General features: G+C 42.9%; 3 protein-coding genes across 4 annotated transcripts in view; 1 reads left to right on the top strand and 2 right to left on the bottom strand.

Moving 5' to 3' along the window:
• Positions 1-26,920: 26,920 nt before the first annotated feature.
• On the bottom strand, positions 26,921-44,028 carry fxyd6 (FXYD domain containing ion transport regulator 6). 2 transcript variants are annotated; one of them, XM_036537349.1, is made up of 9 exons: positions 43,387-44,028; positions 32,262-32,315; positions 29,985-30,005; positions 29,422-29,457; positions 29,085-29,159; positions 28,406-28,442; positions 28,196-28,245; positions 27,790-27,832; positions 26,921-27,221 (listed from the first exon to the last, which is right to left on the bottom strand). In XM_036537349.1, the coding sequence occupies exons 2-8, from the start codon at positions 32,308-32,310 to the stop codon at positions 27,804-27,806; spliced, it is 297 nt and encodes a 98-aa protein (XP_036393242.1). In that variant the 5' UTR covers positions 32,311-32,315; positions 43,387-44,028; the 3' UTR covers positions 26,921-27,221; positions 27,790-27,803. The 2 variants fall into 2 exon arrangements, with proteins under 2 accessions (XP_036393242.1, XP_036393241.1); XM_036537348.1 differs by having other exon boundaries at positions 29,985-30,008; positions 43,387-44,014.
• A 922-nt stretch (positions 44,029-44,950) lies between these two features.
• tmprss13a (transmembrane serine protease 13a) lies at positions 44,951-53,456 on the bottom strand. Its single transcript, XM_036536622.1, has 10 exons — positions 53,444-53,456; positions 53,051-53,177; positions 52,627-52,722; positions 51,977-52,020; positions 50,629-50,791; positions 49,591-49,769; positions 49,393-49,491; positions 48,913-49,055; positions 47,199-47,354; positions 44,951-45,767 (listed from the first exon to the last, which is right to left on the bottom strand). Exons 1-10 carry the CDS (start codon positions 53,454-53,456, stop codon positions 45,753-45,755), a joined length of 1,035 nt encoding a protein of 344 aa, XP_036392515.1. The 3' UTR covers positions 44,951-45,752.
• Positions 53,457-67,237: 13,781 nt separating this feature from the next.
• il10ra (interleukin 10 receptor, alpha) overlaps positions 67,238-72,089 on the top strand; it is a 5,322-nt gene continuing 470 nt past the window's right edge. Inside the window, exons 1-7 of the mRNA XM_036537128.1 lie at positions 67,238-67,456; positions 68,831-68,951; positions 69,118-69,302; positions 69,598-69,743; positions 70,258-70,435; positions 70,951-71,066; positions 71,475-72,089. The exon at positions 71,475-72,089 is cut by the window's right edge and continues 470 nt beyond it. Coding sequence (XP_036393021.1) covers positions 67,387-67,456; positions 68,831-68,951; positions 69,118-69,302; positions 69,598-69,743; positions 70,258-70,435; positions 70,951-71,066; positions 71,475-72,089 — 1,431 coding nt within the window. The 5' untranslated portion in view covers positions 67,238-67,386. The remainder of the gene's footprint in view (positions 67,457-68,830; positions 68,952-69,117; positions 69,303-69,597; positions 69,744-70,257; positions 70,436-70,950; positions 71,067-71,474) is intronic.

Below are 72,089 nucleotides of genomic sequence, written 5' to 3'. Positions count from 1 at the left end.
CAACAGCGACACGCACGCACGCACGCACGCGCGCGCGCCCGAGCAAAGAATAATCTCACAATGGTTATGCTGTCGCCAGCGTTGCGTGGTTAATAAAACGAAGGAAAATTAGAGTAGTTTATTCATGCGTTCCTGTTGTTTGAAGCAGTTCAATTTCATCTTATCACGACCATGCATTGCATGCATTTGTTACAGCAACCAGAGGTATACGACTACTGCTAATATTACTGTTGTTGTTATTATTATTAAAATTACATTGTCCGCTGGTGTGTACTGTATTTGATGAATCAGGCCATCAGCTGTAAATATGGCAAAATGCACTTAATAGTTACGAATAGTGTAATGACAAAAATCCTGCAATGAAGGAACATCTAAAGTTTTCATGCAGGAGCACCACGTTAAAAGTTGAAAGGGAAAGCTCAAAGGTTCTAGAGGGTTAAAAATAGTCCGCTAGACGCCGTTTCAGCAGTGATGAAAGTCACTGGAAATGACACGCCAAGAGGACCTCCCCCTCTCGCCCAGTGCTTGTGTATTGTATGCCAACAGCGTTATTACAAAACCATCCATTTCAATGTCAGTCAATCCTTAACTGCTTTAAGTGCGGTGCGAATCTCGACCGCGCCTTGATAATTCACCTGTAAGATTCACTGGCCCCTTTTCAGAGCTGGACATGCGGGAAGTCTTGCGCTTGCGCCAGATGAACGCGAGCTGATCAAGGAGCTCTTCTGCCAGCGATAAACAGTCAGAGACCTCCTCGCGCCCTTATGCTATTTTTAGTGGAAGCTATGTTAACGTAGTCAATAAATATTAGACTGAGTGGATTTAAGAAAGTAAGAGTAGTTCAGCCACACGAAAGGCGCACACCATAAATATAATGTCTCCCTCTCACACTCAGAACAGCTCCTTCTGCCTACCACCTGCCATGCAACACACAGACCCGGAGTTTAGTTACATAACAGACAGAAGAGGAGAGAAGCACACTCCCTCTGTCCTCCCACACACACATACATACATACACACATGCGCGCCTGGACACATCCATGCGTGCACACAGATATACACACACACACACACACATTCTCTTCTTTTCTTACACCTGCTGTGAGCTCAGCTGAAAAACACCTCAGTGGCAGGACCGGATATAGTGGCACAGAAGCCACTGCAATGGTGTGCCAGAAACTGTTCAGTATCAGTGACAAGAAACTATCAAGTGGAAGGACTCCCTCCCCAGCTCCTCTCCTGTCTTGCCTCTCTGCCACCCCGCTCTCTCCTTTTGCCCCCCCCCCTCCTCCTCTCTCACTCCCACACTCTCTCCCACTCACTCCTCCTCTTTCTCTTCTTCTCTCCTCTCCACTCCCACTCTCTACTCCTCTCTCTTACACTATTTCCTTCTCAAAAATTCATACTGAAAATATGATTTTTTAGCATGACTATTAAAATACAGAGTTGCTAATGAACACTGCAGCCAGTTATCATTAAAGGATAATATAAACTTTCAAATGCCATCAAAAATAAAACAAAAAAAAGACAGTTTCTGTACATAAATTGAAATTCTGTTGAGGCAGAATGTCTATCTACTGCCCCTCAGAATGTTAGCTGGCAGAAACATACCTGGCTGCTAGGCTTGTGGTCAGTTCTTCCCTCTCATGGATTTTATACCAGCCTAGTCGAGGAGATTAAATTGGTTTTCAGTCATCATAATTTTTACTGTGTGTCTCCATGGTTCCTTTGTGTTTTGGACAAGTGAATCTCCTGGTCACCAGCAGTTTACACTGACTTCTTTCTCATTCCCCCTGTCTCTTCTGGTCTTCTCTCTCAGCCCCTCTCTCCCCTCTCTCACTCCCTGTCTTTCAGTCCCCTCTTTCCTCCTTTCTCACTACTCCTCTCTCAGGGCTCCTGTCTCCTCCTTTCTGAGTTCCCTTCTCTCCCCCTCTTACATTTACATTAAATTACATGTAGTCATTTAGCAGAGGTCCTTATCCAGAGCGACTTACATTATAAGTGCATACAAAAAGGTTTGTCTAAGATCAGAGACGATATCAAATCACCAGTGTTGCAACCAATAGTAGGAGTCATTACATAACATATATCATTCTGCTAAGTGTCATAGGTGCAAGAGGGAGTTTGAGGATATAGTGCTTTTGCCCAGCAAATCTGAAGATGTAGTTTGAACAGATGTGTTTGCAGAGTCCTGACCTATGAGTATTTAGGCTGGTCATGGACAAGACGATATTTTGTGTTGAACATCTTTGACTTGAATTAGACACTCTTTCACTACATTTTCCATTGACACAGTTTAACAGTAGTCTCATCCCATTCCTTTTTTGCCTCTTCATGTCATTTTTTGATAACTATCAACACAGCTGCAAAATCTATCATTCTTTGAATTTTATCTGAGGGAGGTACAGAACTTCTGTTTCAATGTATCCATTGGTTAAGAGCTTCACTGTCCCAACAACCAATCCCTGTGATCATGATGTGCTCACCTTATTACCTTAACAAAGCAGTGCAGCTTTTCTGTATGGTTACCACAACACTGAGTTACTGAAGTGAGAACACACACAAAGTTGAGGACAAAATTCCATAGCAGCAGACCTCAACATGGGCCTTTGTGTTAGCCAGAGTCCTCCAGCATCTCAGCTCATGAAACTAGAGTTTCAGGCTCCATTTCTGAAGCTTGTCTGGATGATAGGAGCTCTCTTCTCTGCTCCCCTCTTTATTTTTCTCCCATAATTCTCAGGAGGACTGAGATAGGAAGCACAGGGTGTATCGTAGCTGAGTGAGATGTAGGAACGCAGTTGCAGAGAAAAACGGGGAGTGAAGGGAGGAAGAGAGGGAGGGGGTGGGGGAGACGAGGCGGTGGGTTAATGCGAATGTTAATGTTAATGCTCAGACAATCAGAGGCACCCCCAGGCCAGCATTGCTTCAGCAGACTACACTGATCCCATTCATTCTAATTCCTCTTATTAATTTGTGAGCTGAGCGCTGAGCTGGATGTTGGGGGGGTGTGTGCGGGGGGGTGTTCAGCCTATGGGGAAACTGGTGGTGGGGGTAGGGGAGGGTGGAGGGTTAGGGGGATGATACAGGTGTCCAAGGTCAGATAGAGACATGTCCTCTGGTAACCACATCTAGCAGGACAGGGAGCTTGCATACACAGAAAGTAATACAAACACACACAGAAGTGAACAGGGGGAGGTGATTCGTGCAGACCATCTCCTTGCCACTGTATCTTCAGAATCTTTCAATCAAAACCAGTGTGATAGCCTGGCATGCACTGCACTGAGCCAAGGCTGAGGCCTAGCAGCGACAGCGTCTCTATTATGAACAAAAGCAATGCGATCGCTCACACAGACGCATTGCGCCCGCCCAGGCCCGTCTGATTCAGATCGTGCTTCACGGTGTTGTGGATGAGCAGGGCTGTATCGCGGGTGAGTAATTAGTTCCGTGTACTATATCTGTATCAATCAGAATGAATCACCAGGCGGCGTAGTGGCAGGGGAGGGAAGGCATGGCTCCCACTCTGGCTGATCGCGAGGACACGGAGGGCGATATTTCTGGATTTTCTCTCCCCCCCCCCCAACAGCACGCTGCTGCTCAGGAAAAAAAAATGTGGGGGGGAGGAGGTGGTGAAGCGTGACGTCACAGGGTGTTAATTTATTCGGGGTGGTGGGGGGTTGGATAACGAGGAAGGGAGGGATGGGGGGAGGTTTTGTCAGCGGATCGCTCATCTCCCTCCCTCATTTCGCATATTTATATCTGAGCATCTCTTCTTCCTGCTGCAGAGCCAGGTAATGGAGAGAGGGAGACAGGAAAAACAGGAAACAGAGGGAAGGAGGAAAAGGAGGGAGAGAGATAGAGAGATGAAGCATGGCTGTAGATGGACTGTAATCACTGTGGCCCGAACAGAGGCACACGGAAACATATACAAAGTGGTGTGTGTGGGGATATCAGCTGAGCTGACTGTTAGGACAGAGATGTCTCCGCTTGCCTGAGAAGCAATCTTCAATGGAAATACGCGCTGATAACGTCTTCATATCGTCCTGTCATCTCTCTTGCCTCCCTCCTCTTCCTTATTGCTCAAGTGATAGACGCACCTGTGGGGTCTCAGGAAGTTCTTTTATCTGAACCCGCTGCAGTATCACAGGACACTGAGATGATCTTTGTGTAGTTTTTGACCTGTAAGGGAAAGGATATTTGAAAACTAGATAACCCATACCGTTTGTGAGATTCAGTCAATTTTTTTTTTTTTTTTTTTGCAAGCAAAAACAGTTGTTCTCCATGCCATCGGCTCTGTGTGGGTTAGTGTGCCTTTTCAGACAGAGTGCATTTACTATAGAACTCACTACAGTTTTTTTGCCAACATTGAAGACAGAAAAATGCATATTCTAAACTGAAGGACTTATCGGTTTGAATAGACTGTACAGAGCCAGAAAGAGAAGAGGAATGATTTAGCATTTTTGTGATTAAAACTATTAGAAAATAATACAAATCTATGTCAATGGAAAATAGATTTTAAAACTTGCATGCATGTGAATGTTACAATACTGTGTGACAATACAACAAAGAAAGGACCACTTCACTGAAGCTGACTTTATAGTTGTGAATGCCTCAGTACCTTCATAAGTGAACACAGATCAAAGTGCACTTGTCCTGTAATGATAGGGACTTAATATAAGAGCTTTGCAGACATCCGTAAGTGGTATAAACTCCCATACGGTTTATATCGCGATACACAGAGAAACCCTACATTCACCAAAATATCGATAAAATGAAAATTTCAGTTTAAATGAACAGTACACAGTATGCATGGGTTCATACATATGCTCTGTAGAGTCATGTTGACCGTGTAGGCATCGGACACCCGTAAAGTGTTACTCAGTCGCAATAAAAAATGCACCAGACCTGCCTTTTTTTTGCGAAATCACATTGCATTTTTATGCTCTCCAAAAAGAGTGCTACACTCAATTTGTCTCCGGCCGACAGCGCCACAGGACGCGTCTTTCTGCATGACAGAGTTCCACTCAAAACACAGAGGAATATTTACCAACAATTTTAACGGAGCAGTCATTAATGCTTAAATTAATAAATACTAATTAAATGTTAGATAATATATTTAATTATTAGTATAATCGCTTTCTAAAATAGATTTATTTTGAATTGGAATCGAATGTTTGCTCGCAAGTCCTATGAATCAAATATGACCGATTATTTAAAAACATACGCGTGCGACCTTTTTCCTCACGTTATTAATTTCTTTCATATCGTACATCATACAAAGCACTCAAATATGCACGTTTAGTGTTTTCGCTAGCTCAACTCAAACACTTTCAATGGGAATGTTTCTCAAAAACAATCTGCAAAATGTGGGTAACCATACTGGAAATAGAAAATATAAGCTTTGTCGACACCTGCTGGTCGTAAAAACGACAGCTATTACAGATAAGTACACAGCAGGTGATTGGTTCACGAAGGTGCTTGGTGAAATGGACATACTTGTTCACATACAACAACCACACTGGGGGTAGGGAGGATGCATGACGGTTTAGTTCCCTCTCTCGGTCTTTCATTCTCTCTTGCTCTTGGCAATACTGATACATTGTTTAGGGAGAAAAATGTTCACATGAAGTCACTGATCACCAAAATCAGCTGGAAAAATCACATTTTCTCAGAGGTAACACACCAAATTCCTATTGCTATCACACATGCACACACACATATTCACATGTACTCACTCACACACACGTACACACACACACACACACACAGACATATTATCTCTCTCTCTCTCTCTCTCTCTCTCTCTCTCTCTCACACACACTCACACACACACTCACACACAGACATATTATCTCTCTCTCTCTCTCTCACACACACACACACACACACACACTCACACACATGCGCGCCCATGTGTGCACACACACAGTCACTCATATCTTGTTTCTCATATACTCACTTATACTCCAGCTTCCACTTATGAACACCATCTTAGTGTAGTCAGTTACAGGCGTCATAAAGTCTAAGGTCAAAATCACACACATACATACCCTCTATTTCCCTCTCTCTTACACACACTGTTAACATTTCTTAAACATGTACATACACAAACACACACAGGGACAAATGTGCACTCGCGCAGACATTCATACACACACACACACACACACACACACACACACACACACACGCTGCTCCCTCCTTCCCACTGAGTGCTGTGCTGCAGCTCGGTGCGGAAGTAACTTGAGCGAATCTTGCCTCTTGCCTCAGGCACCAACATCAAGACGTCTCCTGCTGCAGTCTGTTTAAGCGCGTGTGTGTGTACGTGTGTGTGTGTGTGTGTATGTCTTCCTGGAGACAGAGAGATGGGGGGGGGGGGGGGGGGGGAGCACAGCAGAGTGAGCTCTTCAAAGGCTGTGCTTGTGTGTTTTTCAGTATGGGTGGTGTTTCACCCCGCTTATGTCTATTTTTCTAAAGTTGTCAGGGATGACATTTTAGTTGAGCATACAGTATGTGTATGTTTGCTTGTGTTTGTGGGCATTTACACAATATGCATGCAGCGTGTTTACGTACACAAGTGAACTTGTGGTTCACCCAGGAACGCATTTGCATTTGCACTGCATTGCTGTCATGCACAAACAAGGGTTTGTGCAACATGTCATGAAGTGGCAAAATGCAGCGGAGCACGGCGCACATGGCTCAAACACTACTCTCACCGATACTGGGTAGTAAGACACATTTGAAGGTGCAAAGTGCAAACAAACAGAGCCAAAAAAGAAGAGAGAAGTCCTCCCTGCGCTGCCGTCCTCCTGCAGTCACGCACATGTTCACAGCAACACACGAAACTGCCACCGGGCATGGCTGAGCACACACAATAAGGGGATCTGAAATTCCACCCGACAGCGGTCAGGTAACGGCTAACCCTGTAGGCCGTCAGCCTGCGGGCGTGCGCAGGCACGTGAGACTTTGCCAAGAGCGCAGTTCCCACCCCGACCCGCACGACCAGATCTTATCTCTTTTCCAACCGTTCTCTCACTCCCATCTTTCCCTCCTACCTCTCAAATTCAAAATCCTGAGCAAGCTGTATTTCTGGGATAAGGTTACAGGGTTTCAGTACAATTGGTAAACCATAAAAAAATATCTTTGCTCTCTGCTCGTGGACTTACAACTCGAAATCCATGATCTCGTGTTTAAATCTGAGCACCTAGTTCTTAAAGTCTTCCATTTTGTCTTAACCTGTTTTGTAGTATTAGGAAAAAAATTAAGTTTTTTATGTTTTAAAAGCCATGCATTGCCTTTCCTGTAATTTTTCTTGGAGGAGTGGTTTAGTTGCTAGTGTTCTTTTTATTGCCTGCACACTGCTTTATTCATTTTTATCTATTTTAATCTGCCTCTCCTACTGCCAACAGAACACAGCACCTTACACTCGCACTCACTGCCCACAGTTCTGAAGGTGATCCACTCCCCCACCTGCACCTGCGCCAAGCCTGTGTGAACGCTGACCCACCTGATCTCTCACACCACGCTGATACTGGTGTGTTAGAACTGGTTTCCCAAGGCTAGTTAACCTGCTAACACATCACATTCTCAAAATGTGTCTCTGACCTTTTGGCTTTACCAGCACGTTGTCATAACATGTCTGCACTGTCTGCTAAAGTGTTGCGTGTCGTCCACATAGACATAACAGGAAAGGAGGACAGAATTAAGTCCCACTTTCACCGGGGACTCCACTGGCTGTATGTAGATATAAATATAACAATATGGTATTTCCATGTTGTTGTTTTTTTTCTCTTGGCTTCACAGATGACTGGATGCAGCACAATAAAGTGGCTCTTGGATTTCTGTTATTTTCATTTTATGTCATATTTTCACTAGAGCAATTGAAGGGAAGTGCCTTTTAACCACTGGTGACATACCTGCATAACCACAAGCTCAAATGCAAGTTTATTTGCCCCTTTTTAAACCTGGTGCTGAAGTGCTGAATCAGTCATTGCAGTGACAGTGGTAGAACAGCGGTGTTACTCTCTGTATCAATAGCTTGCTGGTTCAGGCACAGAGGCCAAAGAGGCAGCCTGGTCCACACGACCCTCTTCACAGACGTGGTGCCCTGCTGGACAGTGTGTGCAAACACAACCTGGTTTTGAAGCAGATGTAGGGCTGGGGAGCAGGTTAGGGCTGGGTTAGGGTTAGGGTTAGTTTGTGAGTTAGGGTTGGTGGTCAGGTTAGGTATGTCACATCCAATGACAATATCACTTTGGATAAGACTGCTTCTTTGGGCAGATCTGCTTGCTGTATCTGGAGCCAGAGCTTTCTCATGTGGGTATGAAATGCTCATATAATCTTCACTATGGTGCAGTGCTTCGCACAGAGTGAGGGTTTCTCCACGGTAAATAACTTTGACATTTAACATGACGGTTCAGTGTACTAGCTCATCTAGATTCCCTGGCCAGAACCAGAATCAGAACAAGACACCCACAACTCTCTGATGACAAAGCCAGTTCCATTACCACAACTCCAAGCTAACACTCTAAGCTTCCTTTTTGCTTGCTCAAAAAGGCAAGTACATCATCTGCTTCCTTCCAGATGGGCGCATATATCTGGGATGTGTGCATTAATGATGTGATTCCTGTACATTAAATGCTGGCACACTTGATAGGGGAGCAGGTGCTGTGCGGTAGCAAACGCCACCATTCCGGCCCTGGAGTGGCACCATTCCGGGTCCAGCCTGAGAAACAAAGGCTCGCGAAGTGAAGACGTCAGAAAACCGCGGGGTGCCCTTCACTTGTGTGGAAGGGCCCAGCATTGCGCGGCTGGACAATTCAGCCAAACCTGTCAAGGCGGAGGGGGGCCCTCAAATTCCGTCCGCACAAGAGCGGTCCAAGAAGTCAGCCGACGCCTTAACCCTCCGGCAACCCGTTTTCTTTAAATGAGCAGCCCTGTCACATTACAGACAGCCCGCAGTCTGTCACACCAGCCTGTGACAGGGAAGCCTGAGTGTGTGTGAAGAAGGAGTGCGAGGGGAGAAAGGGACAGACAGAGAGGAGAGGAGAGAGAGAGAGAGGCAGAAGTAAAGGTGAAGAGAGACAGAGAGAGAGAGAGAGAGAGAGACAAAGAGGCGTCTCGGAGAGAAAGAGAACACAGGCAGAGGAGGGGAGCGTGTGCCGCCTGTGCCAGCCCAGTACACTCACGCTGCTGACAGGTCCTGTAATGGCTTATTTATTCAGGGATAATTAGGCGAGCTCAGGGCCGGTGCGATGATTAATGCACTTTGTCAGCCCGCCGTATAAACACGTCTGCCTCGCGCATGGGCACCGCCGCTCCCCCTGCATAACGCCGCCCCGCCGGCTCGTCACCGGTCCGCTGCCGACACTCTGCCGCCGCCGACTGCACCGGAGCTGGGGGGTTCCTGCAAAATGCCGCCCCACCCCGTCTGTGACTGACAGCGCAGCGCTGCTACACCTGGGCTGAGGCAAATGCAAAATACTGCCCCGCTCTCTCTCTCTCAGTACCCAGGAAGACCACAAGATGGTGGATCTGATGCCAGAGGCTGCCAGGGCCACCATCTTAACGCAAACCGATCGCTTATCTGTATGCACAGGAATATTTTATTTGATTCCCCAGTTGTTCCAAATCGAGAGCACACAGAAGAATTAAACCCCTGATATCATGCACCACGACAATCTGAACCAGATATGTAAAAACCTCCTTCTGAAAAATCATTCCAACATTTATTAACAGCTCCCTGTTAAAACATTTAATCCTGCTGGGATGTTTTAAGACTTAACAGTGCAAGTGTGTGCTATCCACATAAATAAGTCTACTGTATGTTTAATGCGTAGCAATTATCTTATGCAGGTGTGGTTGATTTGACAGAATGAAAATTAACCAAGCTTATTTGCCATTCTATTTGTTTGTTAAATATGGATTATATAATTAACCAAAAAAAAACCTATGTTCAACTGAATACCATAAATCAGTTGTTGTACATAATTCATAGACATTTCTCTGCCAGTGGTGGGTAAAAATGTAGCAGGACATTTATATTGTAATGTATGATACAACACAGACATTATTGAGGTGCTTGCTGGAGTAGATCAGAAGTTTAACATATAATTTAAGAAATGCATTTATCTAGTTTATGAACTCTTACTACTACCACCACCAGCAACAACATTAACAACAACAACAGTAATAGTAATAATAATAATAATAATAATAATAATAGCAGTGGCTAGATAGCCCTGTTGTGTTGCTAAGGCAACACACAGTATTAACATCAGAGAGGCACAATACAGTGCTCTTTAAGTGACAAAGAACCTCTAAACGGTGAGGAGTGATTACATTGATTAAGGAGTTAAGTTAAAGAGATAATTACTTAAATTAAATGCTTAAATCCCTGGGTGGGAAGAAAATTCTTGAAGTCTAGTCTACCACGAACGAGATTGTTGATCCCCTTTAAAGCAGTATAAATCTACTGAGGAACACAGCGTAAAACCTTAAAATTAACAGTGAAGATATCTACTATCGTGTAACATTAGCACACATGTTGTAAATTTGGAAAAACCATCTCCATCCTTCAGCAAGTCCAGTCGTTGAAACGTGTGCTTTGCTGCCACCTTGTGGACAGGCAGTAGCAATGCGAGGACATACTTTTTTTCCAGAACACATGGAATTCCCCACTACTTGTTAGATGGCATATCTACCATCCCCAATGTATTGTGCTACAATATAGGAACACTTACAGAGTGCCATAATCGTAGATGGTGTTGGTAATGTTGGTAATATTGCCTGTACAAGGCCTGATTTGGAGCCATATGAGAAAGATGGCTATATGAGATGTAGATCTCCTTTAAATTACTTCCCCTCTAAGTCGGTGTGGAGAGAAAAAGGGTAGTTTGCATTTTATTATACCACAGTCGTGCTCTTTCACCGGAAAACAAGATACATATACTTTGCCAACAAATATAACCTAAGTATAGATTTTCGTGTTTTACTTGAGTAAAACACCGTTGATGATTACCGTTTTCTTAAACCTGATGTATCACATGTTGAAATATACTTCTTCAGAGCGAAAAACACCTAACCTTGCATTTGAAATACGAAGGTATGTATCTTTTATTTTGAAACGCGCACTGCATTACTGTCGGAAGTGGAAAATAATTATACCCCCCATTGTTCTCCAGATTCACCTGGATAAAACAGCCTCGTAACATGAATGTCGTGGCAGTTAATCTTTGGAAAGGCACGTACAGAGTAAAGCACAATTTTGCAGAATAACATCGTCGCAAGCAGGCTCCGATAGTTTATCAGGACAGAGGAAGAAACTTCTATAAGACACGAAATCATCGCGCGAGGAGGACACAGAGAACCCATAAGGCAGTACCTGCCTGACTGCAGGTTTGCCTCTGTATAATGCGGTTACGGTTACCATAACGCTTTTGAGCCTTGCAGTGATTTTTGAAACCAAAAACAAAGTTTTAATACCCATTACCCCTTTGATCTATGTTACAATGCTCTAATATATCAAAATATTGGGTAAAATGAAGTTAAGTTTCTATGTTAAGAAGTTTAGGCGTAGCAAAATATGGCATAAGACTAGTCACTGAGAAATATATGGCTCACCTATACAGGTAAAGGGAGTGTGTTTCAATTTTAATCCAAACTTTGAAACAAAAATACAGCAAACAATAATCAGAAGCAGTGACCACTCTGTCGGACTGTGATATTATTACAGTTAGTCAGTTAGTGAGTAACTTGGTCAGCATCAAGGTTTCATCCTCAATCCATCATTGAGGTTTATGCGTGGCATGACATCAGCAAGTACTCCATCCAGTGAACTGCTTGCAAAGGAGTCATAAAAAGTGCCACTACTCTCACCTTTACCAATAAATGGCATGACTTCAGTGTGTCTCATGTGAACCCGTTAAAAAGGAGCATGCCCATTGACAGTCTCATGATTCAGTAGCCAAAAAATGTCTGGGATATCATTGGTCAGCAATGTGGGAAAGCTTTTCAAGTATAAACTTTAAAATTAGCAAGGTGAGACTGTAACTTGTTTTAAGTAAATGTTTTAAGTTGCATTCTTGCAATGTCATCTGTTCATCTCTACCATGCTCAGTAACATTGAATTAAGGTGACCAAGATAACCCTAAATATTTTAGTATGTTTTTAAAAAAATATTTTTAAGCTGGCAGGCTTTTGAATTTTTTTTTTTTATTTTCTCTTCATCACTGTGCTGCCTTTGACTTTTCAATGTGGGAGGGGGGAGCGATACCTCACCTTGCTTTGGCTTTTCTGTGGATTTATGTGGCAGAACAGCATGTCAATAACAAAAGCAAACTTACCTTTGCCCTTTTTGTAGGCTGGTCTGACACAGTGGTTCCTGGTGGTTTGTGGGATGTTTCCATTGTTTTTATGCTTCATTACTTAAAGAGGCCATTGTTTGCCCCTTCATCAATGGCTTCTTCTATGGCTGGTGTCTCCTCAATGACAAGGGATTTCATCTCTCAGTCCTAAGGGTGCATCTTTTCCATTTCTCTAAATGAAGGCTTAGCAGCCTAAGTGGCCCTGTTCCAGATTGTTAATGTTGCAGACTTCGTTTCATTCAAAATGAGCAGTTCATAACATATGCACTCCCAAGTAAAGACTGAAATGGACAACTCTCTCCCACATGTAAACACAAGAAGTGCACAGTGAGAATATATTTTTAATTATTGTATTTTACACAGGCAGGTGAATTTACTATGAAATCAGCATAACTTCCGCTGCCTGTGAGTCAATCATTTGTGAATGTTAATGCATACAATATATATCATGCCCCATGTACATGTTTATTGAATACAACTGGGCTATGGCTGTGTGGTAATTGGGTAAGTCTATCTCTCGGAGTATTCATTTATATTCAGAATGAATGTTTCCATATTCACGTTAGCTAGCTGAGATAAGTAAAGTAAATAAGTGGTGTATTCTCATGCAAGCATGCAGCTAAAGTCAGCTGAGAGTATCTTAATATTAAGGACTATTAATGCAGATTTTCATGATTTCACAGTGAACCTATGTTTCACTAAGCCTGATCTCCCCAGCTACAGAATCATAGCCAGTTAGCTAATACTCAATCCCATACCTGTTTCAAAAGTTACAAGCTTTGTTGGTTGAATTTGTAAAGGCACTCAAATGTCAGGTAAACATTTATGGATTTAAAGGTAGCTAGATAGCCAGTCAGGTGACAGTTAATCTTGTTAGGTAAATGGCAAAGTTTAGCAAAATTGGTCTGAGCCAGTGAGTCAGTAGCTTGGTGAGGGATAGGTAGGGTTTCTGCTCAGGCTCCTAAACTCAGAGTTGAGTGAAGTAATATTTCTGTCTGTTGTCTCTGCCTAAGAGCAGCACTAATATGCCAAAGTTGCAGTTTAGATTAATTAGCTATACCTATGGCTTTTAAATTTATCAATAATGCATACCCCACTATCATGCTTGTGTCCTTGCAATTACTGCAACATTTGAAACAATCCTGTAATTGATCTGGAATTGAAATTACTTACTTGTGTGTGTAAAGACCTGTACTGCAATTCTCTTGCACAAATTCCTTTAGAATAAACAGTGGCACAGTGTAGATTTTAATCATTCTATACAATGAACAGAGCATTACATTCACTTCTTTGAAAAGAAGTAGTTTCATGGAAGTTCCTATCACCATTATGTGCAGTAAGAAGAAGTAAAAATGGGTATTTCCTCTTAGAGTACCAATTAATGCCTTTGTGTGGCATTTATGTGTCATGCTAAAGCAGTTTCTCCCTGTTATTATTTGTTGTACGCCTGGCACAATTTTTCATGGTTCATGGGTGGTGCCACCTAGTGCCAGGTAGAGATATTACATTACTTTTTTCATCGAAGTTCCATCATCCTGATTTTGGAAGATGTGTCGTCCCTTAGTGGCAGACTTTGAAATATAATGTTTCTTGCTGACTAAAAAATGACAGGACCCACAGGTCTGCTTTTAGCACTGTTCATTGTCATGATAAGGAGAAGGAAATACATTGTTAAGAGGATAATAAAGAACATTGCTGGGGCACTAGGGTGAAATCTAATTTTATATAATAGGACAGGAATTGTTATCTAGAGAGTGTTCCGTAGGTAATTAAGCCATGGATACTCAATATTAAGTTACATAATTTTACACTGGTGTGTGTGCATTAATTTTACGGTGTCTTTGTTAATGGCCAGTCATTTCTGAAATCCATGACAGGTATAAGATGCCAGGATATAAAAGGTGTGTCCAGGTAGAAATGATGTCCTCTGGTGGCAGAGACTTTTCATTTCTTCAGCTGGCTGTGCTGATTTTGCATTTCAGTTGCTGAGTTTTCATCCAGATACAAGATGTTGCTGCAAAGTTTGCAGTCCCATAGGAAGCCAGGATCCTCACCAGCTCTGTGAAGCTGGCTTTGATTCAGTGCTCAGTGCATCTGTAAGCGTTAGTGAATCAGTTCCTCAACATGAAATTTTAATGCGTCACAAAGATATTTTGTAACATTGTTTTGAAGTGATGATCACTTCCAAAGAAATTCAGCTTTAAAGAACCCCTGGCATAACATGCATAAGATACTTTCACCTGGAAAATATCCAGATGAAGCGCAACTGATGATCACTGCCTCATCAAAAGGGTTGTTTGAACTTGTAAGAGTCATCAAAAGGGTTGTTTGAACTTGTAAGTATACAGTTGTGCTGTCATTGTTCCTCTGATAAATGATTTGTGAACAATGCCAATGCCAGCCTAAGCAGCTCCAGAACGTTCAGCTGTGGTCATGTGATGCGTGTAACTAGTGAGCTTTAGAGACACAGCCTCAGGCCAGCGTACGGTAAGAGAGTGATAACTCAATGTTGGGAAATCCATTGTTTGATTTTTTTCAAGGAAATGGTTTGTCGAAATTCAATTCAATACCCAATATACTTCCTCTACAAGCTCAGTAATTATCTGCACTTCTGGGTGGTTTGGGTGTATATATAGGTCAAAGTGCCTCAGTGAATTTGTTTCATATTTTAAACACTCATGAGAAATAAGCTCAGAATGCCTATAATGTAGCTGTCAAAAATATTCAGTATAGAATCCCCACATCAGAAATAAAGTGCAAGCGTAGTTTGGGAGGACATCACGGTTTTATCATTTAACAGGACTGCAACCTCAGATATGGGAATCACTGTGAATTATGTAAGAGTATTATATCTTAGTTGGCTAAATCAGAGTGTCTGTTTTTCTTTTTCCAGCAGATACAGCTTGTCTCAGAATCAGCCCTTGTTGATCAACAATGTGGCCAACAAGAGAGGCCGCAGTTTGTTTGAGTAATCAGCGACTTGCACCACCAGACTGGAGAGAATAGGAGCTCTGTGCATTTAAGTTACTGTGAAGATTTCAGAACAGTGAGGGACAGCTATTGCACACTGGATGCTAATGCACTCTTCAGACTGAGAAGCCACTTTTATCCATTTATTCTGATTATTCTGAGATGGAGCTGACAGAGCAGGATGCGCCTCCCTGTTTACAATCAAAACAGATCAAAACACGGCAAGAGGAGCCACACACAATTGACCAAAATCCTGAGGATGTCAGAAATCCCAGCGGTTATGCGGAACACAATGGGCTTAGTGAATGTCTCGGCAGTGCTCAGAAAGCCCCCGGAGCCACTCTTGATTCTAATGGAATAAAAAAAAAGAGAGCAATGATCTGGACAGCGTTCTTTATGAGCCGTACACTGGAAACATGATAAAAACACAGCCGTGATGAACTAGGTCATATGAAGCAAGTGCAATCGTGCAATCGTGCGCTGAATGTTGGAATATATTCTGTGGCTCGAGTGCAGCACACAAGGGGACTTACAAAGGAGAGAAACCTTATTGCAATGAGCGTGGGAAGACCTGTAGTCAGTTTTAGTATTTAGTATTTTAGTCAGCCAAAGAAAACATGAGTATGTGAATTACAGAGGAAAACCACACTCCTGTGTCAAGCATGGAAAGAGTTTCAGTTTAGCAAAATATTTCAAACAACACCAGAGAACTCACTTAAGAGAGAAGCTCTTTTATTATTCTGAATGTGGGAGGAGTTTCATCCGCTTACAAAAGTTAGAATAGCATCAGTGAACCCACTCAGGAGGAAGACCATAACCCTGCTCTGAGTGCAGCCACCGGTTCCGACATGTAGGACATTTAAAAATACCTCAGCAAACTCACACAAGAGAGAAACTACACGCTCGTATCACACGTGAGAAGAGTTTTAATAGGATGGGTTTGTGAAAACAACATCAACAAACCCACATAATTATAAGGCATATTTTTGCACTGAGCGTGAGCAGAGTTTCTAAAGATATGGAAACGTACAAATTCATCAGCTCATTCACACAGGAGAGAAACCATGCACTTGTGGTTTGTGTGGGAAAAGTTTCTGTCACAAGAATATCAGCTTATTGATACAGGAGAGAAACCACACTCTTGTACTGAGCATGGGAGAAACTTTGGACAGTTAAGAAGCTTGAAAGGACATTAGCAGACTCACACAGGAGAAAAACCATGCTCTTCTGTTGGGTGTGGGAAGAAGTTCCATCATTTAGGACAGTTAAGGAACATTGTCAACATATCCTTGTACTGACTGTGAAAACAGTTTCTGTCAATTAGCAAATTAACCAGCAGATTCACTCAGGAGAGAAACCATGCCACTGTCCTGTGTTTGGAAAAGGTTTCAGGGACTTAGGAGGTTTGAAAGCACATCAGCGTACTCATATGGTAAAGAGTCTGCAAAATAAACAATATTGTGATTTTACTTTGACTGAACAATTGTTGGTCAAATAGAAAGTGATATCAGCAGCATTGATACAGTCATGCAAGTGTGGTAGTTTTAATCTATGTGTGTGTATCAAATCTTGCAGTCCTCAAAAAAAAGGGAAAAAAGAGAACAGGTCATCAGAAAAATCTCAGAAATAGAGGAAGAAAAAAGAAACAGAATTTTTGTGCCCAAAATATTCTTTTGGGTTAGATACATCTTTGGATGCACTGGTAGATTGTCTTCAACCACAGTGACATATAGTATTGTCCTGATTCAAGTCTCAATAAAGGATTCTGAAAAGGACAAGCCAGCGGAATGAACTTTGCATTGACAGCTCATTCTAATAGTAAACAGGGTAAATAAACATATGTCTCTAGACTGAATCCTTCCCTGAGAGCATTGACATAAAATCTTGGAAACGCTTCCCCTGAAACCCTGCACGGAGACAGGTTATTTTACCACAGGCAGTGCTAATTTACGTTTTCTCCTTGTATTTTTTGATGTGAATATTACCCTCGATAGCCATGAAAATGACTTTTTATCAACGTGAAGTATGATGTTCTTTTTGATGCTCTGCCTACCGCTTTTGAGAAGTGCTTTGATACTCTTGTCCCTGCTCTCTGATTGCACATCACTTTCTCATACTAAGGTAGCTCCCAGTTCTTTTAAAATAAGTCCTGCGGTTTTTTTTCCCTAAAGAATCCTACTAAAGACCATGACTTACATTCAAATGACTACACAAATGTCTATCCTCCCTCTCCGGGTGAAGTTCTGAATACTATTTAAAAGTAAACAGGCTACAATTAGCCAGGATTTAGTCTGAAGTCTGCCTTCAGGGTCATATTACATATCTGTAAGAGGGTTTGCCAAAGACATGACGCTGGATAGTGACAGCTGAATTCTAACTTGCTGCTTTTGTACCTTACACCAGCATTTGACGCTTGAGCACTGAATACTCCTGGAGATACCTAGGCTCATTAGACTGTCTGACAATGGAATGTTTTAAAATACTTAGTCAAGGCCCCAGTTTTTGAGCAGGCATTTTGGTCTTCATTGAATAGTTCTTTGAAATACAATACATGGACTAAAGGTGCACATCTATTTTATATTAATTTACAGAAGAACTGTCATTTAGTGAGCACAGACGACATTAAAAGACCATTCACAGGTGTTAAAAAAAGGTATATTCTAAGCAAAACTTTTGAATGGGAAAGGCCTCCACCTTATCTTATATAGGCTATTATTGCACAATAGTGTAATAATTCAACATGGAACACAAATTATCAATCAGAGTATGGTGGTAATTAAATGTATAGTACACATTTTCCTTTTCTGAAGTTGAATTCCTGATAATTATTCAATGCAAAACACGTCTTCTTTTGTCTGGACTGAAACTTACAGTGTCAATAGCAAAGACTGATTTGTGCTCATCACAATTGCTGTAAATTGTGATTCTGAATGGTACTCATGTTGCTGGCCAATAGAGATTGCATTGTTCTAAAAGCATGAGTTTTTACTTCCATATCCTCTTCAGAGAAACTGCCATTCAGAATTTTGAATGGGATGAACAGGCATGCACAGGCAAATTTTGTTTGGGAGAGGTAATGATTGTCCATGTAATATTCCGCCATCTAAAGGAACAGAGTTCATAGTGAGGGTAAAGAAGAGCGTCTGCAAATAGCAGTGCTTGGACATGATAACATTGGAATGCAGAATAACTGTTACAGTGTTACTTATGAGGGACTAAACATAAACACAGTTGTCACAGATACAGTAGTTCCTGAAAATAAACTCTCCGAATGTGTGATATTTAAAGTTGGTCATTTTAATGTTGTGAATTAATTAATGAGGATGATGCTTGCAGCTGTGCCAGACATGGGCACAGAAATTTGGAAGAAGGACTGCATTTTGCAAGTTTTCACCATTGAAAACGGCTCTAACTGAATCCACCAGACACTTGCCTCATTGGATGAATCAGAGGGGAAATTTCTGGTGTTCAGTGGATGAGCTCAGTGGTCAGTATTTGGGAGAATTGGGAAGTCAGAAAAGACAAATCTTTGACAAAACAGTCAAAACAACAATGGTAAGAATAAGCGACAGCAAATGAATAATTTCATTTAATGCCATAGTAGAATGTAAGTAAATATGAATACAAGACTAAGACCTTTAATGAATCCACTTTTGTCATTATTTTCAGTTTTATTAATTTATGCTTTTTTTGGCCATTTTCTGTTAACTGTTGAGAGAAACCGTATGTGAAGCATGTGATCTGCTGACAGAAGTACTATTATAGAGTCTGAGCAAATAGTTACCTCCTCAGTGCAGATTGCAAGTAAGAAAATATGCAGAGGAGACAAAACAGAATCGCATTCCTTTGCCGAACGAACTCGGATACATTTGTTGTGGAATGGGCTGTTGACCGTAATCTATCGGTCCCACCGCGTTTACAAATGGCACAATACCGTCCTCTAGTGGATAAACTGCCGTACTGCTAAAACAAGAAGTCACTCTTAATAGAAACCACTGAATTAAAATCCGCAATATTTTGCCTCGGGGACACAACTCGCCACTTTATTTAGGCTTTATTCATTACACATTACTCTAACGTCTCATTTAATTATCATTAATTTAGGATACGTGTGAACCGAAATGGATCTCCGAGGATACTGATTCTGTCTTATTAGCATGCATGCAGCAGGAATACCAGGTTGCATGGTATTCAAGAAAAGTCTGACAGAGAATGAATACATTAATTTTACAATGCATACGCATATTCATATATCAATGAATGACACATAGAGGAGGACAAATCTGCAAATGCATTGCACTGTAAAATTTCTGTTAGTTCATTTTTAGACACATTTGTAGTAAAGACATTTTCATTCATTTACAGTTTCACAAAACCCTGTAAAGACAGACAAGTCAGACTGTAGTCCTCATCCGGCTTTCATTTTTATTCTGTCAGGAAGAAAACAATAGATCTCACAGAGCATTCTCACAGATCTATGACGACTGTCATCCATGATTATCTTACAATGAGCCCCGCCCCCTCCCTCCAATCGCCAGTCATCTTCTCTCCAAGGCTGATCCAATGAAAAAGCCTGGTGCTACTACAGCCCGCCTCTCTCCCCCCCTCCCACCTTCCCTATCCCCATCCCCTTGATTTATGCAACATGCAGGGTTTCAGTCATCTTCCTCACGGACGCGGGGCTGCAAGACACAAGCACACACAGATTTCAGCACTCCTCTGGTCCGGCTCCGCAGCCTGGCCCTTTCCTGTGTGCTGTCCCTCTGATCAAAGTATCGTATTGCCTGGGGCAACAGTCCCTGGTCCTGCACAGTCTGATTATGTCTAAATTACACTCCGCATCAGACGGTAAGGAAACCCATTTGGATCAGTTCATCTGAACAATCAATGCTGTGAAGCACTTCAGAGTATTGATGAATCATAAACCAGCAGACGCTGCCACACTAGAGAACCAGGGTTTTTTGTGTTTGATTTAGAGCCTTTATACTTTCAGTCCCACACAAGTATTGATCCTAGATCAGTGTTCACATTTTATACAAAATAGTTCAAGCAGGGTTAAGGGATGGAAGACCCCAGAACCATAAAGCTGCATTTTTCTTACTCTTTACTTTCTTCCATATTGGTGCTTTTGTATTTTTTCCTGAACATGTACTTTTCTAATAAGCTATCATTTTTCCTTCATAGATACTGTTTATCGCTATTGAAGCTGAGCTATGTTTAATTCCTTACATATCAGTTGTATTTTATCCCAGTGTAGCTCATATGATCTTGATTTACTCAAAGGCATCTTTATTCTAGTTTTTTTGTTTTCAGGGCTGTAACTAAATCATTCATTGTAAGTTGTGTAAATTACCCCAGATAAGGACTCAAAGAATTAATTACAATGGTAAAATCGTTGTTATTTAAGACAGCATCTTCAGTTAAATTCATTGAATTCAGTCTTTGAATACAGTGAGGAAAGGTTATTGATAGCTGCAGATCCAGAAGCATCCACAACACCCCACAGATTGCAAGGCAGCAGTCAGTATTTTAGAACGGAGGCTTTTTGCTGTGTTAATCAACCTGTCGACTTGGGTTAGCACAATTCAGGATTACATGAGTCTACACATGGCAGAAAGTCTTAAATCAAGTCCTGGGAATTAATGTGTGTCAGCGCCTAACTAGGCAGACTTATCGATTCTAATGAGCTATGGTGCCAGCCAACGTGTGACCTTCTTTGCGTCATGTAATGTTGCAGAAACGTTGTAAGAATGTTTGTACTGGAATTTGACCTAATCAGAGAGCTCACCTTGGACTTCCCACACCTGCGGATGGAGTTCCCTGGGGGAGGAAGCAAAAAGGGTCAAACATAATGTGGAACAGCCTTCAGAGGTAGGCTAGCCAGTCACACTCCTATGAAGCCTTTACCTCCTGGATTTTGTGTTTTTTAAAAAAATCATATTTTATCAATCAAAAGGGTGAGTCACTATGAAATGTGCCCACATTTTAAAATGCTCACACATTTTGCACTGATTATATAATTCATAAACACGCACACTGTAAGCTGCATATCCCTCAGTTTAATAGTAGCTGAAGTATTTTGCTCTCTGTCTGAAGATGTGTAGCACCTTTTCTGTGATAATGCCAATATTAAGCTCCAGCCATACATGTGTGTCATGTGATCATTGCAGGACTCACCAGCTAGCAGGAGGATTGACAGGAACACAATTACCCCAGCAAAGGTCAAGCCTCCAACACGCAGGGTGTGGTAGTCTGAAACACATGCCAGATGCCCATACGTTAGCCTCAACCACATCTAAAATTGACTTTCTCTCACTTTTTCCAAGATGACAAGAAAATTTTATGAATTTGAAGTAAAATTCAAAGTAATTTGAAAATAATAATGGACTTTGGGGCAGCAGTATGGGATAGTGGTAAGGAGTAGGGCTTATAACTGAATGGTTGCTGGTTTGATTCCCCATCGGGGCACTGCTGCTGTACCCTTGGGCAAGGTACTTAACCCAGAATTGCCTTAATAAACATCCGGGTGTATAAATGGTAAAAGCTGTAACCTAAGTAAGTTGTTCTGAGTAAGAGCACCTGCTAAATGGCAATAATATTATGTAACTTTGCCAAACTAATGAGACTGAAACCCTAGTATTTCTTTTCAAGGGGGATTGGAAATGCTTTTTATTGGTTTTCAGTTTATGAAAATGAAGTTTTGTTTTTTATGTTTTTTTTTTTTGCTTTTTATTTTAAATTTCTCTTGTCTGAAAAATACTTGCTCTTTTTAAACAAATGGTAAACAGAGCTTTGAAAAGCCAAAGTCTCTCTCTCCCTCCCTCTCCCTCTCTCTCCCTCTCTCTCTCTCTCTCAGACACACACTCTCACACTACACCCACTTGCTGACACCTCTTTCCACACACTGCTGGTTTCAGGTTACTGTGCTTCCCCTCTGGAGAGCTGGCCCTGGAAGCCCATTGTAGGGTGCCTTTAGTTCCAACCAACCAATCAGGCTCCATTAAGCTGTTAACCGAATAGCAATCTGGATTTGACATCCCTTGCCAATCTGCTGTAACTCCATTATGAAGGAAATGTGTTTTTGGAGTTGGAGGTATGTTTGTTCAGGAAAATAATTTATACAAATACAAAATTTATACATTTGTTTATCATAAAACATTACCCCTTGAACAATTACACCGCTTGTTGTATACTGGTTATTGTTCAGCATAGCCAAGAGTTTTGTTGGAGCAAAAACCGGCACAGATAGTGGATCCCCCTTATTTCATGCCATTGGGTCAAAAGTTACGCTCAACTGATCCAGGATAATCTGTTATGATAAACTGATGTAAGTGTATGTGCTAGATCTACATAGTAACTTGGTGTTTAGGGATCCAGGGTTGCCCTCCCTGACATGGAAGCGATTCTCACCATATACAAAGTCTGCATCAGGATCAATCTCAGGAGCTGAGGAGAGAGAGACAAACCAATCAGACCAAAGCACAAACATGACAATTCACTCCAGAAGACACCTGGGAGAACTGTAATAAAATGAAATCTAAGGAAAGTATTTGGTTGGACATAACAAGAATTAATATGTCATCAGCAAGAGCAAGCGCCATGTGCTTGATACACACAGTTCACACAACAAAACTTTCTACTTGGGATATGGAGCAGCTCTTCAATGAATGGCCACAGTGGAGCACAAGAGACTCATGGGTAATTAGAGAAGCACAATTACAAGCTTCACTTTCTGCCTCTACAAAAGTAAAGGTGACATGTCTATCTTCTGATGAATTTATCAACCTTTTGTGAAACCACGCCCTAGTCTGTCACTTTCTCACACATGTTCCCTCCTCACTCTTTCTTGCTCACACAAATGCACAAACAGACATGTGCATACACCTTTCAAGCGCCCTCAAAACAGTAGTTACCATAGCTGAATCATGTGCCTGCCTGAAGGTATTTGCATTGAGGATTCGGGAGACACTTCCTGTCTCTCGAGTAAACCTGGAGCCACAGAGGCTTGGTATTGTCCAAGAGGCCAACAGGGACAGTTAATGGGTGACTTATTCATGGACTCACAATTGCGCGAATGTCAATGTAAAGATTACAAAGAGGCTCCGCGCCTTAAACTTTATGACTGCATGTTATTTATGGAGCAATTCATTAGGCTGCTTGCCAGAAAAAAAAAATCTTCAGTGTCCTTGGGGAGCGAAATATATGACAGAGTTGGCACAAAGGCTTTTTGGGAAGTTGTGAAATGGACGGTACATCTGCTTAGATGATCGCAGTGATATGGCTTTATGACTGCAGTGGACAAACTCGACAATACATTATTCATTAAGGCAGGCAGAAGTGCAGCCTCTGTGTGGTAAATGAGGACGGCAAACACGGCCTACTTCCCCACCCTGGTTTCACACCTCTGCCTCGTAAACCATCGATGAAGGGGCAAACCAGGAGGCCAGAGGAACAAGAGCAGAATCAAAACCAAATAAAAGAGGAAGTGGCCGTCTTTCAAGAACCTTCCAAGAAGCCAGCAGACTGTTGACTCACCTCCTCCAGAAGACATGGTGATCTGTCCAAATGTGTGCCTGTAAGAAAAAAAAGTACTTGCAGAATGGGGGGTGGTATAGGGGCCACATACATGGCGGAAGGCAAGCTGCGCTATCACTTTGTGACTAAACATTAACCTGCCCTCTCCTCACTAGTCACTGCTTCTGCTATGGACCTTACTCCAAAAATGAAAGGAAGACACATCTATTGTGCGCAGAAAATGAGGTGACTATTTGGCACAGTGTAAAAATGCATATGGTAAGAGCGCATATGATTAATTTTCTAAAGTGTTTTCTCATTTAGAATAAAGGTTTAGGTCATTGACAATGATTCTCCCTCAGAATGTCTTACTCTAAGAAATTACTTGACAACAGAAGAGTAATGCAATTAGAAAAGACAGGTTTCAGCTAAATGAGAGGCATGCATGAAAAAATGAAAACGAAAACAATCTTCAGATGTCCTGTGTTCTTATTTCAAGGTCAATCCCATGATAAGATGTGTTTTTCTTGGTAGTGTCTATATTATTTTGCAACACAAACAATACCCATAATGCATTTCATTTTTGTAAAATACAACACCAGGTACAAATTGCCATGAGAAACAATCCCTGAACATCAAAACAAATGCAAATATCTAATGCTATTTTGAGAACTCCAGCACCAGCATCCCAGGGGTTGTTTTAATTCTCTATCTTGGCATTCCATACATTTCCTACATTTATTTCAGTCGGGTGTAATTATTTTTCTTCATTATTTACAACAGGAAAATGCAGATTCTTTTCCCCTCCTTCCAATGTCAGCTAGCTGCTCATAAATATGCATATCAGTATTGTTTTTGTCTCCAAGGGTTGATGTGTACTTGCCTGGTCTCTAACTGCACTTGAATCAGCAGTAACACTTAAACCTACAATACATTCACAGGTGTGGCGCTGTGGCAATATGCATGTTGCTCTCTCAGATATTTATTTACGCACATTTACAAGATTTCAATACCATGACCTTCCAGAGATTGTCAGCATCCTTTTTCCATGTCAAAATGACAGCAAGTGTAGCCTTGGTTCTGTATTCTAATGCACATCTGCCACACGTGTGCAAATGCATGCAGTACACAGGAAAAATCTATGGACACACTCACAGAAAAAAAACCCTTGTTACCAACTGTCCACACCAAACAAATGCATTTAGCCTGGCTTTCACAAGACACTTGAATAGCAGAATGTTGTGTTTTTCCTTAAACAGACTAACCCATTTGCCTCAACCTAACAGAGCATGGGCTGCTGCATTTTTTTCCTGTTTCACACCCCTTTGTGTGCAGTGAGGTACATGTGCAGACAGCCTCCACCAACACTGACCTTGAACAACGTGTAACGTGAACGTGAAGGTTGACGCGCGCTATCCTCCGCTGCACACAAAGGGCTTCATCTGCGGAAATAACCCCTGGGAAGAGCGAGCAGATCTGCGCTCGGCATCCACGCCCGCGGACGAGCCGTGCCTCCAGCCTTACCTGCTCCGCCAGAAGGGTCCTCTCTCGTCCACCCGCCCGTCCGCCGATCCGCTAACGTCTGAGCACAGGGGCTGACGCGCCGCCTTCCACACCCTCCTCGCTCTGCGCCATCCATAAATCTGCCCCCACCCCCACCCCCCGGCTCGCTCATCGCAGGCGCATTTATTACCCAGGCAAGTATGGTCTTCGGCACCAATAAACACAGTGATTATGACCTTAAGAGGCACTGCTGCTCTGCCCCTATCACATCACTGGAAAAAACAGCACATCCTGTTATTATAATGGGGAACGTGTACATTAGCATGTTTGGGGGTAATTTTGTGTCTCATGGGAGCTTTGATATGAAAACACCCGTAGCTCGAACATCATCGTGTGCGGTCTGTTGGTTAATGACTAGGTGCTGTCAGATGTCTCAGGAAGTCGCCTCCCTCCGAGAGGCATAAGCAGTACAATACACAATGTTGGCACCACTGCAAGAATACCTGGATATCTCATTATTACCATTTTTTCAAGGATGGAGGTAGAGCCTCCTAAATCCGCTTCAACTGAGTTTCACGCACCATTCATGCATGCAAAGACTGCACAGAGGCCTTGATGTGGACACAGTTTTATTGTTTGTGAAAAGCACACAAACCAATATGACACTTGTTCAATACAGCAGTACGTACAGTATGAATTTTCTCTGCTTGTTATCAATGTTAATACTTAGAATCCAAACATCAGACTTCATGACATGATCTATACCTAACAACTGTTATAAATTCTCATGTTTTTGCCAGCTTCTATGTTATTCTGCCGTGTTTAGTATGTGAACTGTGATACTTAATTCAATCACATACACACACACTCACACACACACACTTCTCTTGTTATGTTTTTCTTTTTGCCACTCTCTGACTTTACGCACATGCATCCACGAATGGAATGTTCCAGAAATATTATTCACTGAGAAGTTAAGCAGTTAGGCCTACCTATTTTTTAAATTAGACAGTTGAGTTTTTTACTCCTTTCACACTTCACAGATTGTCAGCTACGGCATGAGATGGCAGTGGTGCGCTCAGGTAGTGAAGACTATCCCTATTTCCACCACCCCTGGCCTGATATCCAGGCGCAGGTGGGAACAGAAGTGCAGTGGAACCAGTGTGATAAGGCATGAGCACCTGGGAGGGAGTGCATAGCTGCGTACAGCACGGATTATACTGTGTAGGTCAGCACCTTGTTGTGCTTGGTGGTTAAACTTGGGTGACTAGATTTTTACACATGACAAGGACAACTGTCTCGCACCCACACACACACACACACATACACACACACACACATGCAGGCACGCACGTATAGATATATATAATCTGTATTCTGTATGTGTATAGATAATATATATATTTTTATTATATATATATATATATTTATAATCTACACTGCAAAATTAATTATAATTATTTTGATGAGAATAACCATAGTGGCCATAGAAGTGATAAGAATAAGTAATAACAGTAACAATAATAACGATAATAACAGTAATAACTAATAACAATTAAAAAAAAAACTAAAAACAAGTAAAAATGTACAACAGAGGACAACTGAAGTTGGTGAAGTGTGTTCAGGGCCCAACGGTGAGAGACATTGCTAAATTGTCACTGGCTAGCATGGCTAAGGTGGACCTACGTACGGGGTACAGACAGACGGACGTGGTCACTGGTCACAAGACAGGACATAAGAGCTCTATTTACAGGAAAAAAAACTCTTAAATCTTAAAACCCCATCCCTTCTCTTCTTGTAATGTAGAACCGGTGTCTTCATCATCATCATCCTCATCAGACGAGACTGAGTGAAAGATATGTGGTCTGCCATCTGGGAAACAAGAAGCACAGTCTGTGACCAAATGTCTGTCAATATTTTCTGAGTCAGACTCATCTTCTGAGACTGTTACATCAGCAACATTTTATTCCAACATTTTATTTGGAATTGGATTGAAAACAAGATAGCCTCACCAGTGTATCTAAAATTGTACGACAGTGACACTCATTGGAAATGAACTGACCAGGCCCTAAGCAAGAGCGAGACTTCCTGCTCAAATCTCCATCAGTGTTAACAGTGTCCTTCAGTACCGTTAAAGCCACCACTCTTAACCTTTTGCATTGAAGAGCTGTAGGACTTAAAATAAATTACTCCTCTTTCATTTTGTGATAACAAGAAGACACCCAAGATCATTTTATCTGACTCTAATCCCAATCACAGTCACTCTTTTACTGAGGGTGCACACTGATCTGGGATCAGTGCACAGGGCATGCAGTGAAAACAAGCAGAACTATGGCATCTTTTCAAATGCCAGCCTACAATACTACTGAGTAGCAGATAATCAGTAAACTGTCCTCTGTTTGGCCGAAGGAGTTTGGTGGGTGGAATTTGATTGGCACACCTGGAAGGGATGCCTCAGTTCTCAGTTTTAGGGGCTTCTTTTGCTGTATGAAGAGAGAGGGAAGACAGAGAGAGACAGAGAAAGAGAAAGAGGGAGAAGAAGAGTGGATAAGAACACTTGTTGTCTTTCATTTTTCCCAACATCATGAGTATATGTGGTGGAAGGGTGGGGGTAGATAGAGATTCTTATTTGTTTTTTTTTATTTGTATGTATGGTTTTACTTGTATTTTATTTGCATGCTTTTGTTTAAACTTTGATACACTTGCAAAGCTGACCAAAGACCAGCCCTTAATGGGATTTACGACTAAGCTTGAGTGATGGGAATCTGCTGCACCCAAACAACGTGATGTCATTTCTGAGTTTGGAGATGCAGGGGATTCTGACGGATGCTGGACTGTTCTCTCACCCTTAGAGGTGATCAGGTTCTCAGCCTGGGCCTCCTCATCCCCAGGGGCCCTGGAATAGAGGGAAATGGGTTAAAAAGAGTACAGTCTGTCTCCCAAACACACACCTACACTTTCACATTCACACACGTACACACGCGCACACACATTCAACCTATAAACAAATAGATACACACTGAAACTGTGCCTTTTTTGTGCTAATGGGGTCTTACCTGGGCTTCTGGTTGAAACTGCAGCGGCACCTGCGGCCTGTAGGTAGACACACATTGGCACAAGTCAGGTCAGATCCAACCTTACCACCTTTAACTGACTACACCACTGAAGTGAAACTAATCCCTGGTCAGCGGGTGAGCACGCAGCAGACAATCAGTCATTGTGTGCAAATGTATTCATTACTTGACTAGACCCTGTGCAGCAAGAGGTGTTTCATGCTCATTTTATTGTATTGAGAATGAAAAATTTATGCATATGCAAGTATGCAAGTCTATATGGACTATGCTAATGTGTTTTTAACCACCGAATAGCATTTTAGCAATACTGCTGCAGTAATGCTGCAATACTACAATACTGATGCTGCGTGTTATGTATTGTGCATTGTATGACATGTTCCTACGAGTGGGTGCAAAACCAAGTTTAGCATATATGTTTAAATACAAAAGCCAAAATATATATTTCAAACATGTCTTCATATATGCTTTCGATTAAGTAACTGAAATTAATGATTGCATGATATATTTTAGAATACGTGTACCGTTATTGTATTTTTTTAACTGCAGGTATGTTGTGACAGTGTGCATACAGTGTACATGGAAAGTGAGTGGGAGTGTGTGAGGAAGTGCCTTGCACAGGGTATGATGGGAATTCGCAGTGTGAATGTAGGGTGTGGCTTACTGAGGATGAGGAGGATGCCCAGTGTGAAGAGCACGACTGCAAACACCAGCCCTCCAATCCGCAGGCTCTCATAGTCTACACAGGCACAGAGAGAGAACATACACACATACACGCGCACACGCACACACACACACACACACGCACACGCACACACACACACACACACACACACGCACACGCACGCACACGCACACGCACACGCACACACACACACAGACACACACACACACACACATTATTCTCCACACAAAGAGATTACAGAATTCGATGTTGCAGATGATCATAAATGTTAATCCAAGTGCATGTTAACATGCAGAAGTGATCTTGGTGTCCCTACCATAGTCAAATGGGTCCACCGCCTTCTCCTTGCCATCTGTTCATGGGACAAAGGCATTACATTATATTGTTTATTTGAATAGGTGACATCTTTATCTAGGACAATCGGCCTATTTTACATTTTAAAAAGCACCCATTTACACAACTGGATATTTAATGAATTCCTTGCTCAAGGGTACCACAACAGAGTCACTACTAAGGATTCAAATTTGCAACCTGCTAGTTACAAAGTCTGGCTCATTTTCCTCTGCTGGCTTTAAAGCCCAATATCTAAACCCAACTCTCATTCTGCATCACAGATCTGATACACTAACACACCACTATTGTAAACACAGTGATTAATATTAAGACCATCTTGATTCAGACAGGTCTGACTCTCTGTATGCAGGTACAAAAGTAATGATTTACCAGCTGCTCTGTTTCCTGTTCTCTCTACGCCAGGGCTGTTTCTTTCTCTTCCACTTCTCATTTATTTTCACTTTTCACTCCTACTTTCTTTGAACAGGTAAGTCTTTCTGTCTTAAACTGTCAGTAGTTTGATGGGCAAAGTACAAGTCCTCTTACCCTGCGCACTGGGGTCGTCTGCTGCTGACGGAGAGAGAAAGAAAGGGAGAGACACGGAGAGGAAGAGAAGGAGACAGAGAAGGTTAGTAATGCAATCGCTGCCAAACAGGCAATGTTGTTGATTAAAAAACGGAACAGATTACATTACATTTGCTGAACAGAAATATACAGAAGCAGTGGACTCATTAGCTTCCCCTGCGTCGTGAGAGGGGGGCCGAACAGGCAGGCTGGCAAATTTATAATGATAACAGAAGTTCACAGTCTTACAGTGAGACACCAGCATGTTAACACTCTCTAATGGCCTGGCTTTGAGCAGCAGCCAACCACACGCAGAGAGCCACACTACTCTTGTACCATTCTGCAATACACTCAACATGTTTCAGCAGAACTTAAGCAATGACAATTCAAACTGCAGGTAATGTAAGATGCTCTAGAAAAGAGATAACATGGAAATATAGTATGCCTGACATGATGTTCTGTCTCCACCACTGTTGAAGCTATACATGTTCTGATATGACATCTTATTATAAATTTTCATGAAGGGGCACCAGCACAGCAACAAGGACAGGACAGGAACCTCTTGTTACCAACCGGAACCTCCTAGAAGCAGAACTAGAGAACACAGCGGAACGTAGAAGGCGAATATCTGGTCAATATACAGATTGTCTTTGGTACGGCCATGTTGCAGCCTTCGACACAGCAGGTTTTTATAGAGGTGGATCAGTCCTCTTTAGCAACCGCATGGCTTTTATGCAGGGTATAAAAGGCCCACTGGAAGTCAGATGGAGAAGCCAGTTAGAGCACTGTCCGGGTGCATCTGCAGTTACAGCTGAGGACATATTCTGCTTTCCCGAGCTTTACTGTATCACTCTGCGGCGGCGTTTGCGCTCTAATAACACCACTCCATCCCCCATCCCCCACCCCCGTCTGTCTCTCTGTGTCAATTAATTCACACAATCACGTCAGCTGTCCTCTCTGGCCCATTACACAATTGGCGAGCTCCATTTTTTTCTGCTCCAGTTACCTATTTGTACAAAATTGTGCATATAAAAATCTGTTTATTAATATGTGATAACCAGGAGAGATGGGAGAGACAGGCGGAGAAAGAGACAGAATCAGTCCAAGGACTTATTCAAATGAACCACAATGTGCTTTGTCCTTAACATTGTGAGTGGCAAATTTAAGTGCAACTTTTCTGATGCTTACACAAAAGTCACTATCTCAACCCTGGCTGAAATTATTTAAAAATGTATAAAAAATGCAAGTCATTACAGGTGTTACTCAAAGCTGAGGAGAGTGCTCAAGGCATCAAGGCTGAAGAAAGGTAAGACAGCAAAGGGAGAAACGTGGAATGGAACGGAGAGGAAGTAGGGGGTGGGGGTGGGGGGGGGTGGAAGAGGAAAAGCACAAGAAGAAAGACAGAAGCAGACTCCATGGGGAAGAAGACCGCTGAGGATGGTCTGAGAGGGCGAGGAATGGAGGGAGACAGATGAATTGGTGCCAGACATTATCGGACAGCATGCTCATGTGACTACAATGGTGACACTGCAGCTTCTCATCTAACTGAACAGTCAGATGCCAGGACCAAGCATTATGTTGAAGTAGAGCACGTGAAAGTGGAACTCTGTATCCTTGCGCTTGGAATGGCCTGTTTTCATGGCTCTGCATTCAGTGGACTGATTCCAAAACAATGTCCTCCTGGGAGCTGACCCGTCAGTCAACCACCCACCCACGCACACACGCGCACACACGCACACACACACACACACGCACACACACACACACGCACACACACACGCGCACACACACACACACACACACACACACACACACACACACACACACACACACCCACGCACACACACACACACACACACGCACACACACACACACACACACACACCCATGCACACACACACACACACACACACACACACACACACACACGCGCGCACACACACACACACACACCGACCCACGCACACACACACACACGCGCACACACACACACACACACACACACACACACACACACACACACACACACACACCCACGCACACACACACACACACACGCACACACACACACACACACACGCACACAGCGTGACACCACCTACATCACGTGCACGAGAGCCTCTGGACCCCAAATTATGCTACCAACTATGCTCAGCCAGAGATCTGCCCACTCTCTGCCATGTCATGTACCCCCTTCCCACCCATTCTACCCCTGCCTCCAGTCTCTCTCAGTCAGGGATGGAGGGAATTGGCACTTACCAGCTACATACACTAGGAGAGTACAGAGGAAGAGCAGAACGGTTTCCATGGCAACTGCGGAGAGAGGGGGAGAGAGAGAGAGGGAGAGATCAGTATTAGTAGGATGCATGTTTACCAGTTCAATCAAGCGCACGTACACACATAAATACGTGTGCAGCTGACAGCATCCTGCCTAGAATGCGTTACATAACCGAACATGATTTTCTTTTTATGTAACCACCCTTCAATCGACAGCCGTTTTTTTTGTTATTTTTTGCCAGCTCTCCTGGAATGTGGCTGGTTCCCTATGGAGAAGGTGGAGACATGGCCTAGTTCCCCCTTTGGCACGTACCCGCTGCCTTCTCGTCGTGAGCAAGTCGGCAATATCAGAGCACTTCCCCTCACACACAGCCAAGCGAGGCTGATTCTGACTTACAGCCATGGAGCACATCTGCACGTAACATACACCTGTTTGACTAGCTGTTTTGCTCTCCCCTTTTTCCCCTCAGCATTAGCCAAAATTCCTCAAAGCCAGAATCTGGGGAGGGGTGGACCACACTCATCTGGGCGCGTAATTCCTCCCACTGCCTCGACAAACAGACACTCCATTGGCTCACAGGGCAGCTAACTGCTGAGTGTGAAGGAGTGCTCCACCGCTTGTCCTTTGATCTTTGACTTGCTAGGTATGAACTAACTGGTGCTCTGTGTTTGACACTGTGACCCGTGGTCCCACGTACCACAGACCCCATCCTATTTTTAGTCACATCTGGGTACCTGGTCAGCTTGTGACAACTCTACTCTACCCCTTTGCTTACTGTATTTATGAAAGAGGGAATGATAAGCCAGGTTCAGGTGGCATGGGAACTTTCTGCCCTTAGTAGCTGATCTTGGAGCAGTGGTTTCCAACTAAAAGGTTGAGTTTGTAACTGGGGGGTGGGCAGTCTCATTTCAGGTCTGTCGTTAAAGGCAGAAAGTTGACCAGGGCAGCCCAGGAAGCCCAAATGTAGAAAGTGTGTGAGGCGGGTGGGGCTAAATGGAATGCATCATCAGCGTTTGCGGGAATAAGGGGAGGTCATAAGCGGTAGGAGGAAAACATGACACAGTACATGAATCACGTTTCCAAACACTTTCAAAACCTCAAGCTCTGAACTTTGCCTGCTGTAAGCGCTATTGAGAAATGTTGCACAACATTGAGCTGGGTGGACTTTCACTACACCTAGCTTTTATTGCAATCATATAACCGAGCAATGTTGCATTCATCTAAATATTGCCAGCCATTTTCCAGAGCCCTGTAATGTACTTGCAGTTGCACTGTTCTGTTTAGACACATGCCTCTGGAGTAAAATTTGCAGTCATTTTTCTTTAATGGAAAGAAACATAACACTATATTAGAATCCACTTGTGAATGAAGCTTTACACACTTCACAGTCTAATGGATCGACATATGTTCGTATGTGGTCAGTAAAACATTAGTATGTACATTTCTGACTTTATTAGATGCCATTTGTAGCCTTTCTTTGCAAGTCACTCTGGACAAGAGCATGCGCTCAATTGGCAAAATGTAAATGTGAATAAATCTGGTCCTGTTTCTCCACGCGGCTCTGAACCGCGTTCGTCGCTGTGGCCTTTGTTCACTCACAGGCTGGCCATGCCTTCATGGGGGATCTTTTGCAATGAGCGGAAAAACCCCCCACACGAACCCTCCAGCCTCCTTCAGATTTCCTCCACTCAGTCTGATCCTGAGCAGCACTCAAGCCCGTCCTCCATGAAGCCCGCAGGACCCCGAGTCTCTCAGCTTTCCACTTCCCAGCAGCTAATGACCGCAATACCTCACAGGCAGACCTGCAGCTTGATCTGCTTGTCTCTGTGCCCATTTTTAACAATAAGCTCAAGCTTCTTTTAACTGATGTTAGCCTGGTCTGGCGCATTCAGCTTGAATGGATACACTTCTGCTCTTTTGTGCTGGAAGTCGTTCTGGTTAAGAGCGTCTGCTAAATGAATGTAATGTAATGTAACATAATATGTAATGATGTCAGTAACTGCTAGCCCAACAATGCCAAATTATGCTCACATTTATTTTCCTTTGCAAACACTGTTTATGTCTTGTATCGCGTTGCTGGCAGGACAATCAGGACATAATTGGTAATCATATTTCCACCGACCTACCTGGACGAATAAGGATCATAATAATGTAAATGTATACATCCGCACGGAATGTCTGCAAAGCACTCTGAAAGTGATAACGAGACAGCACTGCGCAGGGATGAGGGTGGCGTCTTCGATCATGAGGGCGAGGAGGGAATGCCAGTGACTTCTATTTTCTTCTGCTCATCTTTCTCTCCTGCAAACCCCACCCCCCCGCCAGTGAAAAACGTCAGGTTTTCTCTTTCTCTGTGCGCCATGCCCGCCACGCCTGGAAGCCGATCATTTATTGATGGTCCCTCTCTGAGCGTGGGCATGCCTATATTAAGCGAGGCGGGACAGGGTCATCCTCGGAGCCGGTTTGCAGGGGAGCGCCAAACAGATGCGACAGATTTCAGCTCCGCTTTCAGCCAAGACACTCCGAGGGTGTTAAACAAGGGACGTTAATTCTTTTCGTTCTGAAAATAAGCTTTCAAATGTGTGGGCTTATTGAGAAAATGTGTTAGGGTTTTTTGTTTGTTTTTTTTTTTTCATACTGTATGGCCCATATTTTTGTCCAATATCCAATATTCATATTTAGTTCACTTAAGTGCATTCTACCAAATATTTAAATAGGAGGCTTATCCAAAAAGACAACAGATCCTGCCACTCATATATGAAAATAAAATATATTGTAACAGACAGAGAAATGTGTTGTTCAACCAGGGAGTATATTCAAAATGTAATTAACATACTGTATATTAATACAATATAGAAGTACATTGTAATATCCCAAAACAGCAATAATTTGATCAATTATATAAGTGTATATATTGAGCTTAAAATATATTCTCTAAAATGAACTGAAACGTTAAAAAGGCAAATTTGATAGCTCAAATTAAATGTGTCTCTACCTTACATTTTAGTAGGTAAGAATCAGTTTAGGAGGAGATAAATCTCAGTGCACAAAGAACACACCATCTATAGCTTAGACATAACTCTGGAGTCTGTATTTGTGCAATTAAGAGAACAAGAACGGCTTTCAAAGAATGAGCAACACTGCAAATGGTTTGCAAATGTAATTTGTGACAATCCAGAGAGAAGAAGACTTGCAATGCATTCTGGGCTTTGTGTGAAGGTTACGTAACCTGAAGCAGTTTAAGTAACTAAGACCCTATCTCCAGAATCCAAGCCCATTGAAGACTGTGGCCCAAGGCTCTATGGCCTTGGGATTTACATAATAGTATTTTTCGGTACTGTTAGTGAGTTACCATGACTACGACCACAGTTGAAATAAAATACAGAACAAGAGAAATAAAATAACAACAACGTTTTTGTGGCAGTCAACACCGCAACAGTGTAAATATGCTATTCTGATTATGCATGCACCATGACCATCACGATTCTCTCATTCTCTTATCCCTCTACATTGTTTCTGAAGCCCACTGCATTTTAGGGGTCCAGTCTCCACTTGTTTTCCCAGTCAAAGCATTCGATCTATGGCGCCACCTTGTGGTTCTATGCCAAACAGCCCCATTCCTCCCTTCTCCCCCAAAACCACTGATCTTCCAGCAGTGCTTAGCAAGCATGGGGTAAAGAAAAGCTAGCTGATCCTATCTGGAGTGCTGTTCAGGGATTAGTACTGATAAAGGAAATAAGGAGTAAGGGAGCTCTTTTGGGGCCAGTCTGTGACGTTTATCAGTTCCAAGTACACCCTAGGTCCCCATGATTTTAAGCCGTATGTGAGACAGACTCTACGCTACTCCGACAAAGAGGTGTGTGCTTCCCTTAAAATTGCTCCCATATTACCACTTCTAGACAACAATTGGTCAAATTCCCACACACTGTGCCCATTCCAAACTCATATCTAATAAACACATTGTCTGCCTGCTCTACTCCTCAAAAAGTTCTCCATGACTTCACCTCCCTCTCAGTCCTGCTACTGGGCATAGTAAAGAGCCCTAATTTTGTGCCATATCCATGGATACCAGTTCTTCCTCTTCTAATCCAGAGCATCCAGCGCCCTGCCCTAGGCTGTCTTATTAAAGCGAAAACCTTCGGGATGAGTGCTGCAGATTCACTGATCTCGGATCGAACAGCTCCTCCTGAAGAGCTTAATCCGCCGGCGCAGATAAAGCTAAAACATCTGGTAATGCGGTCATGAAGTGATGTGGTTTGACGTTGACTCTTGACTCCCCTGCACATACCAGCTTCCCTCCAATCCCAGAGCCCACCCCCCCCTCAACCCACAATCCCACCGCCCACCCCCTTCTGACCCTTAGCCTCCATCTGGGATGGAAACACGTCTTTATCTTGGTGCTGTTGGGTTTAAATATAGAAAGAGAGCAAAAAAGACTGAAGCTTTGTCAGCAGGGGCCAGGGCCCCGCAGGGCAGTCTTATGCCTTGACTGTAAAGGGTCTGGCAATGCAACTCAGTAGGAGGTAGAATGCCACCATGGATACCCCTTCTCCACCTTCTGCACCCCCCCCCTTTTAATTCCCTTCTTGGACATGCCCAAAAAAAGGGCAGAAAGAAAATGATGTCATGACCACAATGTGATGGGCCCAAACCACAGCCCAAACGAACTGAACCAGTTTTGGAATTCTGGGAATCTGGGCCTCGTTGTGGGCCTGCCATGCAGTGCTGCCACCAGGTGCAATTTGTTGGGTTGATACTGACGGGGTGCGTCATTCATTGCCCGAGGACCACGCTTCCGATAAACCATTCATTTTATCACCTTGGCAACCCTGTCTCTTGCTCTCTCAATGACACAGACATAACACACCACACTCTCGATGTAAAGAACCGTCACCCCCAAACGTATTAAGACTGTACGCTATAAACACAGAAGAAAGGAGAGATGAATAAAAGAATACTTAACTAATACTTGCATTAGTACATATCCAGCTGTACAAATGGACATGTAAATATAAAAATGTCAGTGTAACAAACGCGAAAGTGAGATCTATCCTCTGTTCTCACACAACACCCTCTAATCAACAGGTTGAGCTGAAGACAATTTTCCCATTGCTCCATCGGCAACGTGGCTAGCTAGGAGCTAGGGAGAGACATCACTGCTGAAACTGCTCTGCTACCTACTATTCTACCAGCTTTTCACAGTACTCACAGGTATAGTGTCCTCACACTATGCTGTTACATATTTTCTAAGCAGATGTCCTCAGAAGGTATGTAACAGCATTGTGTGAGGATGTGAGGTGTGGCCTGTGTGCAGTCTGCCCTGCCTCAGTCCTTTGCTCACGTGTTTCTTCCATGAAAAACAGCTAGAATTTCAGAGCCATCTACGACTATAAAGAGATTAATATAATGGAGGTACAGCCCTTTCCTAGAAGTCCTTTGTCTTACACTCAGGACAGAGGGGGTAACATGTAATAATGGGAAAGTGATAATCCATGAACCCTGAAGTGGGTGGAGTGTTATCAGCGATTTGAATCAAACATACTGTTTTGCGGTGTGAACCAGAGGACCATGCACAGTCACAGTCCTTTGACTGGTTCACATAAGTCAGCGGCTGACAGCACAGCACCTGGCAGCCCCACCCATTACGGGGCTCCTGAAGTCTCACTCTCCCGTCACTAGCAACACGATCTCCCCTGCACGCGGCAGGAAAGACGGGAGGCACTGTGCGAAGTGTGTTTTTCCACTCCAGACGCTGCGTTTACTGGCAGACAGCAGTGAAGGGAGAGACAGTTTCAGCCCTCGGCTATCGTCGGGTGAAGCCATCCTCCATGGCTTGTGAAGGGGAGTGAGGCATGGAAGAGCAGAGGGAGGAGAGGGGAGCTATGGGGACACACACTGAGCGAGTCGATGTCAGCAGACACGACAGAGACAGTGCACTCAGGCGGCACCGGGAGAGCCCAGACTAGGAGGGCTGTTCTGGGGGTGTCTACTTCACACCCAGTTTAGATCTTTATTAGATGAATTTCATATGTATTTATAGCTCCGCCATCCCCTCCCCGTGTGTGTGCACTTGTGCGTGCATGTGTGTTTGCGTGTGCACGCATGTGTTTGAGTGCGTGCGTGTGTGCATGCGTGTGTGTGCGTGCATGCATGTGTTTGTGTTTGTGTTTGTAACACATTTTGAATTTTCTGCTAAACACTGTACAGAACATTTTCCTTTTGGCAAAATGATAGATCTCCTATCACTTTCACTGGATCAAGAGCAACAGAACAGAGAAATGACAAACCTGCATGAAATGTTTCAAGAAGCACTAAACTAGGCCAAGACCTTGAAAAAGTGACTGCAAATACATCTTACTCAGGGGTCACATTATACTGATAAAATCAGCTTCCAATCAAAGTAATTCAACCCCTGTGCGAGGACAATGCTTTGTGTTAGTGCAAGGTTTGCTGCCCCGTGTTTTGTGGGCGGGGTCACCATTTTGATTTCAACTCGGATCTTTTTTACTTCTTCTGCAAAAGCAGACAGACACCGGCTTTGCTGCAGTAAAGGCCAGTCTATGAGGTGTGTCCCAAAATTAGCAGGGGTAAGCCGCACATCCCAAGCAGCTGTTGTGATCCATCCTCACCATCCTTACAGGGGGACCTGTGTCAAATGGAAGGCGATTTCTTTCCTCATTTCCACTAGCACTTAAACGTGGCCACCCTAAGGAGGTTGTTTCCACTTACAGCCAGCAGCAGGTGAAATGTGGTTTAAACTAAGTCACTCAAGGTATAGTTGGCTACCTCGTACTCAATCTGGCTACAGTGTGATTACCCCACATCTGGCAGAATTAGGCCTTTGTTTATGGAACAGTGGTTTATGGAACAACGATGTGCAGATCGTGTGATCTCCCAAAAATAGATTGGATCATTTAAAGCAAACGTTGAACGCGTCCAGTAAGATGGTAAAGTCGTTTGCTGTGGATACTGTCCACGTGGCTGGTTTTTTTTCTTTTTTTCCGCTGTCGAGCAGAGCCATGCCTTCCCTGTCAGTCGTGCTTTTATCCTCCTCACCCATTTTAGCTTCCTTTTATCTGCAAAGGCATTTCGGTCTGGATCTGCTTCTGCTGCCGCCGCCGCTGCTGCCATCTTAAAAGGCCGGAGGAGGTGGTGGCAGCGGCTCTGCTCAGAACGCGCGGTGAGGGAGGATGCATAATTTAAGACCGGAGGATGTTCGATGAATTATGAATTTCTGTGAAGGAGAGGAGGGACAGAAAAACAACAAAAAACAGCAGGGTCTGAGAGCACATGCGCGTGCCGTCTGATGCGCCGCGAGTGTGCGCGCGTGCACGAGCGCGGGTGCCTGTGACGGAGCGTTGCCGAGGGGGTGCACACATGCCCCCGTGCGTGCGTTATTCGTGCAGGAATTTGCGAGCGGCAGGCTCGTTCTTTTACAATTCTCACACGATCTGTGTCAGAAGGACAGCGATCGCTATCGTCCCACGGCTGCTATGGTGACTCAGAGCAAGAAACAGGAGGTGTTGGTTAGGACCAAAAAAAGCAGAAATTTGACCGACCACATGTCTCTCTCTTTACAGCTTCTTTCTTCTTCTCTCCCCGTATCTTATTCTGACCCTAGGAGAAGAACCGCACTCGTCTAAAAAAAAAAATCACGCCGTATCAGTTTCTCTGTGCCTTGTGGTGATGAGACGTAGCCAAGAGAATGCATCCGCCTTTGAGAGGCTACGTGTGCGAGTGTGTGAGTGTGTGTGTGTTTTATGTGTGTATGAGAGGGGTGTAGTATTCCCTCCTGAACACCCGGAAGCCCAAGGACACTGAATCCCCCCCCCCCCCCCCCCACACACCCAAAATGTAAGTAAATGCACATTCTGCATTATTGTAAGAAGCTTCATATTGCTTTCTTCTGTTTGATATGTTACTTGTTAACTGTTGCTGTATTGTACCAAACAGTAATAATAACTTGAAATTTAGAAATCATTTGAAGGTGCTACAAGGATTCCATATGAAAATTTCGGAATAATTGTCTGTCTCACTGCTAATGGACCGGCGCACTCAGAAGACACACAGTGAAACTGTAATGGGACACTGCGGTGCCAGAGACACTCAGGCACAGTGATCTCGGTGGCAGCGCTGCAAGGGCATGTTCACGTGCTGCTTTAGTGTGACGAGCATGGAGTAGTGGGCTATATCAACACTGCCAATGCTCAAGCTGTGTTAGCATCACGGATTACTTATCTCTGCCACCATCCTGTTTGAAAACAGAAAACTGACCCCACCCCGCCCCGGCCTATGCAAACTGTAATCTTGCGAGAAGCCGTGTCCCACACCCTGCTACCATCTGCCCCCCCCCATTACCCAATCCCCAATCCCCAATCCCCAGGATGGATCAGATGTAATCCTGGGGGAGGTGGGGGGGGGTTCTTCCTATGGAAGGGAAGCAGTACTATAGACCTGCCAGGATGAAGCTGGTGTTCCCTATTGGCAAGCACTGGGTTGTGGGAATATGCTTGTTGTCTTAGCATCTGTTAGTTCTGGGATCAGTCTGAAATCGTCTCGCCAGAGTGCAGAGGTGGATTCTGTTCTATGCTTCTCCCTCCCTCTTTCTTTTCCACTCCTTCCAGTTTTATCTTTACTTCTATCTGTCCCTCACTTTCATTGAGATTCCTCCATCACTCTCTCCTTCTCATTTTTTCTTTCTGTATTAGTCCTCCCCTCCATATTGGCTTTTACCGCTATGTATATACCACCGTTTCAGTTCAATATCAGTACATTCAGATAAATTATTTGGTCTGTAAAGTGCCTTCTATAAATAAATGCAAATATGAAGAACATTTTTAATTTTAATCTTATTTCCACTTCAGGCCCCATCAGCTTGTTCCCGACTCGAGTAAGAAATTTTTGTATTAAAATATATAGAGTGGTAATGAGACTTAAAATGAAAAAGCACTTAAGCAGATAACTCAGGAATTTGGGGGGGAAATTAAATACCCATTTTAACGTGTCTACTTACAACAAAGTAAAGAGCGTGTAAATAGCTCAAGAGCCAGCCCGCACGTTTGACCTACAAAAGTCAATAAATCCTCTCCCAAAATTCCCCGACGCAAATGGAAATGAATGAATTGTACTGGAACTCCTCCTACTCGTTCCTTTTTCAGTCATGTAGTTTCCGATAAATACATAACGGTAAAATACAAACGATATAAACAACGCGGAGAATTAACTGGGACATAATACGGGTCACCGCAGCGCTTTCTGGGGCAAACCGAAGCGTAGCACGCTTCAGACTACGGGAAGGGTATGTAACCATGACAACAAAGCGTGAAACGGGCGCCCTCGCAGACGTGCGAGTCCTTCTCCCCTTGTGCCAGGGTGTTGCCATGGCAACTGTCTCCGTCAGGTGACTGTCATTTAACGCATCCAAAGGAGCACCGGTTGACGGAAGTGAAAGGGTACAACTACCACCATCGCTACCACTACAAGTAGGAGAAGATGGCAACGGAAGATGGTAGAAAGGAATGGGAAGAGATTAGAGGTGGACGAGACCAAGTATAGCTTTGTTCAGATGCGAGAAAGGTAGTGTCTGTCCAGCATCGACCCGAGCCAAATATCACTGAGGAGTAAAATCAAGAGCATCCATTCACATATACCGCGCCCTTTACTCCCAGTCTCGATTGTATGGCGCGCACCGCTGCACGTATTCCTACATAAATTTAGATTACAGACAGAAAGGTACGCACGACTAAGCAGCTGTCAAGTATCTTGTACACACACACACCACACACACACACACATATACACACACACACACACACACATATATATATATGTATATATATGTGTATATATATATATATATATATATATATATATATATATATATATATATATATATATGTATGTATATATATGTGTGTGTGTGTGCATATATAGATAGATATGAAGGCTATCCTATGATATAATTTAAGAAAAAAGCCTTTTCTTCTCTGATCTACCGTGATGGTGGATATGCTATTCTCAAAGATCTGAAAATCACATTCATTCATGTTTGGTTCACAACTGCGCGCTCTTAGCACGAGTTTCTCCTGCTCTGGCACTTTCTCCAGGAGCGCATCTCGAGCATCCCTCAGACCTCGCCCCCTCGTCCCCTCCCCTACCTGTAGATTGTCCTCGATACTAATATTGTAGAAGCGACGAGCCATATATGACACGTCTCTCTTGTGTTTCAAATACTGGATTATCAGATACCGCTTTTCCTGTGTAATAATCAGTTTAGTTTGACACATAGCAACATATAGCCTACACAAAACCCGTCACATGCCTTCCATTTGTAGTATTTGGTGATAGAACAACGTGGTCGTTACTGGTATGGTAATGCAAAGGAAAATACCTTATATTTTAACAAAACGACGACTCTTGATATGAAAACTGTTGCCTTTTGTCTCGATCAAATCCCTTCAAATTGCCATACTCGCACTTCGCTGATGGACACCATACAACACGCGCAGGGCACACCCTCCTTACAGACGCAAGGTGGAAAATAATACCTCATCATCTCACCAACAATAGTGCTCGGAGGACGCGCGCAATAGGTAATATTGCACTTTTGCATTTTCCAATGCGTGCGTGATAACATTGGGTTATACGTCATAAGATTTCCAGAAAATAGACATCTTTATGCCAATGACCAGGGAAGGGGCTCAATCAAATTAAATTTCCTTTTTAAACCTACTGGAATATAATATTATAGTATCATCGCCAATGAACAAAAAATCTCATCATTCAATAAGTAAATTATGAACGACAGTTGTTGATTTATTACATGCCCCCGTCCATCTACCCCTCCCCCTCCCCCACCATGACCACGAAGATTCTCCCTCTCTAAACACAATCAATGTCTTTGTCCCCCCCTCCTTTCGCCCCGCCAGACAACCGCACGTACTCTCGTGGCGACAACGATAAAATTTGGGCACGTTTTCTTTGCTTCCCCTTAAAATATAACTCTTCCCAAAAGATTCATCTTGAATAAAGCACCTCCACCCCAATGTCCAATATCATTATGAGTCCATTGAGCGCAAACACCAAATTGGATGGTTATTTGCTTACCTTTGTTTCCCGCTGAAACTGGAACTTCAGAATTCGGATAGGACCAGAACGAAGTCAACCTGTGCTCGTGAACAATAACACACCACCCCTTTGTAAAAAAAAAAAAAAAAATACAGTTGTTCAGCTTTGTCTCCCTATAGTCTCACTTTGCGTGTATTTTTGCCTGTGCTATCCACGCCCGTCTGTGGAGAAGTTGTCTGTCTAGCCTGAGTCTTACCTCTTACTTTTAAGAATAACGCACACGCGGTTGCATTAACAGAACAGTTAAATGGGATGTGTCTCGTAATCTGTGGATGGATACGTTCCCTTTCCTTAATGGTTCCAAATGGTCTCCCTTTCTTGTGTCTTGCTCCCACTGTTGGCGTCTCTCTCTGCCTCTGTCTCGCTCTCACACACTATACGCCCGCCTCACTCACTGATGGACTGACCGAGGTGGTCGGTGGCGATGGTAAAACCCTTGAGTTTAGGGTTCAGAGCGGTCGAAGTTATCTCGACTGGAAATCTTATTGTCAAAATTATAACTATCAAGACGAATATATGACGATCTCTTCACAATGGCAGATGTGATGGATGCTGCTTTGTTGATATAATTTTGAATATTAGAAAGATCCGTTGAGTATTTTTTTTTTTTGGTTATTGTTAGTCTTTGATCTGATACTATTTGTCGACAATTAATGACTTCTTTAAAGCAAACGTTACAGGGATTCCGTGGGTGTGGTGGTATTGTTAACATCGCAGTCTCTCTCTTCCATCGTAGCCATTCTTCTGTAAACTGCCATAGCTGTACGTGGGATTGGATGGCAGTCATTATTGGCAATTAAATTCGTTATACAAGCAGCTCAACCGCACGAAGTTCGGGAGAGCGTGGCTCTAAATGCAGGAAGAAACGTGGGCCATTCAATCCGCGTGCACGTTTTCAGTATGATAAATGCATGAACCCCCGTGATATACGACCGGTAATGTTTTAGACTATGCGCAGGCTGCGCATGCCAGTGTTAGCCAATTCATTAGACAGTTCAATGCTGAGTTTTACTGTACTGACAACTGCTGATGTATCCCCTTCCTTAAGTCCCATATTCTGCACACCATTTCCAACTTCCTGCTAATAAAAAAGAAAGAAAAAAAAATCTTTCAACCTTAAAGGATTTTACAGCCAATTTACTGCGAGGGAATGATGTTCTTTTAATATCGAGGATGGATTTATTTCGTTTTGAATTTCCACATAATAACCAGTTTTGATTAAAAAGCTGTTAAGATTTCACCAGAGAGAATATTTCACAATATTTTACATTCAGAGGAAGCTCTGCCGAGTTTAACAAACCTGCCTCCCAAGTTAAAGTGTAACAATACAGTCATTCCATTAAAACGCCATAATGATGCTGACGCAACATTATGCATGAGCGTGGAAAACAGTCGCTGATGAGTCCATTAAAAATTACATCACTCAATGATGTTATAAAAGCTGTAATGCATATGACAAAGGATGCGCCATTGTATTCAGAGAGAGAGAGAGAGAGAGAGAGAGAGAGAGAGAGAGAGAGAGAGAGAGAGAGAGAGAGAGAGAGAGAGAGAGAGACAGAGAAGTCAACTGCATTGGGCCCTTCTCAGCAACATAAAAGGTTTACTTATTCATGAGGAGGGTGGTAAAGCTTCAGAATTTCAGTGTTAAAAAAAAATGATACAGTGTGCCTGAAACCAGAGGGTCAGTGACCCAGATCAAATAACACCCACTCCCACTACCCACCCCTTTAAAAGGCCATAAATATGTAGGATTTACAAACAACATTCGTAGGTAACAAAATGCATCATGCATACATACCACACACACCATTTACAGAGGGTCAGTGCACACATTAAGGGGGATATTAATAAAACCACGGGTTAATCACATGCATATAGGTGGATGTAAACATGGTGCGTTTTACAATTTTTGTAGGAAGGCATCAATGAACACAAAGAACTGCTACACACCACCACTGGCAACTGCAGTACTTTAGAACCACAAGAACAGACATGCTTATTAAGCGCCATGTTTTCATGCAGTAATCAAATTCTGTATGTGGCTTGGGGGCCTAGAAAATCTTTCCCAGGTGTCACTGCTACGTGAAAGGTGGCACTGTTGGCCCCAGGAGCACTTGGAGGGCAGACCACACGCTACGAGGGCATGAGCTGAGAAGTACCCAGTTAAAAAGTTCCCAGTTAAAGTGCATTAAGATCTGATAAATCTCATCTTGCAGGGGAGTCTGTACATCCATCCATTTATCCTTCTGCGCATTCCATGATGGTGTGGAAGACTTTGTGGGTTCATGTTCAGTGGAGGGAGATGCTGGCTTGGTTGGGGGGTGAGAAGGGGCAACAGCGTAGTGTCACGGTCTCTCTTGCTGTGGAGGCAAAGGCAAACAAAAAAAGTGTTGACCCTCACAGGTGTTACAGAGAAGGATGGTAACAGGATGGGGGATGGAGATGGTGCAGTGAGAGGCAGAGAGTAGAGCTGGCACGATGGTGGAATGGGAGAGAGGGGAGACAGAAAGAGAAGGAAGGACAAAGAGAGGGAGGTAAACTGAGAGAAACAACATAGTGGAGTCTGAGTGGGGAGGACAAAAAGATGGAGGCAGAGGAGAGAGACAGAAAGCTATGCACAATAGAGACCAAACAGGTTTGTTGCTCATATAAGGCAAGAAAGAGTGGTTATGAAGGACGGAATGAGGCCACAAGGTCAGAGTGAACATGATCATACTCTGTCTAGATCTCTCTCAGCTTACAGTGAACCTCCTGGTTCACCAAAGATCAAAATGGGAGATAAGGTAAGTTTGGGGGTTCAGTTGTAAATGTGTATTTTGTATATTCCTGTTGCATTAGCTTTACCTCTCCACCTCACAGTAAGAATGAGTATACACATATCAGAATAGGCATACCTGCAAAAGGAGCTAAGATTACAAGGGCAAGTACCTGACTGTCTTTGAGGGGTACAGATGTTTAGACACAGATCACAGATTTTGCTCACAGATTTTTGGTCCTGTTCCCATATGCATGGTTTTAGAATGTTTGGGAAGTTTTTGTTTGGTCTCTTGACTTCGGAAGTTATGTGAATAACAGCACGAGTTCACATCAAAGAGAAATATGGGCAATTTGCTTTAAAAAGTGAGAAAGGTAGGTTACAATTTGGCTGCAACTACATTAACCCACCTCACCATCTGCCCAATGGATTGAAGGCCCCCTATCTTATGACAAACTGAAGGAGAATAGGATGTCCATGTTTGTTGTATATGCTGATTTCTTGAACAAGAAAATATGTTGGTTCTGTTATGCACAATTTTTCCCACTTTAGAGTGTCTGTGGCCAACTTTAACCTTTAGTGAATATAAAAAGATGATGAGTTATTATTGCAATCAAATTCTCCCACACCTAGGTCCTACTGTGACACCTAGGTGCTATTGTACCTCAGAATTTGAAGGAAACATCAAATGAGGTTTTCAGTTATGAGTGTCAAACTGAAAGTGTTTATGTCTTTGAAGCTAATAAATGCAACACTGATGCAAGAATTCCACCTGTTCTCATTGATGAGTCATACTACACAGTCATACTTCAAACCAGACTTGGTGCTTTTAACTTAAAGGTTAGTCTTAGTAAAATGGAGTGGGCAGTTGTAAGTCACATCCGTGGGAATACATAGTTATTAAATAATTAAAATCAAAACCAAGGAAATATGGTACCTTGAAAAATGTGCCCTAAATGTATGACAAAGCCCAGTGTGTGTGTGTGTGTGTGTGTGTGTGTGTGTGTGTGTGTGTGTGTGGATGCAGCCAACTCACCTGCATGATGCTGTAGACCCATGGCAGGAGGCTGCCCACATTGCTATAGACCCCTGGCCTCATTCTCCGCCCACATCCTGCCCCCCAGCTGGTCACACCCACGAGGTACCAGCGGTTATTTCCTCCCTCACAGACCAGAGGCCCCCCACTGTCTCCCTGAATCAGGAGAGGAGGACAAGGGACAGGTATGGTTCAGATTTAGAACAGACAATGAAATATGCATGTGCAATATTCCCAATAGCCATACCACTCATGTTTAATGTGTACATTGCCCCTAAGGTAGATAGATGGATAGAAAAGAGGACAGACAAACAGAAATTTATAAACTTCACACTCATGAAGTCATGCATCATGTGTGTGCTTTAAGGTCTTATGGGGCAACATTTATTGTAAAGTGTGACCAACATACAACACACTGTGGAAAAAGTCAATGGTAGCTTTTCAGTTTGGTAAAAAAAATCACTGTTGTTCTTTCATCATTTTGAAAGAAGATGGTGGGAAAACATTAGCACTTTCCAAGAACTACTGAACTCCCAAACATCTTCAAAAAGGACAGTAGAGAATGGTACTCCATTGAAGTGCACAAAGGCAAAACCCAGAGCTAATTGGTCCAATCACATTACCCCTAAGAAAACAAAATATTTAATATATGATACATTGCATACATACTATGCAAATGTATCCATGCAATATTTATATTTTCTTGACATTTTTTTTTCATTTCATGCTTAGTGTTAATATATTCTGCATCCGCTGTTTTTACTACAGCTATTTATACAATTTGGAATATGTTATTGAAATTGCAGATTTTTTTCCTGAGGCGAACACTACTGACTTAAGTGTTCAACCTTTCCCAGTCAGCCAAATGAACCATTTGCTTCAATCATAGATGTGGCCAGAATGTAACCCTGCAGCCTGACTGTCTGAGGTGCTCTTTTTCTCCTAAGGGTTTGTCAACACTGAAGCATCAACACAAATACACTTCACTGTGTGAGCTCAGACAGAGAGGGAGAGAGAAAGGGAGTGACATGTGGTAGCACAATAAAAAGGGAGTGAGACAGAGGGAGAGAGGAATGGACAGAGGAACTGGAGCAGACAGAGAGAGGCAGAGCTGGTAAGAGAAGGAAGGAGGAAAACAAAGAAAGTAGGGCAGAGAGAGTACAGTGTTTGTGTGTGTGTGTGTAGGGGGGTGTACTGAACTGCAATAGTTTGATACCCTGCTAGTCTGCCCCTCTGTCTGTGTTTTTATTTGGAAGCAGCTGCCTCATCCACTACATGCACCTTTAATGAAACATCATTCACAAATCCATATTGTCTTGTGGTCAAACAGTTTGGACAAGCACGAAAGAGGAGAGAAACAGAGAGAAGAATTCAGTCAGAGGGAATGTGTGCAGTTACACTTTGTGTCTATAGTCTGCTTAACTAAAAAAAACTAGTTAGAGTCATTTTATCTCAATGTCAGAAACCTTGAAAAAATTCAGACTCGGAATTAGATCAGACATGATCGCTTCAACGTGACCAGCATTCAAAAGAGTGCGAAAACATATATCGCTGAAAATTTAGTTTAACACCTGAGTCTGGTTCACACTTTAATGAGCACCGCATAATTCATAGCGTCCTGTGGCATCTTATTGCTGCTTGTTTTGGAAGTGCTATGGTTCCACAGCCTCGTGGCGCGGCGCCCGTCCTGTGGGGACCAGTTTAAGTGACATACCCGACAGGAGTCGACTCCGCCCTCCAGGTTCCCGGCGCACACCATGCTCCTGGACATTCTTCCGCTGTACACCTCGCTGCTGTTGCACACCCGGCTGTCAATGATGTCCACAGCCACCTCCATCAGTTTGTCAGAACCTTGGTCTGTACGACACATGCACACGAAAGTGCATACACGCAGTCATATTTTTCCTTTCAACACTTTGTAACTTCCAAACTTCTCAATGTTTTTTATAAGTCAAATTGCCACAATGGCACATTATCATTGCCAAATGCTACACACTTTGAAACACTCAATAACATAATCAGCGGTTTCACAGCATTGTCTGGGCCTCACAAATTCTTTTTTCTTTCTCTGCTCCACTCCCTATGCATTCTGTCTATCCCTGTTCTCTTTAACCTTCCTTAGATATTACTCCACATTTTTTCCATAAAAATTACTCCATTTTGCATCCCCCCCCCCCCCCCCCCGCATTCTGACCTGCTCTTTCGGCTGTTGTTCCATACCCAGTGATCCAGCATTCCATTCCAGGCTGGAAGGTCTGGTCAAAAGCAGGCAGACACACTGGCTGGACAGTGGCTGGAAAACAAACAAACACACACACACACACACACATTAGGTCTTCTCCTTTTACCACTAGGGGGCACTTCTTGGTGACCTGCTTGGTGCTAGACTCACTGGAGAAGTTGACTGGCTGCTTGAGCTTCAGCAGAGCGATATCCTGGTCGTTGGTCTGGCTGTTGTAGTTCTCATTCAGGATGATCCTCTCTACGAAATATGGGGCAGGCAGATTGGCCTGGGAGAAGTCTCCTCCGTACACCTTCCAGTTACTGGCCACGAGGGCAGAGGGGGTTGAGCTAGAAGTAAACATTTCAGCTTAATGGCACATATTTATGACCCCTGGAACAAATAAAGGTTTGCTCTCTGTATTGAAAAGCGGACAAAAAACATTACCTCCACCTTTGTATGCTATTCAGTTTTTCAAAATTACCGTAATAGCACAGGAGCCACAAAATAAGGATGGCTTACTCCCTGTGCTATTTGAGTAATCTTACTGAATACTCGCATACATCACAAAAAGAGAAGAGCGTTTTTTGTTCTCGGTTTCAGGGAGTGTGAACGTGTAAGCCTTTTTCTACAGCTGTTTTTGCACTGGTTTTCACACATACCTGAAAGCCTTGACTTTCAGCAGCAAAGCAGTTTTTCCTGTTCTTTTAATCCCCCACGCTGCCCCAGACCCTTTTTGCATATAGGAATTATGTAGGTACTGACAAGATCAACAGCAACAGGAAATGTTTTCTTCAAATCATCTCTGTATGTATGGTGTTAACAATTCCATTTTCTCATTTTGTTAATCCCTTACGTTTCTGTCTCTTCTGTGTCTTTCCGCCTACTGTTTATGTTCTGCAATGTACCCGTTTTAGTCTGCTTTCTGTGCTTCAGACTATAATTCCTTTGTTTAACTGTACAGCTCTTCTTTGAGCACTCTGAGACTATTCCTGTTGCAAAGCTTGTAATATAAAAACAGATATGACTACGGACAGGTGTCATTAGGTACATTTTCACTTGTGCTATTCTTCATTCATTCTATATTGATAACGGTATGGTTTCTACATTCTGTCTTCTGCTATTTTTTTTTAATAAAATTTATTCATTATCATTTTAATTTTTACAGTTGCAATTACAGTCTTCCAGGCCCTAGGTGGCAGCACTGACCTTGGAAAGCAGTGAGCAGCAGTCACAACAAAGTCTGGAGACACCAGGGAGCCGCCACAGGTATGAAAGTCATGATAGTGCAAGGAGACTTGCCAGGGCCACTGACCCGCCTTAGCAACAGTGCCCCCTATGATCCGGGAGGTGGACTGCTGCTTCCCACAGTCTGGGTTGAGGGTAGGGGCAGTGACAGAGGGAAAATGGGTAACAGGAAATAAACAAAAACAAGGGAAAATGGAAAGTTAGCACTGAGATCACATTACTTCACTGATGAAAGAATTATTAAATCAATCTTCACAGTGACAGATTTCATGTTGACTGTAACTGTAATTCTGCATAATTCTATTGCAATTCTCTTGAAAAACATACACAACAGGACAGCTCCCTTCTATAGAGAATTGTTCAACCCAGTTCTGTATAAATATGGCTTTTGATATGCAAATTAAATGATTATTTATGGTAAACCGAACCATGAAAATTAAAATAATCCACTCATTTATTATGTTTTTTTTCTCTATTTCCTTTGGTGAGTGGCATCAAATTTAAGCAACATGTGCGGGAAAGTTAAATGTTGATGTGCTGTATAAATGTGGAAAACCATATGTAGATTATAAAGTGAAATGCCACACTGATGTCATACAGTGTGCCACCTGTGTACTCACATCCCCAAGCTATGGTATGAGTGTATGCTTTGGTAAATAACCAAGTTTTTATACCTCTTCCATTTTATGTAGCCTTATATTTTGGAATCGCCGACTGGATATTTTAGTTTTGTATCACTGCCCCAACCATTACACTCATTCAGGAGTGCTGGAGCACAGTGAGTGCAAGCCTCCAATACACACACAAGCCAGCTGTGACTCTTTTTCACACTACAGTGACCTTCATGCCAATTGGAGGGTGGGTGTAGCTGCAGTTACTTCATCCAAGCAACATTCTGGCACTGGGTTATGAGCAACCCCTGCTAAGACACCACTCACATCCCCAGCAGAGAGAAAAAAACAATTTCCTCTGCCACTGTTGGCCTGGATGTGATTGACAAGGCTATGATTGAACCTAGGCTCCAAAGCTGGCCAAACCCCTTACCCACTGAGTTACTCAGGAGTCTCAACCAAGTTTAATCTGGTGTGGTCAAATAAAAAATTCAATCCCTAAATTTAGTATTTTGAAAAGTTTTTTTTTCCACCATAACCACCACCAACATTAACATTGAATAGAAATTGGGAAATTTCAAGAAATTCACATTGGTGAGGCACTTATTTCATATCATAGGACCCTCATGGCTGACAAAAGACAATTTTCTGGCCTACGGAATGAATGGGCGACATTTCAACGTAATAACAACTCATACCAACACACTCCAGAGAGACAGTCTGCTGGCCAGGACAGGAAGTACTGCATGACAAAAGGAAGGCAATGTGAGGAGGAGGAAATGACACCAGTGTATATGTTCAGAGTCTTCAGTGTATGGTGTTTGGGAGACCTAGGAGAGGGAGCGGGCCGGGGGATAGTGTGGGGATGATGGTGAAGGTTTGGGCAGTACACCCAGCTCCTCTTGAGCTCTTGAGGTTTAACAGGTATAAGTTAGAGATATGTAAGGATGAGTACTTATACATAGTTTTGTGAGTAATGCTTAGGACACTGGGTGTGTATCCAGAGGGCTCTGTGTTCGAATCTCTGACAGCAGAATAATGTGTGTCTAAAACCATTAGTAAGTAATCAAAATCAGCAGTAAGAATACATACACATAAGCATTTGAGTGTGTGCAGTATAAAAATGTTTAAAAATTAAACAATGTAAGCTAGCACACCCATATACATGTATTGTACAGGCTTGCATCTACACTAAGACATGCGTATGTACAAGTATTGTGTTAAGTGCCTGGACACTCGAACAGGACCAGTAACTATTGGTGTAGCAAAGGTGTCTATCAGTGGTAATGGGATATGTCAGGGCATGTTCTGCTGTACCCAGCACTGTTGAAGCATACAGGGGCCCTACCTGACATTGACCTGTCCCTGGATGGGGTCAGAACTCTTGCTGGTCACTGTGAGGGCAGTGAAAGGCTGACCATGCACACTTCCTGTCTTATAGCTCCTGTGATAATCAAATACACACACACACACACACACACACACACACACACACACACAGTCAGAAATAAAGAGAAGCAGAAGTAAGGCTCCATGTGTTCACAGGAGACTGCATTGGCTACTTTTGATCAATGGCAACAGGCTCAAACTTGTCTCAGTAGCTTGCAGATTGATGCATCAAAACTACTGAATGAATGGAAGAAATAGCCTGTCTACTTAAACAGCAGGCCATCCTGTCTGCGCTCACCACATGGAGATGGTGGCAGTAGCACTGTTGTTTAACGAGTGGAGCAATGTGGCTGGAGGGGGGATGGATGAGGGATTTGTTGTACCTTCTGAAGCCCAGCTGGGCGCAGGTCTGGTCAGCGTAAGTCTGGTCCCAGCCCTGGGAGCACACCGGGAGGAAGCGCCCATCCTGGGAGGTCCTGATCTGGAGAGCACCACCCAAGCCGAATCTCACTGGAGAAGGAGAGGACAGGGAGGGACAGAGGGAGAGAGGGGGAGAGGGGGGAGGAGAAAAGAATAGGAAAGATGGGGGAGAGAAGGAGGAGGAGTACATAAAGAGAAAGGAAAAGAGGGGGTGAGAGGGAAGAGGAGAGATGGGGGAAGGAGGATGCAAAGAGAGAATAAAGAAAGAGGGGGAAGAAAAAGCAGGAGGGAAGGAGAGTAAGAAGGAGGAGGAGGGAGTGATGTACCCAGTCTGTGTATGCATCTATTGATCTTACTGTCTGTCTCCATCTACACAAATGCAACTGTTTGTCTGTTCATTTGCGCCTATCTGCCTGCCTGTCAGTGTAAATGTAAACTCACCACAGACTGTCTCATCGCTGCCCAACTGGCACTCCTGCTTTGCATCGCATAGGATGGTGGAGTTGGGGCAGGAATCACGTGTCGCCCCACTCGGCCGGCTCAGCGAACTGCCGTCTCCACTTCCACCGCTGCCACCGCCGTTTCCACTGCCATTGCTGGTAACAGCCACTTTCACCATCACAGAGCTGTAATGCACTGTCCAGGGAAAGATAGAGAGAGAAAATGGAGGGGGGATGTGAAGGGGGCGGAGAGAGGTTTTACAGCAGCTGTCAGGATGGAGTAACAGTACAGTTTACCCCTCATCGCAGCGCCTCACCTCCTAGCCAGATGGCGATAGCGAGCAGAACCAGCAGGAGGGCGATGGCCCCTGAGCCCCCGTAACAGCAGGTGCTCTTCTGACAAGACAGCTTCCTCTTACTGTGAGGAGGGGCTGGGAGGAACAGGTGCGCACAGGTCAAACAAACACTCTACCTCAGCGTACGTTCCTTTCTAAGTTTGATGGAATATAAACTGCTTTGCAGTTTGCAGCACTGTGGTGACTGCAATTATGGCCAGAAAGTGGCAGGGTCAGATCTAAAGAGTCACTGCTGTTGTACCCTTATGCTAAACGCACACCCTGAGTGGTTTCAGGAAGTACCCTGCAGTATGCATGGAAGCAGTATAGCAAAAGAAAATGAAGTCAGTGAGACAGAGGGAGTAATGGGATGAACTTACAGAGGCTGCACTGGATGACCTGGGGCGGGGCCACAGGAGGGGGCTTCTGGGGGATGTAGTAGGGCTGGCTGAGGGGGGGCACCCCTCCGGTGCCATAAATTACCTCCTCATACGGCCTGGGCGGGGGCTGGGTGTGCACGGCCACTGAGTAGTACGGAGGAGGGGGGTCAATCTGTATGGGAGAGGGGATACCATCAGCATGTTGTGAACTGCTTAAAAATCACATCTCTCAACACATTTAATGTGGGTAATGTGGCCCTTAAGAGGGTAACGAGACAGGTACTGGTAGAAGGAATACAGGTAATGGAATGCCTGAAAATACATGAGTACAATCAACAAAGGAATGAAATATAATGTCAGACAGTGGAGCTGATCTCCTGCCCTCCAATGTCACTTTTCACTCTTGTACTGTCTCCTCCGTGAAGAGTAACAAAAATTGGTGGGATTGCTGTTTAATACCATGATCATGGAACGTCTGGAAAGTGACCTCGCACCTAAGCTTCTCATTCCAACACTATCTTAGATATTTCATTTATATCAATATGTCTATTGTGTATTTCCCCTCATTAGTTTAATTTCTGTAGTGTATCTTTCTCAGGATCTGTCCTTTTTTAATTTTTGTTTCTGTTTCAGTTGTTTTGTATGTTTTCATGTACCTTTGCCTGTAACATATCATTGTGTAGACACCTTCCATCTCCAGTAACACCTATACAATAGCCTGATATCAATAACTCTTCTCTGTATCACACTTTGCAAAGTGATCTCCGACAACTGTATTCTGAAAGTCAGATTGATCATTTTCAGCTGTTTTTTTTTTTTTTTAATTTAAATCTCTCTCTTGGTGACACAGGATAAGAATGTTCTACCATGTTCAAAGCACCTGGAGTAGTTAAATAAGAACAGAGTAATCAGGCAGCGCTGTTATGATCTTAATTTCCATTTGTCTGTTCTATACTGGCCCAACAAGATGAGAAAATGATCACTCTTTCCAGTTTCTGCAAAACTGGATCACAGCCACAGTCCATTAGTTCCCATTGTTAAACAACTGGACCAAAAGCACAAGGACGTACACAGAAAAGATCCTTTGACCACGTGTTGGGGTTGCGTCTCGCAGAAACCGTTGCTGCATTCAAGGGCTGTTGCCCCCAGGCTACTGGACAGACAAGATTCCCCTGCCTGCAAAGCCAGTATCCCCTACTAGACCCACTCCATAATCCGCAACCCAATTACTCAGTTGGGTCGTTACTGGACACGTCTTGAAGAACTACATGCCAGAGGGTGCGGCACCAACCTCCCCCACCCCCCCCACCCCAAACTGTGTGAATGCGTCTGCTCTGACAGAGGAGAGGACACTTAGCATTTAACCTACTGGTCTGATTCGCACAATGTAATTCTACAATACACTAGTTGTTTACTGCCTCTACCCTCTCCCTTCACATAACACTAACTTTAACTCCAAGACAGTATTTGGCACAGTAAATAGAAAAGAATAACAGACCCAGGCCTTCATCTGGCTCAGAGGTCTGGTCAAAAAAGGCACCATTTTGACACACATTTAAGGCACTACACAAACACTCTTGGTGAGGACCAGATGCTTCACAGTCTAGTTGACCCTTTGTTTGCACACAGGCTACTTACAGAAAATGGACCACAAATGGACCACAAATGGCTATCGTGATTTTGGGGCCGCTGTTCTTTTTTTTTTTTTTAACAGAAAATAAAAGCAGCTGGAAATACAGGAACTAGACAACTGATAATTTCAGGCTGATGTAAACCTAAATCCATTTTGTCTCCAGAGTATGATGTTGAAACTGCATATCACGTTTGCACACAGTTTTACTTATATATTTATTTTTTTAAAAAAGGTATTACGGTGAGAAATGGAAACAGATACACCGTTTACTTTTGGTTTCCACCATCTCAACAAAAGGGCGGGAGGAGCGCTGTTCCATGGTGATGCTTCATTCCAGGCAGTGTGACTCTACAGATCATATCTGAAACACTAAAACTCAATCACTCAATCTCCCTGGACGACAAACGCAGCGAAGAGGTGCTGTCTGCGGGAGAAGAACGAATGCGGCCCGACTTGTTTGAAGGAGACCAAGGAGAATGCAATCATACTTCTAACACATCATTCCACCACTGTCACAGCTTAGCCAGCTGGTTCCCATCCAAACACAGGACTCAGATTTCCCACTGTTGAGCTATGAGGCAGAGCAAGTTCAGGCTATAATTACTTACATGAGCTAAATTCACATAATTAGCAGTAAAGGCCCATAACTGGAAGGTTGCAGATTTGAGTCCTATGTGGGACACTGTTGTTGTACTCTAGAGCAACAAAGTTCATGTAAATTGCCTCAGTATTATTCAGCTGTATAAATGATTTTGTAAGATATGTAAATATTCTGTAATTTGCAACTCCATAGCTGAAAGTTACCCTTTATTGTCCCATTATTACTTGAGTTAGAGTAAGTCCCTTTCTAGCTATTAGCACCCTATTTTTATTAGTAATAATAATAATAATAATAATATTATTATTATTATTATTATTATTATTATTATCATCATCAACAACAACAATTTCCTGGAGGGTCAGTGTTTCCATTTAGTGTTTCCAATCTCATGAATATCCCATTGTCAAAAATTAAAACTACAACACCAATTTCTTGACTGTATTGATATCCACACACTGTAACAAACAATGAATCCTCCAACTTTCACAGGTTAAAAAACTAAAAAGGTTCCAAACACACCACAGACACACATTTATATCACATTCATGTACCAATATAAGGGATTGGCAAATGATTTAGTCTGCTAAAATCACAGGACCGGAGATCCAAATGAGCATCAGAGTAAGTGACCAAAACCCTAAATCAATCCTCTGATTTTGTATGGTGCTTCCATAAAAACACATTTAATACTTTAGTATGGGCAGATACTCATTGTGAGAATCCCTGAGACTCAGTGATATGTCTATCTTCGATTAATTAATCATCAACCTCCTGATGATAGGCAGAGGCCATCTGCTTAGACTCAGAAACTAAGGTGTTGTAGTGTCTAAGTGTCTATAGTTGACACCTCATGTTTCATATGAACTAAAGGCTCCAAGCTGTAATCATCTTTAAAATGAAACAAAACAGCAAGTGGATACATAGAATATCCTATAAGACACCTACCTACCTGCAAAACACATTTAATTCTGATTCATTGTCGAGACAAACATGGCAGAAAAAAACCCTGAGGATTACTCTCCTCTTTTCCAAACTGCGCCTATGGATAAGTGTCTGTTACAGCCTTATATCTGAGCCGTGACATTTAGGTCAAAAGGACTGGGCGGTATGGAAAAACACATGATAACATAAAAGAAATGATCCACTGAGGTTCTGGAGTTACACTTTCAACATAAGATCCCAGAGCTTAAATCTAGAACCGCTTTGCATACTAATGAAACGTAACAACACAGTTCACTCGCACTCCAAGCAACTTTAATGTCACACGGCGAACCTAGCAAGAGACATCATATATGGATTTTTCTGCATCTGGGACTAAATCATTCATTTGATCGTGGTACTTTGTCCAAAACGTGTTCCAACAGCTTTAAAATGACAGCAGCCACACACACACACACACACACACACACACACACGAAATGTACTACAAACAAAAACATCCTCTAGTTAGCGCCAGTATGAAAAAGTTTGTTGATAATTTCGAAAATTTCGAAAACCGGTTGAATTGCTAGAATCCACAGAGCACCGCGGTCACACACCACCTGAATATCAGATGTTAACAGTACGACAGTGACAAAAGTCCATAAAAACGACGGAGAAGTACCTACCGCGTCATGTTGTGCCATCTGGATGAGGAGACTAAGAATGTGAGCTGGCGAGTGGGAGGGAGTTTTGAGCGCACCTGGTCCCGGGGGAGCGGTCTCAATTTTCTGACGCTGTAGTCAAACCTTCCTTGACAGCCGTTTATTCAGTCCGTCTGGTCCTGACCTGCGCAGGTATAGCAACTGCATTTAACAACTGATCCTGGACCAGAGTCGGAAGTTTGCACTGAATGCTTTGGTTTAGGATTAAGGGTGCGCGATGTGATTGCAGATCAGCCGTCAAGAGCTGAAAGCAACGTGATCACCTCTGTGTGTCATACAGGTGTGCGTACCCAATCTGCACTCCCTACCGTCTTCTCACTCCTTAAATAACATTGTAGATTATCGTGTGGAACCGTGCCTTTGCCAGGATCTGTTACGTCCTAGGTTTGCGTCCACTTTAGACAAGTCTGGAGCACAGAATAGTTTCCATCGTACGCACACACACACACACACATTAATTGAAGATATGTGCTAACTTTTCACATACACTTAGCCGTTGGTCTTTAACCCAACAGATGCATAAAAGTCACTTACGGTTAACAAGCCCATGAATCTAGCCTCACTTTCTATGCTATCATGGCCTACGAAAATCGCGGTCAATATTGTTCAACAAAAAGTAATGCGATAGGGACCAACCAAGACTAAGACTTGGAGACAAAGGATCAAATTCTCCTTCCAGTGTCTATGTCGATGTCACGTTATTCGCTTCTTTATATATGTATACACACACGCACACACACACGTGTGTGTGTGTAGATAGATAAAAATCTCTCGGACGATGTATTTGACAAGACAAAAATGTTTACCAACGCTAGACTGTATGTTTTACGTGGTAACTAAATGATTAAGCCGTGAGTTATCATGGGAGAAAAAGTGATTAATGTCGATAAACCATCAGTCAGTCAGCTACGTCTGCAATTCCGTTAAACAATTTAGTTAAGTCGAATAGAATAGCTATGCAGATTTATAGCAGAGCAACTATGTTGTAGTTAGACTGCATTCCAGCAGGAGGATATCCTGGTGGTTACAATAGATTACTCAAGATTTTATTGTCAAGCATTTAATATTACATATTAAACCTGCCTTGCCCCTCACCCTCCAAAGAGGAGACCCTTTCCGACCAATCAGGTGAAAGAGACTCAAAGCAGCTCACATGCACTTGATAGAAACGATACAAAAGGAAAACAATAGATGCATTTAATACTTTCCCTTAGCCTTTGTCTGTGTTCTGTCTGTATTATAAAAGTGCTTTATCACAATCATATAGTTCCTTATAAGAATAAAAGCATTGATTTCCTGTTGAACAGGTTACAAGGATGTGTGTGTGTGTGTGTGTGTGTGTGTGTGAGAGAGAGAGAGAAACAGACAGAGAAGGAGAGAGGGAAACAAAAGATGAAGAGATTACTTTCCCTTGACAGCATGCCCTAAAGCAAAAAAGAATAATGATAAAAATGTCAAAAATAACAATGTAGATCTGATCAAATGTTGGGGTGGTGCACGTGGCTATGCGATGGTTTACTGGACTCTCTCTCTCTCTCTCTCTCTCTCTCTCTTTCTGTGTGTGTGTGGGTGGGTGTGTATCAAATTGTATGTGTATTGATGTGAACATGTTACTTCATGTGCTCATGATATTACATATACATTTATTATTATTATTATTGTATCTTTTCTGTGACTTCATGTGTTTATGTGTGTGAGAGAGAGATGATACAGTGGTCAGTCCAATGTTCTGAACAGAACATATGCTCAAATGGAAGCTCAACAGAGATGCTGAGTAGGATGGGGGTAAATATATTCCCTTTCACAAGGAACCTCCACAAAGTTTTACCAAAGGTTTCATGAGATGGTTTTGAGATGGGCCTGTACATTTCTACACTCTATCACTATAATACTGAAATGCTCAGAATAGGAAGCCATTAATCTCAGCAATAACAGGATTACAAGGAATCACACATTGTACTCTTACGTTTTTATCTCAATGGCAGGGAAAAGGATACATTTTCATGTGGGTCAGCCAAGATGGTTGTTGTACATCTGAGTAGGTATATCACACGCTTGCACACACACACACACACACACACACACACACACACACACACACACACTCACACACACACACACAACACACACACACACACACACACAAACACACAATAACAATTCCACACAGACGTTCACACAATGTTTTGAATTGTCATCTAATGTTCCTGTTTGCAGCTGAAGCCAGGGTCCATTAACATACAGTGTCTGTAGTAGTACAATTCTGGGTGCTTAAAGAAAAAATAATTTGATCAAAAACAAATGTAGTCATGTCTAGATGTGGCAGTGACTGTATAAATTTGTGCAATACTTGTTTTATAGTGACAGTATCAGCTTGTGCAATCCTTTTGTTATAGTGACTGTATAAACTTGTGCAATTCTTGCAGTGGTGGCTTTCATTTCTGTTTTGTGATTGCTTTCCATACAGACTGGACCAGGGACATCACATTCAACCAAATAGAATCCACACCAAGTTTGCTCAATAACCTGGGACTATGTAGTCTAACTATGGATGAGACGATTTTTCTTTTTTGGCTTTGCAATGCTCGTTTCAGTTCTTGTAAAATAGCTGATGTGAGATTTACCACTTGCACGAGTCTTAAATCAACCACATGTTACATCTGAGTTGTCTGTTGTTGGTCACTATAGGATACTCTCTGAATGTGAGGTGGAAACAAGCATCATTTTCTCCATTAAGGCACATGTAGCTGCGTCAGTACAGGTGTGAGAGCAATAGACTTCTTCCAAACTGTGGGCAGTAGTAATTCACCCCTCAAATTCTGTCAAACAAAGCCATTAAGGTGGGTGGATTTTTCTCATCAGTTATTTTGAAGCTGGGCTCTTCTTGGATTGCTATGTATTGTCATTTTTAGCTGCTACCTCTAGAGGGAGACATTCTGTTGCAGCTTCATCCAAATTCATGGACATTGGCAGACCAGCTGGATGCGTCAGTAGGGTCATTGTCTGGGCTGAATATGCATGTCAGCAGTGTTTCAAGGAAAAGAGGGAGAGGAGTGGGTCAAGTCGGAGACAGAAAGTGACACTTCACGCTTTTCTTAGCAGAGTGCGGGGGAAATGCAAGGCCTTGTGCAAATGAGCGTTGCTTCCTCATTTGTATACCACAGAAACTATTCACAGCTTTTCCTGAGTACTCAGAATTAAACGAAACTGCACTATCAACAACAGACACTGAAACATCTCTGCGCAAAAAAAACCCTGGGACTTCTAAGACTAAAAGCACCCTTGTCTGAAGGCAGAGAGCAAACCGCATTGAAAGCATGTAGAAGCGTTGGTGAGGAAAGGCTTTGTGGCAGCTCTATATCCCCACGGCATCAGCCAACGAGGTTGCATTCAGCGGCTACACTAAGACAGGTCTGTCGAGCAGTGTAGGTACGTCAGTGAGATAAGGGAGGTGTGAAAGAGTCATGGGACGACTGCTACAGCTTTGTTGAACGTGCAGGAGAGCACCATCATGTGGGCAAATTGAAGTCTACAACATAACAATTGCCTAATAGTGCAGAGACTGCATTCACTTGAAAAGAATCTGAGTACTCCCTCTGTGTCTGAAAATTAGATTTTTTAAAGAAAATTGGGTTCTTGGTGAAATTAAATAACCATACCATGATAACAATAGCAGCTCCAACTGGACACATACATGTTAAAAAAGGAATGCTTTTGTCAAAGAGTACAGATTGTGAATGTAGTCTACCCTGAAGTACCCCAGCTGTGGCTCATGTACTTGTGCTCGACAAAAATCACTTTCTGCTGTACTCATACATTTCCTCCTATTCTGTCATCATTTTCTGCTTAAGTCATTTTTTACTGTAGGCCATTCCTGCAGTGGCATGACCTTCACATCCATACACCATGACTTTCCAATCCAGGGGACATAATCTGCACATCCAGAGACTATGACCCTCATATTCAAACCTACTGACCTGCATATCCACAAGTTACACCTATTGGTATTTTACCACATGCCGGTCACAAAGTTTCCCTAACTCTGACGCTGCCCGTCCTGCTTTTCCTGCAGTTGGTCTAAGACAGCGGTCTCCCACCCTGAGCTTAGAGATCTGCCATCCATGCCATTCATGTGTGCAGGAGTAAGGCCAGCTGTTGGAAAATTGCAATTAAAGCCGTCGCTTAACTGTAGTGCATAATGTAAAAAAACAATTTTACTCTGTTTCAGACTGATATAACGTTGACAAATTGACAATTGTGATTGAATGAAGATATACAGGCAGCACACCCTTATTCAGAGTGGGTAGCCTCTCTATTATATGGAGTGTAGAAATGTAATCCTCTCATACACTCACATGACACCTGTGACTACTTGCCATTCACCCACGAGTAATCCAGTGAGCCAGCTGGAGGAAGTGCCTGACAGTGGTAGGATGAGCAACTCCTGCTGGCATACCCGCCCCTATGCCCGGTGGAAAAATCCGATTTGTTTTGCTACTGTGGATGCCCGGTCATTGTCGGGACTGAAACACATCTAACAAAACATGATGGGAACAGTGTCCCTCAGAGAAAAGCCATTGCTCATTTACCATTAAAAATCTTAAAATTTCCCCATGCATTTACAGATGAGTTTACAAATGAGTGAAGACATTTAAAGGTAAATCAAGCAATCAAAACTGAAAAGTAAAAAAAAAACCAACATAAGATCTCTTAGATGCTTGTCTAATGGATCATAGTTTGCGTCCTCTGCAAAGCATTACTTTGTCGTTTGTCATTTGTCATTTACGCACCTGCACCTTTAAGATGACGCTTTATCAGTAACACCCTGTGCACCCCAGCACTGTGTTGTGTTTTTAGTCACTTCAAGAACTCCCACCTCAAGAGCACCTCGGACCACAAGCCAGCTCGTTACGCACTGGGGAAATTGGGGAAACCGAGATTTGAATTACCAACGCTTCAGTTAATCCACAAACAGTCACACTCTTTTACCTGTAGGTGTTTTTGACAGTTTGACCGCAATGCTGGTCTGAGAGGGCCGTGCCATGCAAACCCAATCCCGAGACAAGAAGCCAAAATTCAAACAGTGCACCATCTCACATTTCTCTGTGGGTTAAAATGCTGAATGTAACCTTAACCAGAGTCAATGGCATGGTGGTTCTGGATGGAGCAGCTGTCTGCCAGTGGTTCAGCTGGAGGTTTTGGTATGAGTCAATGCCCGGAATGTCTCATGGCAAGCAGCAATAAAGCAGCACTTGCCCAACACTACTCACTCCTCAAGTTTACAATCTGTGACATTGTGCCGCCTCAATGCAGACACAATACAGCATCTTGAGAAGGTCAGATTGTGGAAGCAGGTGATCTGATGTGTCAGTTTGTAGCCTGGAAAATGTTCTTGCAGGCAAGGTTCAGTACATAGCAAATGTATCAGAGTGCAAACAGTCTGAATGCATTCATTTCAGTTTAGCTTGGTTGATTCAGCTCTACTGCCATAACAAAGTAATTTGCATTGCCAGACCATCCACATAAGACACACATGGAGCAATAATGATGCAACTGCAGACAAGGACAGTAACTATTTCTAATTATTTACAATCATAGGAAATAATAGATTAAAGACTAAGGTACCAGCGATCCACAGTGAAGGTGTACACAGGAAGTACTTTTATATTTTGTTGCTTATCAGATACTCTTATCCAGAGTGACTTACATAGGCTACAATTCTTACTTATCCATTTTTAAAGGTGGATGTTTACTGAGGCAATTCTGGGTCAAGTAATTTCCCTGTGGGCACAACAGCCGTGCTCCAGCAGGGAATCAAACCAACAACTTTGCGTTACAAGCCCTGTTCCTTAGCACTACACCTCACTGCTGCCCACAGACAAGAGCAAAAGCACTACGTATGCATAATAGGCAATATTGATCATTGACATTGCTGCGTTGCACAGTAATCTTCGGTCGGTAAAAATCAAGTGCCTGACAATTATTCTTAAGAGTCCTGCTAAAAGCCCTTTAAGGAGTGAAAAAACCTCCTGCCTCAGATTAGGCAGTAGGAGTTAATCATGACGTATCCTACTCCTGTTATCAGGTGGGAGTAAGACCATTTCCTACGAGTAGATCTCAGATTTTTACATGTGAAATGTCCTGGAGGAACAGTGGAGGGACAGTGGAGGGACCCAGAGGAACTCAGTGAAGGGACGGGTCCACGCCCACCGGTGTGAAGCTTTGTCTGTGGGTTGTGGGCACCTAATGAAGCAGAGGAAGATGAAAAGAAACGGAAGGACAGCTCACAGGCAGAGGGGGCAGGGTTTTGTGGCAAGCAGAAACCATGCAGTCCCTCCAGCAGCAGCTCCTTCCCTGAGCTGTTGCAGTAAATATCCAGCTATATAAATGAACATTGATTAAATCAATGAATAAAATGTGGGCTATTTAAGGCTCTTTCTGCAAAAAGGTGTCAGTGAAGCCAATGAATAATAAAGTAATAATGTCTTTTCTCAGTCAAATCAAGGAAAAAATATGGAAGTTGACAGTGAGAAGCCCCAAGATTGCATTATTGTGAAGATCCAAGTGAACAGTGATGGAGAGTCTGGCATCAATGGCATCACATCAGAGGGGGACATGCCCTTGGAGCATAGCACTCAAACCCATACTTTCTCAAATTACAAAAAAATACCCTTCAGCCTCAGTGTCCAGATTGGTCCTATTGGTGTCAGAAGGCATTCTGCATTTAATAAAATAGAATCAGTCACTTGTTTCGGTCAACATCACCAGGTTTCATCCTCATATCAGTATCAGTGCTGAAATCAGGGTGGATGGTATGACTCAGAATGCAAGTTAACATTAAGAGCACTAGTGGTGAATTCTGTTGTCATCTCTGTTGTAGATAAGGCCCTGCGATGTGGAGGCGATGACCTAAGTCTACGCCAAATGCATTTTAGTAACACACCAAAACCAAACCATCAGATCCATTGATATTAAGTCTGAATAAAAGTGTATGAATAAAAAATAATAATAAAGGTCAAATAACAGCTAATGATTAAATTCAGATTAAAATGAACTTCTTAAGTCTTCATTTTGACCATGGTTTAGAAACTTTCCCTGCAAATCCCATGCTTATCATTTAGAGGCTGTTATGTTAAGATAAGAACAGAAAAACGGAAAAACACAGTTCTGGCTTAGCCTTAATTTCTTAAATGCCACAACAGGCATCTCACTCCACAAAGTCTGTGAAAGTTAGTAAAAAGTCAAGACTTGAGAAATACTTTCTTCCTCAATATGTACGATATTTCTAAACAGGCGACAGGTACACCATTTTGTCACCACAGAGTCAACTCCCACTTCCGGCCTCCATATATATACTATATTCAGTATGTGACTGTTCTGACCCCTCTTCCACTGAGTCACACGTGCAATACTACAACTGGACTTCCCAGAACTGAAACACCTGCCCATTGCAGAGAACATGCTTTACCAAGATGCTGCCACCAAAGAGAACCAAATGAGAGTGAAAACTGGTGTAAAGATAAGGGGTGAGGGCACTCTCCATCTGAATGGTAAGAGAGGCAACTGGTTTTCTGTGACAGGAGGTTTCACATTACAGAAGAGGATTCCTGACGGGCTTTTCAAAACACTTAAAGACTAGATTAAAGGTCAAAATAAAGACATGAAATTACTGTCTGACTGATCTGATGGAGGTCTGGTATTGGCTGTGTCCTGCTTTGCTGTTATCTCATGGTTAATGTGGACAAGAGCCGTTTTCATGGCCCTGACTCCTAGATTCACTTCCTCTGGTCTGTGGATGCCACCACAGCTGCCCTTGTATTAACTGTGTTCACCGAAATAAACATGCTTCCTCTGAAGAAAAAGGTAAACACAGGACACAGCACACAATATAAGCAAGCACACACCAATCCACACATACACACAGACACAGTATTAACAAAAACTCACATGCATGTACACATATTTTGAATATTAACAAGCACACACAAACACACACACACACAGTCAGAAGTGTTAGGAATAAAATGTTGGTATAACATAGGGACTTAAGATGAGAACAAGACATTCAGCCCAGTTAGGCTAATTTATAGCTGTTATAACTGTATGAAGCCTGGTCTTAAACATATAATAAATATAATGAAATATAATTAAGTTAGTTTTGAATCATTCTAAATTTCAGTTATATTTATATAACTATAACTTTATACAAAAAGTTTTAAAAGACTGGTATAATCTCCTGATTAGACTTAATGTTAAAAGGAAAACAGCTAGGAGTATAATCAAACCAAACCAGAGCTGCTGCTCACAGAACCTCTTAGTTGAAGCGGATGGGTTACAATCTAATAAACCTTTGAGTCTAACAATCTATGTTCAGTCATACAAATAAGTACTTTACATGAATTATAAAACATACTTATTTTACCACAGCTCTTTTATAGGGAAAAATGCTACATATGCTTTACAGTAATTGTACACATACTTATTAATAGATGTAGCTGTGCATGTGACTCTACGCACATAATGAATTTGAAAGATGACACAGCAACGGGGATGCAACACCGTTTACATAAGTAATTTAACTCAATTATTATTATACACACACACACATACACACGGACAAACACAGTTACTCACACTCACTTTGACGTGCATGCAAACACATACACATGCACACCACATTGACCAGTAATATACTCAGCATAATAATGTGCTGCCTTTGAGGGGCTGCAAAAGCAAGATGGCTAATGGCTGAACATCAATTTACATGACAATCCTACATACTACCCACATGAGAGAGAGAGAGAGAGAGAGAGAGAGAGAGAGAGAGAGAAAGAGAGCAGAAGGCAATGAGAATGAAAGCAAGACTGAGACTGAGTGGGTGAGCGTGCGTAGGCGTGTGACGAACAGGAAACTCATGGGCTGTGACGAGAGAGGGGAGGCAGAGCAGGAAGGTAAAAGCTCCACACAGCCTCACCGCCGCACATATAGGAAACCACACAAGGGAAATAACATCAGAGTTTCGCTTTAGAAACACCAGGGCCAGGAGAGCCACCTCTTCATAGGTTAGCAACTCCACCGATCAGTCTAAACTGTTCTCTGCCTTTTTGTTCTGTTGCCCTGACTATCTGACAGGCAGCTCTGACACTGGTTATTGCACTCTGACCCTGGGACAGTGAATGGATAAAGTGACCATAGGAACTGGGCATCACTAGCAAAGAGGTCTGCAGCAAGAAACAAAGAAAAAGATGCTGGTTTTATAAATGAAAGATGGATTACAGATCATGGATTTGCACCCTTGTTCTGGTCCTGTTCTTCTCACCCTGGGAATATGGAGCAGGTAAGATCATATATAGTACCCCTTCTCAAGTTGCTCTGAACGAAATAATGTATTTCAGGATTAAGTATGTTTTACTTTTTCTGTTATTATACACAAGACAGACTTTTTGTGTCTTCTGTAAATAACGCTTCAAGCTACCTGTTAAATGTCTTTCTTAAGAGTTGAACTTTGCGGCTGATCTCATTTACCGGGCGTATGTGTAATCACGTATGGCTGGTAACCGAGAGTACCTGACAGCGGCGGAGTGGTAGGAACGTTGTCGGCAACTTCGTAAAATTCACGCGGGACGGAGTAAGCGGACGCGGTGTAATTTCCCCAGCGAATTCTCACGGATTTCGAGAGGAAGAACCCCGTTTGTTTGAATTTATGTCAAATTATGGGGCGCTCCATCACCCCTGTTCCGTCACGTCACTCTTATCTAGAACAGAATACAACAGAACAGAAAAGAAAGCGGTCAAAATCCAATCTAGAGGATCTGTAACCGCAATATAGGATTTCTTCACAGACTTTTCAAAGTACTCGTCTTCCAGTCATGTATAATACACCGTCGGGAATCCAGTTACAAATTCCTTTAACCACAATGTAAACACGTACTCCTCTGCTCTGTTTAAATAGACATAAAGTCAAAAGACGGAAAACTGGAGTTTCGTGCTTTTATATCTTGAAGTTCGGGAGAGGACTCCTTTTATTGTTTTAGATGAAGCGCAGAACTTTCAAACTATTACATTAAAAATAAATTTCGTACACGTTATATTTAGTATCAGGAGTTAACATATGCGTTAAAAGAATAAATTATAAATGACGCTGGTGTTCGATTAGTACCTGTTTGAACTCTTTGTGAGCTTCAGTGTGGTAAAGATAGTCCATGTTGGAACAACATTTTACCTAGCTGGAATATAACTGCATTCATCAGACAATAAATTATACAGAAACCTTGATTGTCACATGACTTAATAACTGCAGGGGATTTACAGCTGATTCAGCATTAACGGCAAAGTCAGGGAAATACCACATTAACACACATAAACTTTCTTATCACTTCCCTGAGAAATGCAAACAGAGGAGATGAAACTGAACTGAAATTGGAAATCCCATTTAAGGCCTCCCACCCCACCCTACCCCCCAACAGGTGTTAACAAAATATCAAGTCTTTTCTTTAATGTTATTTGAAGAGGAGGATTTTCAGAGAGTGTCAGAGAACATATGCTCATGTGTGACAATGAATATTAATGATGTAGGTTTTAACAAAAAATTAATGTCTTTGTGTTTTTGTAGAGGGCATTTGGGTGTTAGGGGGTTTTCAGAGGGTGCTGGAGACCTGCATCAGTTTGATAATGTGATATTTAAAAAATGATCTCTTCCTCCATGTCTCAGGTCACAGCCTAGCAGACACCAGCAATGTGACTGTGGTCATGTGGGACGGCGAAGTGACAATTACCTGGGTTCCCCCTGTGGGGGCCCCACCATTGGCTCATTACAAGGTGACTACTGCAAAGTGAGTGACCATTTCTGCCTCCTACCTCATTCTCTGGCTATCATAAACAGCAGTCAGGGCCATGAGATGAACAGCATTGATGTATACAGAACAAATGCACAAATATTACTCTGTACTACATATCTAACAGAAATGTGAAATTAAGTGTGTTTGTTTTGATGTGTAGGTACACAAGAACTTCATTAAATTGGACCGTTGTGCCTGGCTGTGAGTTTACAATGCTGAACAGCTGCAAATTGACTGACGTCATCACCGATATCAAACATTATTATGTGGCTGAGGTTCGACTGGCCACCAAGCAGAACACATCAGAGTGGAAACTAAGAAGTCCCAGGTTTACCCTGAAAGACAGTAAGTATCCAAAGTCCTCTTTATGTGCTTTCATGATACTGTACGGCTGAACCCATAATGTCTGTACCACTTCTCAATCCCCATTCAGTCCCTCCTTATTTACCTACTCCTCTCTTTCACTTTCCCGGTCTTCTTCTTTCTCTGTCTTCTTCTCTGTCACCTCCCAGTTCCTTTCTTTCTCCTGCTCCTGTTCCTCTCTTCCATCCCACCTCTGTGGTCCCTCTTCTCTTTTCTATCTCTCTGTCCCTCCCACTCAGGAATAGTCACCACTCTTTCTGGTTTCCCTGTCCCATAGGTCAGCTGAAGCCCCCCGTTTTCACCTTGTCTGTGAGCCCCACTTCAGTGAAGATCAGAGTTCACAGGACACCAGCCCTGGGCGCTGTCTTCGGCCATGGGCTCAAATACCTCTACTACCTGCGAGAGAAAGGCATGGACAAGGAGGTAAAGTAATTTGTCAACACATCATAGTGAAAGCAATGGCAACAAGGTATCTGAAACTAGAAGTTTCTATATGCAGCAATCATGCATCATACTCAGTCTGAATGCAAAAATTCCCTGGATTTGTTTTTTTAATTCCCTGCATTTATTTTTTGTTCATTACACCTACCATCATGGAAGAAAACTGACAACATTAGTATCTTCAGTATATCTTTAGATAACATTACTGGGGCATAATTTGCATTAGACATGTGTTGTCTTGTGTTCTGTGGCTATTTTGTACATGTTCATGGTGTACAATGTTCTTAACCCCACTGTTTAATACCTCATACTGAGCATTTCAATCACTGTTCCAATGATCAGTGATTCAACGATCACTCTGTGTTTGTTATTCTGACTGGCTCAGATATGTTACATGCTCTTTCTGGACCAATCAGTGTGTAATGCTGTGGGGACCCACAAAACTGAAACATTATGACCGAAATCAGCCTCTCACTGTTTGGTTTCTGGCTTACAGTGGAATGTGACTGAGCAATGGGAGGAATATAAAAATGGGAGAACGGTAGAAGAAAATGAGGAGTTTAAGCACCTGCAGTGGGGACAAGAGTACTGTGTCCGTGCAATGGTGAAGTTCGAGATGGGAATCGCTGTAAGCCAGATGTCCCCGGAGCAGTGCATCATTCTGCCAGAACCAGGTATTACACATGTCTGCTCCCCACCCCAGCAGTGTCTGGGTTCTGTTTTGACTGTTCCAGTACAGGTTATAGGTTCTTGTGTCTGTACTTTGTTTTGTCTGAGCTTCTTACTGTGCATGCTCTATACATCTCCCACTGACAGCACACACCACATACTGCAGCTATGGCCTCTATTCTGCCCAACTGTCATGCACAGTATTCATAACTTTGAGGAGTTGACTTGGACAAGATTTGTCACTTTATGCAATTAAATGAGCTTTGTAGTCAATGAAATCCACAGAGAATGATGTGAATGTCAATAATTACTTCCTGAAGGTCAGGCACAAAATAGATGGTTAAGTTGCATAGACAACTATTGTTTGAACTGAATCAATGCTTGTGCATGAATGTAATACAAAAGTTTGTTGGTCAAAGTTAAGGTCATGATTGAATTCATGTTAATGCTTTGCTAATGGATTACCTGTCTGGTGGCTAGGAATGCCACTCATTGTTTCTTATCTCGCCTGCTGTGGTAGATTGGTACAGACCCATGGTGTTGACCTTCATTGCCCTGGGTGCTCTGGCAGCCCTGGCTTCACTAGTTAAACTATGCTGCTTCCTGAAGCGTCCAGAGAAACTTCCCAGCACACTGGTGAGTAGCTTGCAACCTGAACTTATAACACTCATCATCACACAGTACTAAATCAAGTAATGGACTTGATTGATATCAAATTAGCCGACTGTCTTTCAGAGAACTCACAGAAAGGAGTAAGATCAGGAATGAAAGAGGAAGGGATTAATGAAATGGAAAAAGGAGGGTGGGGGGTGCACCTTGATATGTAATAATGAGGTAGAATTTCGTTCTCTATTTTAGATGTCATATGTTTAACCGGGGGGGAGGACAAAGTTTTGTATTCTCTGAACTTTCTGTTTCACTTTATTCAAATTGGAAATCCCATACATCATGTGCTGTATGCAGTTATAACTACTGCCTGTTTTTAACCTGCTATACTGAGTCATTGTACAGCAGTCAGTGAGGGATTATTTTTCTTTACTTTAGAAATCCCCCGGGAGTAACTGGCACCCCCTGAGTTTGAATGAGGTCCCTGTGGAAGTGGTGATGAACAAGGGATGGCTCCTGACAAGCCAGAAGACTGAGGGGAAGGGTGGAAAGATGGCAGAGAAAATGAGGATGGCAGAGAAAGAGGAAGGAGAGGAAAGGAGAGGCAGCATGGATAGCGGAGTGAGCATGGACCAGCCCTCATCAGAAAAAGACGGAGAGGAAGGCAGAAGCGTGATGCGGCAGCAGGAGGACAGTGGCTGTGGGAGCCTCGGAGAATCTGACAGCAATAGCAGCAACATCAGGGGAGTGTCTGGAGAGCTCCCCCTGCTGGACGGGAAGAATTCCAGGCATGGTACTCAACAGAAGGAAGGCAGCGGCATGGGTGTGGGATGTCAGTACAGTGGAGCTCAGAGTATGGAGGGGAAGGATTATGAGCACCCACCTGAGGTTGAGGTAGTGATGGGGGATGGATACCGCTGCCAGATACCATCTTTTGTGGCCATCCAGGCCAATGAGAAAGAAGAGGCCAGAGCGGAAACCCCCAATGACACGGACAATAGCATAGTGATTGCCGTGGGGTACAGACCTAGTCAACCAAGCTGTGTGTGTTCG

Source organism: Megalops cyprinoides, chromosome 9 (genome assembly GCF_013368585.1).
Source record: "Megalops cyprinoides isolate fMegCyp1 chromosome 9, fMegCyp1.pri, whole genome shotgun sequence".
NCBI classification, from domain to species: domain Eukaryota; kingdom Metazoa; phylum Chordata; class Actinopteri; order Elopiformes; family Megalopidae; genus Megalops; species Megalops cyprinoides.
The sequence above is the reverse complement of the archived record's forward strand: the minus strand, read 5'-3'. Positions and strand labels throughout refer to the sequence as shown.

Bases quoted from the DNA above. Each gene is read 5' to 3' on its own strand.
- tmprss13a (XM_036536622.1), bottom strand. The intron at 52,021-52,626 runs GTAGGGCCCCTG...TTTGTCATGCAG, and splicing joins CAGGGACAGGTCAATGTCAG to TACTTCCTGTCCTGGCCAGC. The intron at 47,355-48,912 runs GTATGTCACTTA...CTCCTGATTCAG, and splicing joins GCGGAGTCGACTCCTGTCGG to GGAGACAGTGGGGGGCCTCT.
- fxyd6 (XM_036537348.1), bottom strand. From the start codon at position 32,310: ATGGAAACCGTTCTGCTCTTCCTCTGTACTCTCCTAGTGTATGTAGCT. The intron at 29,458-29,984 runs GTAAGAGGACTT...TCCCATGAACAG, and splicing joins AGACGACCCCAGTGCGCAGG to ATGGCAAGGAGAAGGCGGTG. The intron at 29,160-29,421 runs GTAGGGACACCA...GTGCCTGTGTAG, and splicing joins GGTGGACCCATTTGACTATG to ACTATGAGAGCCTGCGGATT.